At 46.1% G+C, this 71,346-nt stretch overlaps 4 protein-coding genes across 9 annotated transcripts in view; 1 reads left to right on the top strand and 3 right to left on the bottom strand.

The window, feature by feature from the left end:
* Positions 1-10,963, bottom strand: part of ppp6r2a (protein phosphatase 6, regulatory subunit 2a) — a 21,679-nt gene extending 10,716 nt beyond the window's left edge. For 5 of the 6 annotated variants that reach the window (XM_080518682.1, XM_080518684.1, XM_080518685.1 and 2 more), the window contains exons 1-12: positions 10,771-10,963; positions 8,349-8,541; positions 7,523-7,777; positions 6,314-6,500; positions 6,100-6,237; positions 5,937-6,002; positions 5,743-5,855; positions 5,330-5,443; positions 2,497-2,626; positions 1,734-1,886; positions 382-594; positions 239-303 (exon numbers count right to left, since the gene is read on the bottom strand). In XM_080518682.1, the coding sequence (XP_080374808.1) occupies positions 239-303; positions 382-594; positions 1,734-1,886; positions 2,497-2,626; positions 5,330-5,443; positions 5,743-5,855; positions 5,937-6,002; positions 6,100-6,237; positions 6,314-6,500; positions 7,523-7,749 (1,406 nt within the window). In that variant the 5' untranslated portion in view covers positions 7,750-7,777; positions 8,349-8,541; positions 10,771-10,963. Of the gene's footprint in view, positions 1-238; positions 304-381; positions 595-1,733; positions 1,887-2,496; positions 2,627-5,329; positions 5,444-5,742; positions 5,856-5,936; positions 6,003-6,099; positions 6,238-6,313; positions 6,501-7,522; positions 7,778-8,348; positions 8,542-10,695 lie in introns of all 6 variants that reach the window. The other variant, XM_080518683.1, reaches the window with a different exon arrangement.
* A 6,606-nt stretch (positions 10,964-17,569) lies between these two features.
* Positions 17,570-22,094, top strand: LOC308146245 (E3 ubiquitin-protein ligase Hakai-like). The gene is given in 7 exon segments (XM_080517972.1): positions 17,570-17,592; positions 19,167-19,331; positions 20,296-20,402; positions 20,485-20,568; positions 20,663-20,736; positions 20,947-21,523; positions 21,525-22,094. Coding segments are annotated over 7 exon segments (1,458 nt in total). The 5' UTR covers positions 17,570-17,579; the 3' UTR covers positions 21,963-22,094.
* A 5,755-nt stretch (positions 22,095-27,849) lies between these two features.
* On the bottom strand, positions 27,850-40,504 carry LOC308146632 (chloride anion exchanger-like; the record flags this gene model as incomplete). Its single annotated transcript, XM_080518535.1, has 19 exons — positions 27,850-27,948; positions 28,760-28,890; positions 29,342-29,396; positions 29,553-29,747; positions 29,830-29,925; positions 30,013-30,105; positions 30,194-30,263; positions 30,530-30,636; positions 30,716-30,811; positions 30,886-30,963; positions 31,078-31,191; positions 31,403-31,550; positions 31,644-31,726; positions 32,659-32,811; positions 32,956-33,120; positions 33,205-33,365; positions 33,559-33,669; positions 40,159-40,298; positions 40,377-40,504. The coding sequence occupies 19 exons, from the start codon at positions 40,502-40,504 to the stop codon at positions 27,850-27,852; spliced, it is 2,223 nt and encodes a 740-aa protein (XP_080374661.1).
* Positions 40,505-42,168: 1,664 nt separating this feature from the next.
* LOC308146345 (chloride anion exchanger-like) lies at positions 42,169-64,856 on the bottom strand (the record flags this gene model as incomplete). The annotated part of the gene is given in 22 exon segments (XM_080518116.1): positions 42,169-42,288; positions 42,452-42,511; positions 42,599-42,744; positions 43,177-43,231; positions 43,310-43,537; positions 45,882-45,977; positions 46,223-46,315; positions 47,553-47,622; positions 48,904-49,010; positions 49,096-49,191; positions 49,282-49,359; positions 52,248-52,361; positions 52,456-52,603; positions 53,577-53,659; positions 57,248-57,271; positions 57,273-57,401; positions 57,486-57,505; positions 57,508-57,649; positions 58,469-58,632; positions 58,719-58,829; positions 63,541-63,680; positions 64,729-64,856. Coding segments are annotated over 22 exon segments (2,253 nt in total). The 3' UTR covers positions 42,169-42,267.
* Between the last annotated feature and the right edge of the window lie 6,490 nt (positions 64,857-71,346).

Genomic DNA, 71,346 nt, shown 5'->3' with positions numbered 1-71,346 from the left:
GACGGAGCGAGTGGGGCGGGGCCGAGCAGAGGGAGAGGGGGGGGTCCCAAATCTAAGGGCTGAAACTTGTACCCCTTTGCCCTCGTTTTGGAGGCGGAGGGCTAAGGGGTAGGCTGAGGGCTAAAAATAGAATAAGTTTGACAAGTGACAACACAGGTCGACCGCCCAGATGACGATGCAAAGACCGTCGATAAAACGATGGCGAGTCAGTGAACTGACGCAAAGGAAGCAGACTTACTGGATTTTGTCGTTCTCCTCCCAGGCGTCGAGGATTCTCTGAACCAGTCGACACTTCTGGAAGAGCTGCGAGATTCCAACAAGACACGGAGTGACTGTGGGGAGATCACGCAGCGACAAGCCTCTCTGGCACGCTGCACTTACGTGTGCCACCAGGGCGTTGTGGATGGAGGTCTGGCCCGGCTCCTCCCCCCCGCCGCCCAGTGCCTCCGGGTTGGACTCTGCTGGGTTCTCCTCGTGGTTCTGGAGGCCCGTGGCGGGCCGCTCTTCCGTGGAGGGATGGTTCAAAATGGCCGCCACGCACAGCTCCACTTGGAAGTGCAAAAAGTTATTCCAGGTGTATTTGAAGAACAGATCCTGTGCAGACGGAGGACGGGGGGGAGAGTGTGAGCAGATTGGAGACATTCAGTGCTTCAATTATCAGCTTTTTGGGTTTTTTCTTCTTCCATTCCTCCTTCATCTGTGGCGGAAACAACCCTTCAAATGACACCACAGCAGCTTTGTGCAGACGAGGTTTACTGCACTTTGCTCAGTGGCTGTGATAAGCTAATCAGCGCTGCCCCCGTCTCATGACCGGGCCGATGTGACGCCACACCTTGAAGGTAAGAGTACGTACAGGGGCCGAGGCTGAAGCCTCTCCTCTCACACCGTTAACCCCTATGAGAGCCGAAGCTGGAATATTGTTCCAAACATCTTAACTCGTCGTCTTTTCCTCTGTAGGCTCACGGTCAGATTGGACTCCGATCCCGACGTCGCATGTGTGCGTTTTTCAATTCTTAACTTGCTCTCGGAGAGTGACGGTGTGAATCACAGCAACAGCACATGAAATAAAAATGTGTTTCTTCACATGCGACACGTGAAGCAGCACGAGTTGATTGAGTCGATCAGGTACTTTGAGAGAGACGACGATACTGGACAAGAGCTCAAAAACCCGTAAATCCACTGAGTCCCGATGTTTTTCGGATGGCGACTTCACAACAAACTAAATCAACAGACAAACTCCACCACTTCCCCTTTTTCTTCATCTTTCTGCTTTGCGCGTGCGGCTGATTTCAAGTCTGTCATGTTGTGTTCCAACCATCATTTAAACATGTAGGGAAGGGCATTTTCCTGGTTCTGTCTATACAAAGTTGTCACGCTGGACAGGAAGTGGCAGGAGCTGGAAGTCAGTGTGTTTGAAACTGCTGATAGCGCTTCTGTTATCCTGCCTCTTTCCAACGACATTGTCTGGAAGTAACTTCTACACCTCAGCCTCACTGTTGTCCGCACTAAAGTGTGCTCAAACGCTACAGGGACCGCCAGGCTACGCCAAGGAAGACTAATGATGATTCACTTGCTCCCTGCTGGAGTTCTATTTGCATGTTTCAAGCCTTTTGAAACATGCATTTTGACATTTGTGTTGCAGGTTTACTAAAAGGTGGCCAATAAATTCCACGGCCCTTGGGGAAAACAAAAACCAAAGCAGTGGGAGGGTGAGGAGTTGGGTGTGGACCTACCAGTAGTAGGTCCATGGTGGTTAGATTGCAGAGCTCCTGGCAGATACTGGGTGCGTTGGTCTGCAGCAGGGACGCCACCAGCCGGGCCACGTGAAGGCGGGCGTTCCCGAGTGGCTGCTCTAGAACGCCAACGGTCGTCAATATTGCACTTTTCTGCGGCGGGAATCAGAGAAGCGTGTAAAGTTGTGCAGAACACGGTGACGGTTACGTTTTCACTTGATGAAAAAACAAACTAAATATTCTACGGATTCTGCAGCGATACCATAACATTATTAAAACAAAAACTAACCCATAACCAGGTCACACTTAGTATTTCATATGTACACACACACACATTCTGTAAAGAGTATTTGACGTAGCACTTGTTTGTATTACTTTGTAGATAGAATGTATTGTTCATTTTCACACATCTTTGGAATTGTTTACTGTTTTGTATTGTTTATCTACACTACCTTAAATAATACAACAAAAACATTTTTAAAAAGAAAGATCAATCAAATCCAAAACAAAAAACAAAACAAAAAACTAACCCGTGCCAGTTTTTGTTTTCGTTTGTAAAAGTTGTTTTACAGAAACGATTTCAAAATGTGTAGTACATGTGGTGATGGCTCAGACAAAAACAAGCTCACGTTGCGCTGCTGTGGCTTTCAGACAACAATAAGGAGGACTAAAAAAAACAACCGCTGCGTCTCAAACAGGGAGTTTAAAAAAGGGAACCTGTGTGTGTGATAGAGACTTGGCTCTGTGACATTGTGGGCAATACCTTGGGGGGATCCAGAAGAAGCTGCTGGAAGTCCTTTAAATGGGGCTCAATGGCATTTAAAATACTGCTGTTGACAGTGTAAGACCTTTCATAACCCTGAGAATACAGATCCATCAGCCCAACCTCCAACCTGGAACACAGAAGCAGGAACCGCCGTTAGACTGTCGACACACAGTGTCCAGAACGACGACATGAATTTAGTGGTTTTCTGACAGCGAATGGTCATCAAGTGTCCTCTGATCTACATCCAAGTCACGAGTATAGACAAAGCCAAAGTGGTTGGCCATGTCGAGTTCTGGTGGAAAAAGCACAGAAACCTCTCAACCATTGACAAAGGGGGGGAAAAAAAACAACAACAACAACAAAAAACTAATGGCATCAGGCGTTGGCAAACCTGGAATTTAACCAATGAAACACGACTGAGCCACAGAAAACGCTTTATCACTTAAAATACCCCCATGCTCTTCACCTTTCACCAACACGGCCAAGCTTTATTCACCACCGTCTAAGAACTCGTTACTGCTACTTTAACATACAGAGAAAATGAGGCTTACTGGATCAAAATGGACGCGTTTTAGGATTTTCATGTTTGGATGAACTCAATTTTACAGTACTGATGGAATAAATGCAACCGTGGGAGCATTTCTGTAAAGCGTTTTGTCGGCCAGTTGGCCATGTGCAAGTGTAGAACCACTCTGACCCATAGAAACACGGAACTTTTGAACTGTACTATCAAGTTATTATTATTATTATTGCTACCATTATTAGTAGTGCTATACACGAGTATTATACACTATTACACATTGTTATTATCTGTATTATTGTTATTATTATTATTATATAATGCCTACTTCTAATGGCTCTGCCACTGCACCTTACTATTTATTTATCTTACTTTTATCTCCTGCTTATTTCTAAGTGCCCATGTTCCGTTCTGTGTTTTACTTTATGTCTTATACCCAGATATTTTTATATTTTTACTTTTATTTCTATTCTACAGTATTTTATAATATTCGTATGTACCAGATTGCTGCAACAAAACAATTTCCCTTCGGGGATGAATAAAGTCATTATCTATCTATCTATCTATCTATCTATCTATCTATCTATCTCAGTTGCCAGGAAGAATCTGCTGCAGACAACCAGGACTCACAAGAACCACGGCTCTGAAAGCCTCGTCAGGAACTGTTGAGCTGCATGGAACCGGAAGAAGTTACCAAGCAATCTCAACAACTATAGATCCTCCACAAGTGAACACCATCAATGTAAGTTTCCATCGGAGTTGATGCAGTTGATTCACAGAGCCCGACACAGGCAGCAGTCTCAGTTTTTGACTTTCCTTTGATTTAATAAAATAATGGTTTTGGGAACTTCTGCCTCTGTGGGAGAACCCGGTGGGGGCGTGCATCGCTGCCACGCCGCTTTACACAACTTCTGGGTGTAGTTTGACACGACAATAGCGCTGGGAGGGACTGAAAATATTACTTTTTGAAAACGGGCCCCGAGGTGGAACTTTTTAAAACGACTGGAGATGTCTCCATCACACTTTTTGGCCCCAGGATGTCCATCCGATTTCTCAGATCTGAGTTTGTCAGCCGATACTGATACTTTCTGGATCCGATACTTGCATTGCTTTTGCTATGTTTGCAAATAGACTTTGAGTGTATTGTGGCAGAAACTAAGTTGCCTAAAGTTAAACGCTTCATCGGAAGATATTTGCTTAACTGGAATTATTGTAAAACTCACTTAAAGGATACAAATCATTTGATTACGGCTTTAACCGTTTGTGTCGTCTATCTTAAAATACTTCTTGCCTGCTGACATGTTGATGCTGCTGACAGCCTGGCTGCTATTCGCCTTGCAAGGTTGCAAAGAGGCTCAATGGATGGCAGCTGACGTCAAAACAGATCGGTGAGGTGATCAGCCATCAATAAATCCATGAATATTTCCTAACAGCGGCCCAGCTCAAATGTCCATTGATCCGACCGGGTCCTCCCTCATGATAACCACGTTTGCCTCCGTCACGCCATGACTCCCAGGCCAGATTCTCTCCTGGGACTCGCTGGGTTTAGAGTTGAGGATCGCCAGAATAACAATCCAACTTGGTGACGCTTTTGTTAAACGAATACGGAAAAAACCCCAAAACGATGCCTCTTCAGTTTAAACGTCCTGTAAATGGGGCCGGAGACTGAATTGGCGCACGGTGTGACACTGGCAGCGCAAGCTAGCATGTGAACGTCATCTCAACGGGGAAGTACGGTGGAGGAAGCATCATGGTTTGGGCTGCTTCTCCTGTCCTGAAAGTTCGATGTTGCGGCACAACAACACTCACTATACACGGCCGTACTTGCTGGCTGCAAAGACAGAAATTCTTCCGTGTGGAACGGCCCAGCCAAGAGTCTGCATGTGACTGTAACGTAGACGCTGAGGATATTATAAGGATCTGAATGAGCTGAACCAAGTCAGTGAGTTTGGTGGAAATCTCATCAGCAACTACTGCAATCATCTGGTCAAAGTCACTGCTGATAATGGGGATTAAATAAGTGAACATGTCAAAGGATTTCTCATCAACACTGTAGGTTTTAATAGAACTGAGCAACAAAAGCCTAATATAGCATCACCATTTAGTTTATAACATGTGATTTAAACCTCGATCAGAGTTTATGAGCTATTATCCAAAGGTTTCACATCGTTTGTTTGCAAGCGACAGAAAATATCCCTCTCATACACAAAGGGCTAATACAAGACGCATTTACACACCTGACACGGCCCCAAAAGCAAACAACACACCCAGAGAGCCAGATTGAGGTGGAATCAGACAATAGAAACTCACCCAGACCTCCTGGTCTCCAGTAAGGTAAGTAGCACTTGAGTTCCGTTAACGATGGAGGCCTCGCTCTTCTCCCCGTCGAACATGTTCTTCAGAAGCCCCGCGACGCTCTCCTGCCTGAAAGACACCAACTTCAGATCAACAAACTATGGAAACGAGTCTTTTTTTTTTTTTTTTTTTATTACAGGCCATAAAAAGTCCAGCAAATTAAAAAAAAAAAAAAGAATGAAAGGCTTCGTCAAACAGGCTTTGCGACAGACGTCCGTGTACACGCTGCAACCTGCAGTGTATTTTGAAGAACCCACTTCAGCGCCGTGTGTTTCCAAGCTCTGCCTGTGCGGACACGACGGGGCAAACATCGGGGCACTCTTCCCCGGACGTGAACCAAAAAAACAAAAAACAAAAAGCAAACTTACGACTCCAGCACAGCCAACAGCGGGTCGGGCTCCATGTTCTCCTGCATCTGATTGGCCTGGTCTCGACTAAGGCGGATGATGTCGCAAAGCGTCTGGGACGCGTTTGATTGTCTCTGGAAGGCAAAGTGTTGGTGAGTCGACGGCAGTGGCGAGACGGCTGATGGAGCACGAACTGATGGCCGCTCGCCGCTCACCTCCTCATCTTTGCCAGTATGGATGAGTTCTGTGAGTCTTTGTACCAATCTCTCCTCATTCAGCCACTGGAAGTCAAAAGAAATTCAAACATTAGAGTCCAGGACGCCTTTTAGACGAGCAGCGCCCCCCCCCCCCATTCCAACGGGTGTCCAGCTTGCTTACATGGAGGACCTCCTGTCTCAAGGGGGCCGGCTCCACGCAGCTGATGAGGCGAAGCAGCAGGTCCATCATGGCAGAGGCGTCAATGTGTTTGAGCACCAGACCTATGAAACCTTCTTTTTTCTTTAGAAAGGTGATCACCTGTGAAAGCACCAGACCGGGTCAACGCTCTGGCCCGTGGAAAGCCGGCCGCCCGCTTGTTGGGAGGATCGCTGACCTGCTCGGTTTTCCTGGCAATCAGATTGCCGATGGTTTTGCTGAAGAAGCTGGCCAGCAGGGGGTTGAGAGGCGGGTCCTGCTCCAGGAAGTGGTACAGCTTCTCCAGGAGCGAGTCGTCCGCACCGAGCTTATCATTTATTATGGACACGTCTGAAGTCAGCAGCTCACAAGCAATATTGGGAAACCTAATTGAAAAACAATGGAAAAAGACAGAATAACGGTCAGAAGGCTTTAAATCGAAACATTTTCTTTGTCGTGGTGACGAGTACACTTGATGAAAATGTAGACATTTCCACTACTGCCATCTCAACATAAAGCCAACTTTAATTAAACTTTCTGGCGTTAAATAAAGTGAAACATCCAAAGAAGTTCTCCTATTAGGGGTGTTTTTTTAAAAACTCCCGCTGACAGCATGGCCTCCAGGCTGGTTTGATGGCAACGACGTCGCCAGCTTTCATGGCGGCGTGATATTTCAGCCCGGGTGTCAGTGTTGTGTGACGTCTGCCACTCTTAGGAAATGTGTTCCACGCGAGTCAATTGTCTTTTCTCCGCTGAGAACAGCTTCCACGAAAAGTGTCATCCCTCGCTCCACCACTCAGGTACATTCACCTTTTCTCCCATATTGACCTCATAACTGTTCTCTGCAACAGTCAGCCATTCACCATACTTTTATGTCCTGGAGTCAAAACACACCTCTGAACTGACACCCCCCCCCCCCCCCCCCCATCATTTTCTTGCACAATATAAATGTGAGTGAGGATTTAAGCCAATCAGATGCAGGAGTGAGTCTGCACACCGTGTGTCAATGTTGCGATCCCAAAACGTCATTTTCCCAACCTTGAATTTAAATAATTAAATTCAAGACGCGGTACGGATCCGAGGGAATCTTGTACAACTCAACACGGCTCGGTCCAAACGTCTCCACACTCCCGCGACCACGACCACGACCACGACCACGACCACGGCCACGGCCACGGCCGGGCTGAACTGGAGAGACGCGGCAACGAAGGGGAGCGTCTGCTGATGTGTGACTTGACCTTTGGCCGTCTCGTGGTGCGCTGTTCTACTACTAATGTTGTCACAGATGACGACATCACCACTTGTGCAGCAGAGTGAGGTTTGAAGGAGAACCGCTCTCCTCTTGTGGCGGCCTCCCGGATTGGACATCATGTGAAAAACAAACGCGCGTGTGTTTGTGAGGTCGTACTTGAAGCGGCTCCTCTCCTCCAGCTCAGCAGACGGCTCCGTGGTGATGAGGCAGACCAGCTCCTGCATGCAGTGGTCCTGGGAGAGGAAGAGGAGCAGGCGGCGGTTCTGGGCCTTGCACTCCTGCAGGACGTCGTCCTCCTCCATCAGCTCCCGCAGCGTCACGTCCTCCCGGTCCAGCAGCTGGTCGATGTGGGACGTGGTGTGCAGGTCGAACTTCCAAAACATGGCGGCCGCTGGGACGGTGGACACAGCCCTGCATGGCGGGACACGAGCAACAAGAGACAGAAGAAAGGGGGGGGGAGTAAGAGGAAGAGCGGCAGGGAGCACAGAGTGGTCACGAACAATAGAGGAGAGAGGGAGGGAAGGGGCACATAGGTGGGGAAGGAAGCAGGGGGAGAGAAAACTGATGTCAACAAACAAGACGCTTACGACAGCAGGATGATTTCAAATGACACACGTGAGGAAAAGCGTGCCGTCAATGACAAACTCAGGCTGGTCCCATGTTGCATCGATGTGGGACAGTTTTGTAAAATGGAGTAAAACCTTGCCACGCACATTTCACACAGGCAGCAGTTCATGGAATAAATGGCCAGTGTTGTGGAGAAATTTGCATGTTGACACACACAAAGGTAAACCTCCCGTTTAACTCTCACTTAACAGGAACTGTGTGTGTGTGTGTGTGTGTGTGTGTGTGTGTACACAACAAGACTTCAGTGACAATGACAACTATCGTTGGATCATTAAACCAAACTGATGTCGTCAAAGTCTATACACTTAAAAAAAATTAAAACATAAATAAATAAAGAGAGAATAGTGGGACATACCAGTGGATGAAATGTGGATATCTTCAATCAGACCTCCCCCACGGGCAGGCAGGCATTTGTGTTTGTGCAGACGACAGAGAGTGTGGCGAGGCCTGGCATTTATCAGCATGGGTCTCCTCTTAAAACGCAGGCCTGTTTAGGAGATGAGACGCAGAGAGGCTCACCATAACCTGCGCCACATGGAAAACAGCAGCTGGGGAGGGGGGGGGGGGGGGGGGGTATTAATCAGCAAGATTTTAGCAGAAACAACATTTCACATCTTTGCAAACACATCCAGCCTGACGATGAAGGCTTCCCCAGAGGCTTTTTGCAGCATGGTGCGGTCAGAGTGAGAGATCTGTATGAAGCATTAGGGATATTACTCAGACAACGTGATGGGTAACTGTTAAAACTGAACGCTACGTGCATATTTCATCAACTAGCGAATGATTCGGCCTTCGCTCCTCATGGCACCGCGACAATAAAGAACTTTAAATTAGAGTTGCACCAGAATAGGTAAACACACTGTTAAGTATGTCGATTTGCAATGCATACAAACAGTTTATTGGCCGCTGTTATAAAGTGATTGTGCCTAAAAATGTCTTCCTCGACAGGTCGGCGCTCTTTACGTCTGCAAATTTGTGTCAACTCGGGATTAATTGTAGTTTTCTCTATTATATGCACTTCGGCCATGGCAAAGGGCTTGAGAAAAGACAGTCATGCTGCAAACATTGATTAAGGTGCAGGTCGCCGTTAAGTCGTGCCCCAATGCCGTCGTGGCCGAGGAGTTGTGTTTGGTTCCTGGTGCGGTTACTGCAGCAGCTAATCCAGACAACCTAACACCAGCGAGCGGTGACACTAAACAACTACATGTGCCGACTTTGTCGAAGTGAAGACGTCTCTCTGAGCAACACATTCTCCCCCGTTGATCGTGGAAGTCAAACTGAACGGGGAAGTCAAAGCCCCCCCCCCCCCTGAGGAGGACCTTTCCTTGCACATACAGCTGTGGCAGGAGCAGTGAGGTCCATCTGGCATACATTTACACAGTACACAAGTGCAATAATAACCCCGCTGAACGCTCCCCGTGGACGCCGGGCAGGAAAGCAAATGCTTGACTTTACATCCAAAATAGAAGCCACCAGAGGCGGCCTCAACAAAAACAGTCTGCAGGCGCACATAACGGCCGATGAAAAGGGGAACAATGGCGCACAAAAGGGCGCACATGTGGATGCTGGGAGTCGACGACAGCCTGTAATTAGGCGAGTTGAGAAGGCAGGGGGGGGGACGAGGCCAACAGGCACATCTGCAATGAGCCCGGCTTCTTTGAGTGACAGCAAACTGATGTTGCACTACAAAACCCGGTGACATGCAGCCGCCAAATGATTAACTAATCTCGTGCAAACACAGGCTGCACTGTTTGCCCATCCTGGGGCTGCTTACTTGCACTTAGATGCACGGAAGTTGTAAAATTAGTTGGGCAGACACAAAGGGGGGCTCTTTTGGGGAGAAAACAGTGGAGTTTCACGTCAGTTCAATAACAACACTCCCTTCGTGGCTGAAACGTTTGATTTTCTGTTCTTCCAGCTCCCATGATGGATCAGTTTGAAGGCTTCCCAACTGTCTAACGGCTCATCAACTGAGACTTTGACCAGCTGCAATGGAAAACGCGTTTATTATGAACGTGACGGATGAAGTCGGAGACAAGGCGTGTGGTCATTTTGTAATAAAGTTGGGTATTTGTTTGGTAACAATGAGTGACGCGCTGGCGTGAAGCTAAAGAAACGTAAAGTGAGCCTCCGTAGCCTTGGCAAGAAATGCACATCAACTGACCGGTGCTACGAGCTCGGATTTCTGTTTACTTCAAACTCCGGCAGCGTCTCCACAAACCAAATAACGCCAGACGACATCCTTCTTTAACACGCCGAGAAACGAGCCCGCAAAACGCCGTAAAACGACACTCGACGGGAGGAAGTTTGGACTTAAATCAACACCCCCCCCCCCCCCCCCCAACAAGGCTCCGTTGTCGTTTGGCCTCAGTCTGACTCTCACGTTCAACACCGAACGATTTGAATTTTAAAAGCGCAAACCCACACGACGTGTGTTGAAACGTGAGGAAACGAGTCCGGTTAATTTTCAACAAATCCAACTCGGCAACTCGGCTGTGTTCACTGGAGCTGAGTAATTATCAGCTAAACGCGTTATTTCACTGCGGCTAGCTTGTTTACCGGCTGCTTTGTGCCGCTTTGTCGGCTCCAAACTTGAAAAGTGAGCGGACAGTTCTTGTGAGCGCTAGTTCCTCCTTCCACCCTCCCACCCCCAACACGATTAGCACGGAGGCTAATTAGCTCCCGGAGTGAGCTTAACTTACCTCGCGCTCCAACTTCAGCCTCAACTTTGCCGGAGTTCACCTTAAACTCAACGCGAGCCGTCATGTCCGACTCACCTTCGACTCGCGGGTCTTCTCTGTCCCCCGCACGACCGCTGGCTGGCGAGTTCTCAGCCCCGCCGCTAAAGCAGGAGCTAAAGCAGTTAGCCGTAGCCTGGATAGTGATTTGTTTTGAAGAAGGGGGTCAGGCTACTGTTAGCCTAGCTCCACTCGGCTAGTCCCACTGTGGCTCCGAACACTGACACATGAACATGTCCCCCCCCCCCCCCCCCCCCTCCTTCCCTCCCTCCCTCCCTCCCCCCCCCCCCCCCCTGCTCCCCCGCAGCCACGGCTCCCTCACGCTGACAGCGATGCGGGCTATTTCAGATCCGCCGCGCAGGATTTCAGTGGTTCGGGCGCGGGGCGAAGTTTAACACGCAAAGCAGGAAAAAAAACTCAGTCATATTTTTTCAATCAAAATGGCGACATGGTCGCGGGAGCGCGCGGCGGACCTGCGACGGGGACGAGCGCCGACTTGAGACGGCGCGCCGAAGTGTGCGTAACATCCAGGGAGAGCGAGATGGTGCCACGGAGCCAGCCGCTTCCAAGAAACTCAACTTTTAGATGTGAACAAGTGATGTTCACACCGGGAAAGTGCATTTTATACTGATTAATTTTGTGTGTGTGTGTGTGTGTGTGTGTGTGTGTGTGTGTGTGTGTGTGTGTGTGTGTGTGTGTGTGTGTGTGTGCAGGGCCGCCCCTGACCAAGTGGAGGCCCAAAGCAGGATTTTATTTTGGGGCCCCCCTTCCAATAACAAAATAATAATAATAATAATAATAATAATAAAAATTTACAATTACTAACGAATCAATGAACAGCCTATATCAACAGTAGAACAAGAACTTTACAGATCAACAGTGGAACAATAACTTTACAGATCAAAAGAGGAACAATAACTTTACAGATGCACACGCCTGAATAAACTTTGTGGCATAAACAGTTTATGCCACAAAGTTTTTTCTTTTTTATTTCAACAACATCACCACCTTCAAGTGAAGCACGAGCCTCTTCTTCTTTGGACTTTTTCTTTCTTTTGCTAGCTCCCGAATCGTATTGACGTTTGGAAGCCCTCTCTCTCTCTCTCTCTACTCAATTCACTTGTGCAAAATGGGGCCCCCCATGGATCGCGGGGCCCTACGCACAGCGCGTCTTCTGCATATAGGGAGGAGCGGGCCTGTGTGTGTGTGTGTGTGTGTGTGTGTGTAGGGGGGGTCGTCACCTGTGTCCTGTGGGGGGGGTCACCTTCATATTTATCCATATCCACTGATTTGATGGCAGAGCCATAGAACCCTAACCCTAACACTTAGAGTCATGAAAATAAATCCAGATTTTGCAATTTGATGATGCATTCACCTTGAATATTAAAAAGTATCAATATCGGAACTGTATCGGCGATACTGGCCTTGTATTTCCTTGCTATCGGATCGATTCAAAATCTTGAAGTATCGCACACCACTAGTAGATACTGGTACATCTCATTCTTAAAGTTTCTCTAAGCAGCTCCATGAGATGCTAATGACAGTACGAAGAGGTCACTGAAAGTTACTTCTGTCCACTTCCTCATGTCGTCCTCCCGTGTCAAAATTAAGGAAGGATAATGCAATATGATGCTGTCTGACCATATCAGTTCAGTCTTCATTTGTTCTTACTTTAATCTCCTAGAAGCAGCATTGTTTATGTTCCATGGCAGTTTTATAGACAAGATTAAACGAGGAATCTGCCGTTCACCAGAAGCTATTTTGTCCATTAGCAGAAGTCTTGAGCCAGGAACAGAAGTAAAAGAGAGTTAAAAGTGGCGAAACACGGTCAATAATTCAAGTCTTGGCTGGTATAAATATTATGTGGGTCTCCAAAAGAAAAAGAAAAACTTGAGGCTATAGAGTAGTTGCTAAGCAACCGTTGCCAGGATGCCGTGGTGAAGTGAAAGTGACAGAAGATGAAAGTGAAGATGACTTCAAAGGCTTGTGACATGCAAGATGACAACGGATGACATCATCACTTTGAGCTATGGAAAAGATGAAAGAGCTGAAAAACCATAAGTAGATCACCACATCACCATTAGACCAAATCGGCAAGCAAAGTTATCACTTCGTTCAAAACAGCACCGAGCAAACTTTATCAACCAAGAAACATTTGTGTTCTGTTATTCACCACTGAGCGAAAATGAAAAAAGCGAGAGACAATAGTTCTGCAATCAAACCAGTCGTTAAGGGTTCGAGAGACGCTCGCGGTCGCAAAGGGGTTCTAAAAAAAGATCCTTTAAAAGGAAACTTATGTCCTTCAGCCAATGAGTTTCAGCACATAAAGTTACATTCAATAGTTCAGCCGGAAGAAGACTCTGCTGCCATGAAGCAGGATCAGTTGAAAATGGAGGAAGAAAGAAGACCAGCAGCAGCAGAAAGAAACGGGCCATTTTTAGAACAACAAAAACAGTGCACGTTAGTTGCCCGTCCACAGGATTTGCTAAATCCCCTCCTCATTTCAAACATTGGACTTTCTGACAAGAACAAGGCAATTGATAACAAGATCGTGACCACAAAGTGCCAAAATGAGAGCGATGCTCAGGTACAAAGCAACATAAGGACTCAGGCTAAACTTCAAGAGGAGCAAAAGAGAATTGATGAAACGATGGAGTTTCAGCGCATTCAAGCCATAGATGCGGCCCAAAACATGGCCGACAAGAGGAGAAGGAAGGACGAAAAAGTGGCTCAGGACAATTTGGAGCTGGCCAAGCAACGTGCTGCTCGTGAGGCTAATATCCAGGATGAACAAAGACTTAGAGAAGCAGCCAAAAACCAAAATGACATACAAAAGTTCAAAGTGGAAGAATCTAGGGCCATGGAACAAAATCGAATGAAACATGAACGTCTGTGCCGTGAAAATGAACGTATATGTGCTAAAGCCAAACAGGATCAGCAGAAAGTTAAAGAAAATGAGAGGCAGGAAGCTCTGAAAAATGAGCAATTCTTGAACAAAAAAGAGAAGGAAAAGGCACAACAGGAAATAGAAAGAAGACGTGACATTGAATTTAGGCAGCATCAGACAGAAATAAATGCAAAATTAGCATTTGCTCAAGGCAAAATACCAGCACATCAGGAAGAGGCCCACTTCAGGGAAACACAACTAGTGCAAGAACATGAATGGAGACAGCAGGAAGCTAGGATAGCTCAAGAGAAACAGGACAATAAGGATAAACTGTGGATCGTGCAAATGGAGGACATCCGGGAACATAAACACCGCAGAATGATGGAGGAAGCTGAGGAGCAGGAAGAATTAAGAAAAATTCAGAATTTTGAAAAGGAAGCCTTGGAAAAAGAGCAGGAGCAAGAAGCAAGACGACATAAAGAAAAGCTCCTCCATGCTCAGGCATTGAAATTGCAAATGCAACAAAATGAGTTGAAAGGCGGTGCCAGACTCAAAGAGGACTATGACAATTTTGAAGAGCAGAAAACAGCACTTGTCAATGATATGAGAGAGAAAAAGCTCAAAGAGCTTCAGTTTGTACGTCAAGAGCGCATGGAAGGGTTAGGGTTCGGTGTTTTACCTCCTATTTCCCCCAACCAAAGTTAGGCGGCTGCAATTTCCCATGATTCTCCTCCCAAGACGACGCTGGGACCAAACAATGTCCTACCACCCATTTCCATCAGACGTGCCATGAGATAATATGACGTTTCACCATCACCAGCTGTAATTGGGGCCATAGCAAGGACCCCATGAAACCCTCGGGCAGGGGTCGCCGCCCCCATTTTCTTCTCGAACGTCTTCGTGATCCGCATTTTGGTCACTGACATGCTGCATCTTTCTTGGAAAATAGGAATTCTGATTGAATGCATAGTCGGGGAACCCCTCGTTGTCCGCCATTTTGAAATTTTCACTTCCGTCAACATTCAGATCGTCACAGGTACGTACTAAAAACTCACTTGACTTCAACACACAAAAACAACTTCAACAGATTAAGTGACACTTAAAAAAGAAACGTTAACGTTTTTTTTGATTATTTTGACTTTCTAATCCTAAAGTTTCATAACTTTCTATGGTCTAAGCGGGGATGCTCAGACGTCCCTCGCCCCAGACTCTTGATGATCAGATGACACGACCACAAAGTCCATCATTGACCTCCGGCCTAGGGTGTCCTGGTGCCATGTGCACTTATAGACACCCCAGTGCTCCAACATGGTGTTCGTTATGGACAAACTGTGACGAGCACAGAAGTCCAATAACAGAACACCGCTCGGGTTCAGATCGGGGAGGCCATTCCTCCCAATCACCCCCTTCCAGGTCTCACTGTCGTTGCCCACGTGGGCGTTGAAGTCCCCCAGGAGAACAATGGAGTCCCCAGTTGGGGCACTATCCAGCACCCCTCGCGGGGAGTCCCAAGAGGGTGGGGTGCTCTGAACTGCTGTTCGGTCCATAGGCCGAGACAACAGTTAGACCTGCCCCCTACCCGAAGGCGTAGGGATGCGACCCTCTTGTTCACCAGGGTGGACTCCATCCAACACATGGCGGCTGAGCTGCGGGGCTATAAGCAGGCCCACACCAGCCCGCCGCCTCTCACTGCGGGCAACTCCAGAGAAGTGGAGTGTCCAGTCCCTGTCGAGGAGCTGGGATCCAGAGTCCAAGCTGTGTGTGGAGGTGAACACGGGTACATCTGGACCAGCGTTGTTTTGGCGGCCATCTTAGTTTTAGTCTGTGTGTTCTGGATGAAAATACTTATTAGTTTTAGCCATATTTTACTAATTTCAAAATGTGATGTGTGACTTTGAGTCAAGTTTTAGTCAACAATAAAAAAAAAAAACGGGTTTGGTCAAATTTTAGTCTGTGTTTTTTTCCTAAAGAGTATTAGTCTTGGAGATTATTAAAGTATTTATCGATCTATCTATCTATCTATCTATCGATCTATCTATCTATCTAGTCTTTTAGCATTAATTTAGTTCAATAAATGTTCCAAATTGGTGTCAAGGTTTGCAGGTTGTATCAGGTGTTGCAATTCACAAAATCAACAGTTAACTATAAAGCTTTCATATAACCAGATTTCTTGTTTTTGGCAATTGTGGTTTTTATTATTGAGAATTTTCAAAAGTGCAATGAACATATACACATGCCCAAAATATTAACAATGGATGAGTAACTTGACCTGCCAATGCAATCAGAGGCATATTGTTTGTAAAAACAAACATAAAATAAAACCCCACTGTTTTTAGCTTGTGCAAACGTTCGAAAACAAAATGTAATTGTAAATGAAAAATTCCTGAGGTAGGCTGTAAGCCACGTATATTTAAAGCCTGAATAACATTTGCAATTTCGGAACATTAAATTAAAAAGACAACCTACGAACACTTTAAACACTGTGCCGGAAATATAAAGCAAATTTAATATAAGCAATGTTTAAGAATCAAAGGGGACCCCTACTATGTGGGAAAGTTACTGTCAAAAGTTCTGTGCGTGCACACATTGAATTTGTGAACTCTGACAGGAAGTGGTCTGGCAGGCCCTAAGTTTCTGCGAGTTAACAGCTTCAAGTGCAGCTTAATAGTGGTCGTCGTAAGAAAGTCTCAGTTTCAACTCTGAAGAGAAGACTTCGAGCTGCAGGTTTGACAGGACGAGTTGCAGCAAGAAAGCCATTGCTCAGACATCAGAATAAGACAAAGAGGCTCTCCTGGGTCCATTGGACTACTGATGCCTGGAAGAAGGTATTATCCACTGAGGAATCAAAACTTCAAGTCTTCGCTTCACTACGCAGGATCTCGGTACGCCGTTGAGTAGGCAAGAGGATGGTTCCACAGTGTGTGACATCAACTGTTAAACATAGAGGAGAAGTGTGACATTAGGGCATCAAGACTCTCAACAGCTCACAGTCTTGATTTGATTGGATCTTAGCACTGCTTTTGATGCCGTTGATCATGACATTTTATGAGATCGACACAAGAATCTGGTCGGCGTCTCTGGTAATGTTTTTAAGTGGTTCAGTTCTTATCTCGCAGATCGACGCTTCTTTGTAAGTTTGGATACACGTTCTTCAGGAACCCATGAAATCAGCTATGGGGTTCCCCAGGGGTCAATTTTAGGCCCAATCCTTTTTAGCCTATACATGCTGCCACTCGGGGGTGTCATCAGGAGACATGGCGTCAGCTTCCATAGCTATGCTGACGACACACAGCTGTGTTTGGCGGTGTCTCCTGATGGCACAAGGTCGATTGATGCCCTTCTATTTAATCTTTGCACTGTTTATAAATCATGTTGAGCACTTTGTATTACATTGTTGTATAAAAAGTGGGATATAAATAAGCTTGATTGATTGATTGATTGATTTCTGTGATTCCATAAACTTTGGATAGAACGTTTTTGAACCAGCAATTTTTGAAAAGCTGCATCACAAGAGATCTTTAATATTGCCAGTATTAATGCATTAGAAGTGTCAGTGAACTATATTGCTATCTGCATTGGTGATATTTTGTTTTTAAAATATCAGGATATTGACATATATCCAATATCCTGGATTCCTAAAAAAAAACCTTCCTGTTTCTCAGTTTTAATTGATTGTTTTATTGCAATTTTAGGTGTTTGTATGTTGTTGTTTTACTGTTTTTTCTTTCTTCTTTTTCTGTCGCACTTTGAGATTACCAATTTTAAAGTGCACTACAAATAAGACATTATTATTATTATTATTATTGTTATTATTACATTATTATTATCATTATTATTGTTATTATTATTGTTGTTGTTGTTATGTGGCTTGTCTTTGCCGGGTTAATTCTCGCGAGATTTCCAGGACTCCTCCTCTGTCGCGCTTCGTATCCCACAATGCATTGCGTTCACTCGTCGGATCATGGACCCAAGCGGTAAGCCAAAGGCTAATTCGGGCCGACCTCAACAAACTCGTTTAAAAGTGTGATATTTTCCTCCACTCTGCTTCAGGCGTGGCTCTCCAGAGCGTGATAAACGTCTATAGCCGCACCGTCCCGGGTTCTCTTCTGCCGCCGCTCCTCTGGAGCTTTATTAAAGCAGCGGCGCTCCAACTAGCATGCTATTCCGAGACGGGCTAGTTTCGGAGTAACGCTGCTAGCGCCGCTTTTCGTCTAGAGTTGATTTTCGGATTATTAAAATAACAACAGAGCCGTATTGCATCCACGTTCTCCGTTCTCCGCCGAACTCAGAATAACCGGCTCCGTCCGTGTTTGTTTGTGTTGCGCTCACTGCGGCTGCTTCGGGGCGCGAAAGCTAACTGGCTAATGCTAGCAGATAGCCAGTTACCACATAGTTTGTTAGTCCTGTTGTTGTTTCCAATAGTTTATTTTTTTTTTAATCCACTTATGTTCAGCTCTCTTGCAATAATGTGGTTGACATAGTTGGTCATCCGAACTTCAAAACTGTCACTGTCAGATCTCCAGATTCTATTGGTGTCACTGATTCTTTGAACGTTTATTTCAGTTAGTGATATTTTGAGTCAAACACGGAGGGTGAATTTTTGCCTTGAACAGTTATACAGTTACCGTTTTACTCTAACATGACAACTCGTGTTTTATCGCCAACATATATTAAAAAATGTATATACATATCTATATATAAAAACGTCGATCTGTATTGTTTGTAAATGTGTTGTTTCCCACTCACTTACAGATCTGCAGCCTTCAGTCAACTTCAACAAAATTCTAATTAATTTAAGTAGGACGAGGCTAAAGTACCTCAAGAGGACTATATTTCACAGCACATTATACTATGTACAGTTCGAGACTAATGAAGGACTTGACAGGGAGCATGCAAACTACACACAAGCAGCTTTGAACGTTCTTGCTCTGATATATCAGAATAAGAGCCCACAAGACCTTCCAAGGTAGAGCTTTGTGAAAGTGCTTCAGTTCCATTGTCACGTAAGCGGGCAAGGGAAAACCAAACCTTTCTGACACGCTTGGGCTCTGCGTCTGTATAGACACCAGAGGCCCTGCTCCTGCCTGCACACCACGGCCGTAGAGAGGACTTCTTCTGCACAACTGATCAATATATGGTGATATTGACTTGAGGTCATATCGCCCAGTCCCAGTATCGCTTGTGTGTGTGAGCCCCGAAACTCTTTAGCGTGAAGCATGACTTAGAATTCCATGCTGAGCAGGTAATCTAGCCTCTGGTGCTTTGGATGAACTGGTCATCAAACTTCTACACCCGCTAGTTACAGTTGCAGATGTTAAAATTAGACTCATGAACGTTACAACACTTCAAAACTTCATTACAGATGTTGCTAAATGGTGTTCGCCAAGACAGCTACATTAAATTTTTTTTTTGATCATCTGCTATTTTTAGCAGCGACGACGGACATTAAAGGAAGTCCTTCGCCAATCAATGTGAATCACTGGCGAACTCTGTGGGTCCAAATGTCACTGGTGATTAAGTTGCTGGTGTTTTTGTTTGTGCTCGGCAGACAATGATCTTCAAGGAAGCGATGGCTCTGGGAGTCTGGGAGGCCCGGACGTTCGCAGACGGATCCCCATCAAGCTCATATCCAAGCAGCCGATAAGGAGCAAGCCTCAGCCGCGAGTGCAGAGGCCCCCCGGCAGACTGTGTAAAGGTGATCCTGGACATGATGGTAGGCGCACTGCGCAAAGTGCAGCATGCCTGTTAAGCGCTGTGGTTCCACAGTGTCGCCTCAAACCAAGGGTCCTGCGGCGGATTTGGAGGTTTCGCGATTCCAAAACGTACATGGCCAGCTGGAGTTTCTCGGTTGTGTGCGCGCACACACACACACACACACGGCATTCACTTAGTGTTGATAACTCGTATCAAGATACAACCTCAATTTCCAAAAGGTCGGGACAATTTTGAATTAAATCCGAAATGCAATGATTTGTGACTCGTTTTACGAGGAACATGAGCTCATTTTGAGTTTCATGACAGCGACACACCTCAGACAGTGAGGCTGCGTCATTTCTGTCTGAACATCCGACAAGTGAAGAGTTGTAGGAGTTTTAGGGTTGCCGCCAGACGTCATGGTTTTAAAACTCCGGCTCTCCAGGAGAAGCTCTGACATCAAAACAACAACCAGCAGCTCCTCCAGGCCGCCAGCAGAGTTTGTACTGCTTCCTGTTCTCACCTTCTACTGACCTCAAGTTGTCTGTAGAGAGAAAACATGCAAACATTCCTACATTTATTACTTTACTGCAGAGAGGAGTTTATTACAGCCTCATATAAAAGTGTGCAACCTGAGTAAGGAAATGAAACTGCACTTTGAATGAACTATTAATTTAATTTGAGAGTCAGATAATGCAGCAAATATCCTTCAAATGAAACAGCATTTTTGCTAATGCGTTTTGTTTACATTAATTCAGACCACACCATTTTCAATTGCCCATATATATTCTAATTGATCCGTTGAGGTTTAAAAGCAATTTAAAGAGTTTAACATCACTTTGCAAGGGAAGAAGCATTTGTAGTCCCAGTGTCAGAATTAAAGACAAATAAGTGTCGACAAGGCAAACCAACTTGGCGAAGGCGGCGCCGTTGTGCTCTCGCCGCCACCCGCGTCGCTAACGTTCGCCTGTTGTGTGTCACAGACAACTTCGGCTTCAAGCAGGAGGACCGCTTCGACTGCGGCGCCAAAGCCGGCGACGTGTTTGCCGGCCAGAGGAGGTTCCCCCAGGCGATGTTCTGGGACTACAAAGTAAGTCGCGGCGCCGGAGGACCGAGCGGTGTCTCGCGTCGACGGACCACAACATGTGACCTGCCGCTCTTGTTTCCTGCAGCTGAATCTGATCGGCGAGAGAGACGAGGTTCCCATTCACTTCTGTGACAAGTGCGGCCTCCCCATCCACCTGTACGGGCGGATGGTACGTCCCCCGTCCTCCCCCCCCCCCGGCCGGCGTGACGCGAGCTGAGGCGCGCCACCCTTGTGTAACTCTCCTGTCCTTCCGCCTTCCTCAGATTCCCTGCAAGCACGTTTTCTGCTACGACTGCGCTCTGCTCCACGAGAAGAAAGGCGAGAAAATGTGCCCCGGGTGAGTCCGCAGTTTATCTTCTCAAGACGGTGGAACCTTGGTCTTTATTTTCTGAAGCCACCGGATGGCGCCGTCCGTACAACAAACGTCTCGGCCTTCCTCTTGAGGCCGATGGCGCCATCTGGTGGAGTCTGAAAATGAGTCGGCCGCCACTTGGGGGCGTTGTTGAGGTGTGACTTAAGGAGTGGCCGTCTTGTCCCCTGTGTTCAGCCTGACGCTGTACAACTGCACCGACCCTGTGCAGCGCATCGAGCAGTGCCAGCGCGGCTCCCTCTACATGTGCAGCGTGGTTCCCGGGTGCAAGCGCACCTACCTGTCGCAGCGCGACCTCCAGGCCCACGTCAACCACCGGCACATGCGCGCCGCCAAGTCGTCGGCGGGCCGCCAGGAGCCGGTGCACATGCCCCCGGCCTCCGACCTGTCGGAGCGGTACCGCGTGCCTCCGCCCCACCTGCCCAAGAACCACGTCCACCTCCCCAACCCGCTGCAGCACGGCCACGACCCCTACAGCCAGCCGCCGCCGCCCACCCCCCACGACGGCCCGCCGCCGAGCTCCGCCCACGGCCCCGAGACGTTCCGCATCGCCACGGTGACCACCCGCACTCACAGCAACCTCATCACCGTCCCCATCCAGGACGACTCCTCGTCCTCTCGGGACCCCCACCCCGGCGGGCCCGGCCCCGGCCAGCCGCCCCACCACCACCCGGGGGACTACCCCGGCCAGCCCCCCGTAGTGTCGCACTCTCACCACATGATGGCGCCGCCGCAGCAGCACTTCGGCCCGCCGCCCCCCGCCTCCCCCGCCGCTCGCCCACCCCATGCAGCACCCCCCCCAGGGCTCGGGGACGCCACACATGGTGTACAACCAGGCCCCTCCGCCCCCCATGTCCACGGCCCCCCCGCCCATCACTCCGCCGCCGGGCCACATCCTGGGCCAGCTGCCCCCCTACATCAACCACCCACACCCCGGACCTCCGCCGCAGCACAGCGGCCCCCCCATCAACGCCCCCCCACCCCACCACTACAACCCCAACTCCATGCAGCAGTTCCCCGAGGACCAGGGCACCCTGAGCCCCCCGTTCAGCCAGCCGGGGGGGCTCAGTCCCGGCATGTGGCCCGCGCCGAGAGGGCCCCCCCCTCCGCGGATGCAGGGCCCCCCCCCGCAGGGCCAGATGCCCGGGCCGCACCACCCAGACCAGGGCCGCTATCGGCCGTATTATCAGTGAACTGCCGGGCGGACGACGGGAACGGGTCCGGCGGCGTTCTGTTCCGCGCCGCTCGTCTGCAAAATGTGACGGTAGATCTCAGGACGACTACGATTTGGACACAACTGCCCCGGCCAGACGTGTATGTGGCGCACACTTTAGTTCACTGTGCCCAACGTCCCGTTCCAATTGTTCAGTGGCCCGAAATGAAGCAGGAATGTCCGACGTTTTTCTAATAGCTATCAATAAACATCTTTGTATATATGTCAGCCGGTGTGTCACACGTTCACTGTACCTCCGAGACTCCTCTCCTCTCCTCTCCTCTCCTCTCCTCTCCTCTCTCTGTCTCAATAAATTTTTAACTGCAGGTTTTCTCTCGTCCTTGTTCGAGGTTGCAGCTGAAGCGTCGTCCAGTTTGGTTCTGATCCAACGTCTGCAGCCACGTTTTGTCCCGATGAGATCAACGTGCACTTTGACCGAAAACCAATCCGTATTTAACAAGACGCCATCATCTCTTCACTTATCATGCAGCTTATTGCTTTCCAGCACACTCCTCGGAAGTGTTTTTGAAATCAGCTCTTAACGTGCCTGCATCGGTCTTTTTGTGAATATCCGTACATTTTATTTGGAACAGTTAAAAGGTTGGAAAACTTTCTTTTTAAATCAGCCGGTTTCCATGAAGAAAAACATGAGTTTTGTCGTTTAAGACTGTTTTCTGACTTGTAATGTTTTCCTAAAGTGGTCCCAGGAAGTCAGCAGGAGCACAACCAGCTTCCAGGTCGTTGGTTTGAGGAAAACGTGACACAAGTTGAATGTTGGGAAAGTCATGAACATTTTAATTGAATTGATAGGGAACACTCAAAATTTCACAGTATGAGAAGTTTCTGTGGACAAATCCGACACCTGGCGGCCGACTGTTTAGGGTTCTAATGCAACAGAAACAATTTGAAACGTGAGGTCACAGTGAAGCGTAACAGGGAACGAATGTGACAAACGGTTGATCAGGAACAGGAACAGGAAGTGACGGTGGTCAGAAATCCTTTGAATAACTTCCCCAGAGAACTGCGGCGAGGAGGTAGCGGGCCCGTGAGCGTCACTGCTGTCAGCCACGATCCTCCTCCTGCACGGACGGCGGCGCAGACTGTCGCTCTTCTAAAATTTGCTCTCTGAAAGCTGCAAAATAGACACAAATTCAAGCGTTACCACTGCTTCACCTTCAGCAGGTTTACCATTCACATCTCTAGAAATGAAACACCGGTTGGCAGTTCCGACCCAAGGCTGAATTGAATTGAAATGAATGAAATATTAATTTTGCTTTTGTTTTAATTATAATCTATTTTTTCAATTTCCAGTAGCTTACAGTACCTATAGGTTTGAAAGTGTCTCTTGGTATGGCAGAGAGGCTGTCTTACTGTGAAGGCCACACCCTCTCCTGGAGGCCACACCCTCTCCTGAAGGCCACACCCCCTCCTGAAGGCCCCCTGCTGCTCTGTGTGTGTTTGCTCATCGGCAGTCAGTTCCTCAATATAAAAACCATTTAGGTAAAAAGGCAGATCGCTACGCTGCCTTAGGGTGTAGCTGTGCTATGCTAAATGCTATACGTACGTTCACAGTGCATTAGTGAATTGATAGACGCTGCTACGCGCTCTAGCTAGTTGGTGGGTTAACAGGCAGGATGACGACGAAGACGATAGAGACAATAAAGACATTTTCACAACTTTCTTTTGAGGAAAAGCAGCAACTTTTAAAAGATAAGAGACCAAAACCTGAGCTACAGACCTCCTGCAGAGGAAAGATCAGAACATTGTTCTGCTTTCATGTCAATCTGGGGACCGGATGTTCTACAGGAGAGGTTTCAGCACCACAGACACTCTACAGGAGAGGTTTCAGCACCACAGACACTCTACGGGAGAGGTTTCAGCACCACAGACACTCTACAGGAGAGGTTTCAGCACCACAGACACTCTACGGGAGAGGTTTCAGCACCACAGACAGCTCTACAGGAGAGGTTTCAGCACCACAGACACTCTACAGGAGAGGTTTCAGCACCACAGACACTCTACAGGAGAGGTTTCAGCACCACAGACACTCTACGGGAGAGGTTTCAGCACCACAGACAGCTCTACAGGAGAGGTTTCAGCACCACAGACACTCTACAGGAGAGGTTTCAGCACCACAGACGCTCTACAGGAGAGGTTTCAGCACCACAGACGCTCTACAGGAGAGGTTTCAGCACCACAGACACTCTACGGGAGAGGTTTCAGCACCACAGACACTCTACGGGAGAGGTTTCAGCACCACAGACAGCTCTACGGGAGAGGTTTCAGCACCACAGACACTCTACAGGAGAGGTTTCAGCACCACAGACACTCTACGGGAGAGGTTTCAGCACCACAGACGCTCTACAGGAGAGGTTTCAGCACCACAGAGGCTCTACAGGAGAGGTTTCAGCACCACAGACGCTCTACAGGAGAGGTTTCAGCACCACAGACGCTCTACAGGAGAGGTTTCAGCACCACAGACACTCTACAGGAGAGGTTTCAGCACCACAGACAGCTCTACAGGAGAGGTTTCAGCACCACAGACAGCTCTACGGGAGAGGTTTCAGCACCACAGACGCTCTACGGGAGAGGTTTCAGCACCACAGACAGCTCTACGGGAGAGGTTTCAGCACCACAGACAGCTCTACGGGAGAGGTTTCAGCACCACAGACAGCTCTACGGGAGAGGTTTCAGCACCACAGACACTCTACAGGAGAGGTTTCAGCACCACAGACACTCTACGGGAGAGGTTTCAGCACCACAGACAGCTCTACGGGAGAGGTTTCAGCACCACAGACAGCTCTACGGGAGAGGTTTCAGCACCACAGACGCTCTACGGGAGAGGTTTCAGCACCACAGACGCTCTACGGGAGAGGCTTCAGCACCACAGACGCTCTACGGGAGAGGCTTCAGCACCACAGACAGCTCTACAGGAGAGGCTTCAGCACCACAGACAGCTCTACAGGAGAGGCTTCAGCACCACAGACAGCTCTACAGGAGAGGCTTCAGCACCACAGACAGCTCTACAGGAGAGGCTTCAGCACCACAGACAGCTCTACAGGAGAGGTTTCAGCACCACAGACAGCTCTACAGGAGAGGTTTCAGCACCACAGACAGCTCTACAGGAGTGGTTTCAGCACCACAGACAGCTCTACAGGAGAGGTTTCAGCACCACAGACAGTTCTACGGGAGAGGTTTCAGCACCACAGACAGCTCTACGGGAGAGGTTTCAGCACCACAGACGCTCTACGGGAGAGGTTTCAGCACCACAGACGCTCTACGGGAGAGGCTTCAGCACCACAGACAGCTCTACAGGAGAGGTTTCAGCACCACAGACAGCTCTACGGGAGAGGTTTCAGCACCACAGACAGCTCTATAGGAGAGGTTTCAGCACCACAGACAGCTCTACGGGAGAGGTTTCAGCACCACAGACGCTCTACGGGAGAGGTTTCAGCACCACAGACGCTCTACGGGAGAGGTTTCAGCACCACAGACGCTCTACAGGAGAGGCTTCAGCACCACAGACAGCTCTACAGGAGAGGTTTCAGCACCACAGACAGCTCTACGGGAGAGGTTTCAGCACTACAGACAGCTCTATAGGAGAGGTTTCAGCACCACAGACAGCTCTACGGGAGAGGTTTCAGCACCACAGACAGCTCTATAGGAGAGGTTTCAGCACCACAGACAGCTCTACGGGAGAGGTTTCAGCACCACAGACAGCTCTATAGGAGAGGTTTCAGCACCACAGACAGCTCTACGGGAGAGGTTTCAGCACCACAGACACTCTACAGGAGAGGTTTCAGCACCACAGACAGTTCTATAGGAGAGGTTTCAGCACATTTCCATTAGATCAACCCCCCCAGTGTTTCACCTAATCACCCCTCCTTCCCAACCCATGTGGTCGCTCCACTTCACTGTCTGTGAAAACCGCCACTGAAATCACTACGTACTTCAAACGGGATGTTGAACATTCTCAATTCAAATTCTGGCTCAGGTGATGGAGTGGTGTCACGTTAGATTTCCAATGTGTGTGTGTGTGTGTGTGTGTGTGTGTTGGGATCCCTTACCGCATAAGGATCAGTAGCTACCATCTATGTTGCGTTTGGCAGTTTGGCTATCGATAATCATGAATAATTATCAAAGATATTATTAAGTTATTAATAATGTTATTGAAAATCTGATGTGTATCAGAACCTCGGAGCTCCACCTGTCTTAACAGGAAATGATAGCCACTTCAGTTCTATCAGTCTCATAAGATATACTAAACTGTTAATCAGGAATTTGAATTAATAATTAAATTACAGTTACCAGAATTAACAGTCAAGGTTGAAGGATTTTGGAGTTCTTGACACAGAAGAGTCGACATTTCATTCACCTTTGTGCTCATTAATAAAACAGCAAGTATGATTCCAAACATTATATTTATTTACAATGAAAACTAATAAACACAGATTCTAACACCTATATACAGCTTGGTGTGTGTAGGTGTGTGTGTGGAGAGAGAGAGAGAGAGCGCGAGAGGTGGAGGGAGTGTGTGTGTGAGACGTGGGATGGAACTACAAAACAAGATGGCGGATCACAAGAAACTACATTGAAATGGAGGTTATCAGAGAGCAGGAAGTCTGTCCTGGGTCTCCACCATGTGCTGGAGAACAATGGAACAATAGAAGCTAGTCTTTAGCATCTGCTTCTGGTGTGTCTCTGCTAAAGGACCATTTCTAGAATGAGTTGATGTGAATGAGACTTGTTTTGTAAAACGTCAGGAGTCGTCAGATGGTGTTCAGTTACTGTGTGATGTTGTCTTTGATGTGATATGTGTAGGATTGTGAGTTAACTAGTTAGTAAAGCAAAGATTAGCATGCAGACCCTGTGTCTGTGGCAGAGCTAACGTTGGTTTACAGGTTGATAACTGCTCCTAATATCATTATCTATAGAACTCAATCACTGTAACAGAATCTAATATCATTATCTATAGAACTCAATCACTGTAACAGAATCTAATATCATTATCTATAGAACTCAATCACTGTAATATAATCTAATATCATTATCTATAGAACTCAATCACTGTAATATAATCTAATATCATTATCTATAGAACTCAATCACTGTAATATAATCTAATATCATTATCTATAGAACTCAATCACTGTAATATAATCTAATATCATTATCTATAAAACTCAATCACTGTAATATAATCTAATATCATTATCTATAAAACTCAATCACTGTAATATAATCTAATATCATTATCTATAAAACTCAATCACTGTAATATAATCTAATATCATTATCTATAGAACTCAATCACTGTAATATAATCTAATATCATTATCTATAGAACCCAATCACTGTAATATAATCTAATATCATTATCTATAGAACCCAATCACTGTAATATAATCTAACATCATTATCTATAGAACTCAATCACTGTAATAGAATCTAATATCATTATCTATAGAACTCAATCACTGTAACAGAACCAACACATGTTCATAAAGTTAAACAGTTCTATCATAGCATCAGGTTGAACTAATGCCCACTTCCTTGACTGGTTCTGCAGGCCGAGGAGAAGAAGATGAAGTTGATGATTCAAGAGTCTTCTTAGCAGCTCCTGGTTGTTCCTTCTGTCCAGACTGAGGAGCTGGTCCTCAGGTCTGTGATGGTTCTCCTGCTTGATCAGACTCTGGGTGCTGGTCTCTGGACCAGGGAAGGTCTGAGCCTCGCGGTCGGTCAGCGGAGGAGTGGAGACTTTTGTTTGCAGGCCTCTGGTGCTAGCTGTATGCTAGCTGGGGTGCAGCTCCTCCCCGGTGTTCACAGGGCCAGAAGACTGGAAGAGGAGTGCAGGAGGGAATCTCTTCTCAAGGTTTTGGACGAAGGAGGGGGAATTCAAAGGTGTCAAACTCTGGGGCCTCGCCCAATCGGTGACTGGCTGACAGCATGGGGGCGGAGTCAGTCTCCTATGAGCAGAAAGCGGGAGAGGATGCAAGCATGGGTCTGCATTGGCAAAAGGACCCCCTGCTGTGAGACGCTCAGTCTCAATTCACGTCATGACGTGAAGATTGTCTTTCCTTAGAACCAACTCTCTGTGGTCTTGTGAGATCCCTACGTGTGTGTGTGTGTGTGTGTGTGTGTGTGTGTGTGTGGGTGTGTGTGTGTGTGTGTGTGTGTGTGTGTGTGTGTGTGAGATAGAGAGAGAGAGAGAGAGAGAGAGAGAGAGAGAGATTGTGATTGCCAATGTAAAGCGCATAGCAGTGGTGGAACAGTAAAGTAAGTGAAATCCATTGTAACAGTACAACGTCCGGTCCGTAGATAATCTGCTATTTAGTCTGTGCAAAGTTTTCAAACATGCCGCACAGAATTCATGGAATCGTTTAACAGACGGAAACTTCCGGGTTCAGATTTTCTGTTCTTCAATCAAACCTGTAAACTGTGGAATCCAGATTATAAGTGCGAGGCTCTCCCATGATCACATTCAATACTGTTCTTATGCAAGCAGCTTGTGCAATCAAGTTTAATGTTTTATTCCCTTTTTGACTGAGTTATTCAGGCGGCAGTAACTCCGCTGCTGAAGCTTTCATATCCGATTTCGCTGTTCAAATTCAGGCAGAAAAATTTAGCTCAAGCGTTTTGAAATTGTGAACAATGCCGATGCCGGAGTATGTGCAGTTCATTTGTAAAGGAAACACAAATAGCGGAGCGTTCCCAACAGGCTGTACTCGCTCTGTTGCGTCCTCATGCAGAATATGGAATCCATCAAGCTTTTCTTACCACCTGGTCGTTCCTCTCGCCGTCCTTCTCCAGCGCGTGCAGCACGGCGTCGTGCAGCGTTGGGAAAAAGATGGAGGTTTGAATCTCGTCGTCAAAGAACATGCAGCTGTGTAGTTTCTCCAGGATGTAGACTGTCAGCAAAAAAAAGTGCAAAAATCACATAAAGTTACTGCAAATCTGTAAAAAAAAAAAAAAAGCGACAGGTGCCAAACAGACAAAAGGGCCACAGAACGTTCACCAGGAGATCCAAACCCAGAAACGCTTAAATTGACGACATGATTACAGAAGAACCATAATCTTTTGTGAATATTTTAGAATCATGAAGAACAGAGGCAACGGGATCACAAGACGACACAACATGACCACTAAGGACAGGAAGTATCATTGAAAAAAAAAGATGCAATACGATGTTTAAAAAAAAGGACTTGTAGGAGAAGTCAGCCGGAAAACCAGCTGCCTCATATTTCACACAAGAGTCGAGTTGAGTGTCTGTGGATCTGAGCTCCACAGTCAGTAAGTGACCAGTTTACAACCTCTGCAGTCGTGATTGAGCTCCAGATAATGTTTGCTCAGGAAACTCACCATCACAAGAAACGATGTAAACGTCCACGTTGATCTGGATGAACTCTTTGAGCACCTGAGGAGGAGGAGGAGGAGGAGGAGGAGGAGGAGGAGGAGGAGGAGGGAAGGCGTGAGTCGCGTCACCGCTGGGGGGAAGAAGACGTTTGCTGCTTTGCACGGAGGAAATGTGCCGCCGGAGAGACCGTGGTAAACGACGCGAACACTTTGTTACCATCTTGAGTCCCTTCAGGGCAGAGATGTCCAGGAAGGAGACTGCGGAGAAGTCGAGGATCAGGGTGTGGATGTCCACGTTGGGAACGCTGCCGCCATCGGGACACTGGCGCTCCTTGACGTCCTTCGGCCGGTCCAAATTCTCCACGTTGGTGTCAGGGTCGCGAGATGTTGACATTTGATTCCCCAAACTATTCTGTAGGTCAAAAAAAACAACAAAAAACGGTTAAACTCCACAAACACAACGTTCATGCTCTCTACGTCATATGACTCCTCACCGTCGCAGCTTCAGGATCCAGCTGCTGCCGGGGATTCTGGACTTTCCGAAGGGCCTTGTTCCTCTTCCTCAGAACCCTCAGCGGCTTAAAGCCAACCTGGAACAAAGTGTCGGCGTCACGTTTATCCCAGATTATTTATCCTGGATGGAAAATGAGGCAGGTGGACTGACTGCAGTAACATACGGCTTCCACTAGCTTGTCCCTGAAGAACTCAATGTTGGCAAAATAGATAGGCGAAGGCATCCGGAAGATTTTGACTCCCTTTGGTTCAGACATCTGGGGAAAGGCATTGTCGTGGAACGAAATCATTAAACCGCACTGATTGTTGCTTTCTGTCACTGAACTTGCGCTTTATTTAACTCACACGACGGTAATCTTTGCGATCTCTGTAGAGGTCGGTCCCAGGGACGTTCGCCAAGACAGAACAACGGGGGCTGACGAACACGAACAGAGTCAAAATACTGCATACGTTTGTCTGTAAAAGCCAGTTCAAGTACAACCGCAACAGCGACAATCGTGACATTCTGATCACTTGACACCTGAAATAAAAAAGGTTCCTTCAACTCTTTTGCAGTGGTACTGGGTTTATGTGGGGACAAATCTGAGTCCCTCAAGAAAACGGTTCGGAATAGAACCAGACGATCGTCCAAACCAAACTTTTCCAGAAGCTGATGTCAAACCACAGAAAATGTATAATTACAACTGAGTCCTGAGGATGACAGTGAGAAGCTCCACCCCCAGTCCCACCGCCAGACCCAGATCCAGTCCGAGCAGAATGGCTGCCAGGCACGTTCCGACCCACACCGCCTACAGGGAGACACCGGAGGTCAGCCGCCGAGACCAAACAGGAAATTCAGCCTGGTGAAAACAGCTAATGACAACTTACACATTCAAGTTTGTCCCGTCGCCACAAGTATGGGATTTCCCGGAACTGCATGAGCATGCCCTTCAGGTTGACGATCACCAAAGCGCCCAAAACCGACTGCACACAAAATCAACATACGAGTCATGCAGCGTCGGACCAAACGTGTGACACGGTGAAGCGACGAGTCTCACCGTTGGAAGCGGTTCCAACAAGAAGCCGAGTGCGACTGTGACGATCATGGCCATCATGGCGGAGACCAGGCCTGCAATCTGCAGGTAGCAAAAGGATTCTACAACATGACTTATATCTGCAAACGAATCCAACACAAAAGTTGGTCATTCATTTGGTTAGGTGCCGTGGGAGTTGTGGAGGAGCTGTGTGACCTGTGTTTTCCCCCCCGAGCTTTCCTGCACCGCCGTCCTGGAGAGCGCCGTGCTGGCCGCGAACGAGCTGAAGCTCGCGCCAAATATGTTGCTGATCCCAAAAGCGATGAGCTCCTGGAATGAAGTAAGGCCAAGATTATGACAGGGATTCTTTGTTTTGTTTTGTTTTCATCTGCTTTTCTCGGTGCAGCAATCCACATCCATCTGAGTCACTTCATGAGGAATGTCGCTCTTTTGTTCTCATATCAAATCAGTGACCGATGAACGTTCCTCCTCCATCCTGTGAGCCAGACAAATAAAGCAGTGCCTATCTTAGGCCAGTCACCTGGTTCCCGTCAATGCTGTAGTCATGCTTGATAGAATAGACTTTTGCCACAGAGAAGGCAACAGCAAAGCCGACGATGGCGATGGGGAAAGACTCCACAGCACTTTCCTGGAAGACTTCGACGCTCGGCGCCGTTGGAGGCGCAAACCTGGAAGATGAATGTTTCAACGGAACCTATGGAGCGTCTGAAAAAACGTGTGACCAAACTCAAGACAGTTGATGGAGATGGTGTCAAACGTACCCGCTAATCATTTTGCCAACAACTGTTACTTGGTATCTGTTCCGGAAGTCGAAGGCGTAGGACACTCCACACGCTATGATGGTCTGTGGCCAAGAAAAGACGTCAATTCAAATAGAGCTTATCCCACACTAACACATTCATAGAAATCTTTAAAAAATTAAATCTGTAAAAACACATTAAAACATTGGATTTCAGCCAAATTTCAGCATTAAGAAAAATGCCAAACGGCTCATGAGAAATGTATTCCTAAACTTTGGTTCACTCTGTTTTGCTAATAGACTCTATGAACCTGCGGATCAAGGTCGAACACTGAAACTAAGAAACTGCAAATATATTTTGAAATGTCAGCAAGGATCTATCATGAATCCGTTCCTCAGCAACCACAGTCCAGGAAAACACGAGGAGTGAAACAGAAGGTAGCAGGATCCACTGAGGCCACCTTCACACGTCCCCGGGTCTTTACAGAAAACAGATATTTCCCCTCGACGTTTACAAAACAATCTTCGATATATTGACCACCACCAACCACTCACTCTCTCTGCGCCTGGCCCTCTCTTGACCCCGCCCCCTTCATTCACACACAAGTATTCTGTCTTGCCTTCTGCCTGACCACAAGTGTCAACCCGTGGACCTTCGGGTCGCACTGTTTGTCCCAGCAGGACGTAAAGCTGCTGTTCAGTCTCGCCGTCATCTTTGTGAGATAAAGTCATCAAATCAGGGATTGATATGTATAAATGGATTGGGCTTACATACTATGCTTTCACAGCTTCGGCAGCCCCAAAGCACTTTGCAGTGTGACAGGAAGTCACACTCAGGGTTGTATATTGTACATTTAGTGTTTTGCTTGCTCAAGAACACTTCCACACATGGGCAGGGGAAAGACGGAACCTGCAACTTTGCACAGTCCCGGCCGCTCCATTCAGGGCTGAGGCAGCAGGACGACTTGACTTTCATGTTTGAGTAGAATATTTACATTAGATCTGATATTCAGTATATCCATAAAGGCTTTCCTCACCATGATGGCCTCTATGGGGATGGGGACGGGCAGCTTGGCTCTGTAGCGGTCATTCAGCTCCTTCACGATGAAGACCACCACCATGATGACGATGGACATTACCAGGTCACAGATGTTGGTTTGTGAAATGATACTGAAGATTTTCTCCAACGTCTGTTGAAGAGCAAGCAATCAGGTGAGCTTGGTCCTTCCCCCGCCTGTTGTCTCAATGATGTAAACATCGGCAGAGGTCTCGTCGTATGACTTTCAAACACCCGTACAGCTTTAGAAATCGCCTCGGACACATGCTGGACTTACATAAATGAGAGAAAGTATACCACTCAGGCCGCCAACGTCCAGCCCCAGCACGAACTTCAGCTGGGACACCAGGATGTGGACGGCAGCGGCCGTGGTGAAGCCCGACACCAGCGTGTCTGACAGGTACACCACGACGAAGCCCACCTGCAGAACGCCCATGGCGAGCTGCATGCGACACATAAAGCCTGGCGTTACAACTCTCCTGGGAACTTTGTCTGGACGGAGGGACAAGCAGAGAGTCTGAGCTACCTGGTAAATCCCCATGAGGAACGTGACGGAGGAAGCCACCAGGACTTTCTGCTCCGTCTTGTTCAGACCCTGGAAAGCCACGAAGTCGGCCGACGGTCCATCTTCCGGGACCAGACGGAGTACCACAGCTCCGATCATGAGGCTCAGGACTGGGAAGGAGCCTGCGGTGGAAGGCCGGCGTGGAGGGGCACGCCCAAACAACGTCACATCTTATCTCATCTTATCGCTTCGACTCAAGATGATAAAACACAGAACCTTCAACTAAAAACACCTTTGGGTGGGACATTTATGACAGAGAACCGTCTCTTGCACAGTCTTTGTGTGGGGACAGTGGAAACAGTTGAGTTGACATACCTACAGACAGGTGCCTTGAAGTACCGAAGAAGAAGTACGTCAGCATGGGGAAGAAGGCAGTGTAGAGGCCGTAAATGGGCGGCAGCTCAGCCAGCAGAGAGAAGGCCAGTCCTGAGTGAGTCCACAGCAAGAGAAAACACTCTCAAGGTTCAAGTCAAGGCAGAGCTGACTGTTTCAATAGGAAACAATATAGTAGGAATCAAGAAGATTAGTCCTTCACTCATAAGCCGTGAGTTACTTCACCATTTCCCTCCATATTTCTTTCTGCTCTTGCCGTGTCCTTTTTTTTACAAAAAAAAAAAATGCAGCATGAACAGAATCTTCTTGTAATTCTGGTTGGTTGTTGGACCTCATAAGTGCTCGCAAGAACAAAGAATCTACAGATTTCAAAGAACATGAAGCACCTTTCTAATCCCAAACTATCAAATGCCAGACCTCTTCCTTTAAAATGAGATTATATTGTTAAATGGTGTAGCGACAGTCTGGTAAGTTGCTGTGATTGTCTCTGTGTTCAAAGCATCCAGGACGTCCTGCCTTTGCTCAGAGCTGCTGCGGCTCCCAGCGACCCCAAACAAGAGGGATGAATGAATGAATGAGTGGATAATAGAGTTTACAGCCTGCTGTAACTGTTACACCTATATGATGTTCCACGACGGCCCATTTTGTCATTTTCATTTGACTGTATTGAATTTGCTGTGTGTTGTGGAATGTTTTAATTATATCTACGATTCTTCGCAAGAAGAAAATCACACTGTATATTTCTGCAGGTTCTAGTTGTAGTCTTTGTGTATGAGGTTTGAATTATACCCTGAAATGTACCTTAATATTCCAAAATACATTCCAATGAGTACTAGATGACCTTAAAGAAGAGAACAAACCAAAGGCTGGCAGTAGATCCATTTTTCTCTTCTTTTCTTTTTTCTTTTTAATAAAGTAAAATACGGTCGTCAACATGCTAACCACTATTAGCACGATGCTGCAGTATGGATCCCTCCATCCATCCATTTATTCATCCATCCATCCAGAGGTGCAACTAGGTGAGGCGTGCATCCATCAGCTGGTTAACCTCCCAGAAGAATGTGAATCCAGTGAGAGCGGGTCGGGAGAATCACACTTCACACTGCAGCTGGAGAGGAGACGACCCCAACCTGCCACCGATGGTCATTTTCACACTGAAAACCACGAGACTGAATAACTTGCCTTTCCGGATTAAAAGTCTGTTCTTGGTCGAGGACTTTGGGAAATAAATTGACAAATATGCGACTTACATATGATTTTTTTTCCTCGTCATCGTGCATTTATTTGACTGGTGCGACGTAAACTCTGGAGGGACTTATGCAACATTAGATGTACAATATTTATGCTAAAAAGCAATGAGTGTGGAGGGACTGAGGACTTTTCAGGACCCCACAAAGATAATGTCAAAACACATCATCATGTCATACTGTAAAGGAACAAGGTCATTTTATTGAAGTCTGTCCCCCCATGATAGCATGCTATATTTAATGGTTGCATGCTATATTTAATGATAGCATGTTATATTTACTGATAGCATGCTATATTTAATGGTTGCATGCTATATTTAATGATAGCATGTTATATTTACTGATAGCATGCTATATTTAATGGTTGCATGCTATATTTAATGATAGCATGTTATATTTACTGATAGCATGCTATATTTAATGGTTGCATGCTATATTTAATGGTTGCATGCTATATTTAATGATAGCATGTTATATTTAATGGTTGCATGCTATATTTAATGATAGCATGCTATATTTAATCGTTGCATGCTATATTTACTGATAGCATGTTATATTTAATCGTTGCATGCTATATTTAATGATAGCATGTTATATTTAATGGTTGCATGCTATATTTAATGATAGCATGCTATATTTAATGGTTGCATGCTATATTTAATGATAGCATGCTATATTTAATGGTTGCATGCTATATTTAATGATAGCATGCTATATTTATTGGTACCATGCAATATTTAATGGTAGCATGCTATATTTAATGGTTGCATGCTATATTTAATGATAGCATGCTATATTTAATGGCAGCATGCTATATTGAATGGTTGCATGCTATATTTAATGGTTGCATGCTATATTTAATGGTAGCATGCTATATTTAATGGTTGCATGCTATATTTAATGGTAGCATGCTATATTTAATGGTTGCATGCTATATTTAATGATAGCATGCTATATTTACTGATAACTTGCTATATTGAATTATAGCATGCTATGTTTAATGGTTGCATGCTATATTTAATCATAGCATACTATATTTATATACTTCAGTCCACCATTAAATGTGGAAAAGTGCATTATGATCATATTTACGGACACAGCCGGTGAAACAAAGACGTCCATAAAGGGAAATGAGTGCGTCTGGTTTCCCCACACGGAGGATCTGCAGGTCGTTGCCACACCTGTTTGCGTCTCACGCTAAGTGATGATCTTGACACCTTCCAACAGACCTTGAGAGATTTGAAGGAAAGGAAACTCTGTGAGCAGTGTTTGGGATCCATGTACGACTAAAACGCTTTTGGCGTGTGCAGTAGTTCTCATAAGATACACATCAGTCGTTCCTCCACAGACTCTGTTCCCGAGGGAAATCTGAAAATAAGTCAAAGCCTTGAAACTCGCCCTGTACTGACCCACACCTACATGAACATTCAACAGTCCTAATTTGCATCTGGTGCTTCCTGTGTATCTTTATGTGGTTGTGTGATTTCGTTTCCTTGTGTGCGGCCTGTTATCTTATCTTGAACTACATTTCTTTGTGATAAAACTAAAAGTTTAACGATAAGAGACACAAGATATTGCACATCTCCACACGAGACTGTAAAATCAAATGAACATTTCTGGTGCAGTTTTTCAACAGCATATTGTGAAGTAAGGTGTTTTTGCCACTTTACAACAATGTAATTGAGTTCAGAGCTTTGAATGTTGACGTTTAAGTATAAAAACAAGGAGCACAGCTCATAAAATGATATATATACTGTAGTTTTGCTGAATATGCTAAAACTGTATTTGATTGCATTCACAATATTACTACATAGCTTAAATTTAGAACGGCGGATATTTTTTTTAAATTCATTTTTAGCTGGTTTAGCTTTTGGAACCATTTTTAGCAGTTTTATCATTTTATTATCTTAAATTTTGGTAGATTTACCCATTAGTTACCCATTTTATTATTCTTCTTCTTGTTATTATTATAATACAATGGGATACTATGGGATTTTTTTCTTTTTTTTCATAGTGGTTTTAACTCTTTCAGCCACTTCCTTCATTTGGTCTGTTTTCGGTATTTAACTTTTTTTTTCAAACCCTATTTAACCAAGGGATGAAGCTTTCTCCTTAAATGAGCACTGGATGCAAATCAATATCTAAAAAGAAAACTAAAATCTATTTATTCAGGAATATCGCTCTGAAAGCTTGCAGAGCCACTCTGTCGGAGTATAAAAGTGCAGCCGGAGAGGGGTGAGCATCACCAGCCGCCGTGTTCCCTCAAAGCTGTGTGAAGGAACGTGTTCCCTCAAAGCTGTGTGAAGGAACGTGTTCCCCTCAAAGCTGTGTGAAGGAACGTGTTCCCTCAAAGCTGTGTGAAGGAACGTGTTCCCCTCAAAGCCGTGTGAAGGAACGTGTTCCCCTCAAAGCTGTGTGAAGGAACGTGTTCCCTCAAAGCTGTGTGAAGGAACGTGTTCCCTGTGAAGGAACGTGTTCCCTCAAATCTGTGTGATGGAACGTGTTCCCTCAAAGCTGTGTGAAGGAACGTGTTCCCCTCAAAGCTGTGTGAAGGAACGTGTTCCCCTCAAAGCTGTGTGAAGGAACGTGTTCCCCTCAAAGCTGTGTGAAGGAACGTGTTCCCTGTGAAGGAACGTGTTCCCTCAAAGCTGTGTGAAGGAACGTGTTCCCTGTGAAGGAACGTGTTCCCTCAAATCTGTGTGATGGAACGTGTTCCCTCAAAGCTGTGTGAAGGAACGTGTTCCCCTCAAAGCTGTGTGAAGGAACGTGTTCCCTCAAAGCTGTGTGAAGGAACGTGTTCCCCTCAAAGCTGTGTGATGGAACGTGTTCCCCTCAAAGCTGTGTGATGGAACGTGTTCCCCTCAAAGCTGTGTGAAGGAACGTGTTCCCCTCAAAGCTGTGTGAAGGAACGTGTTCCCCTCAAAGCTGTGTGAAGGAACGTGTTCCCCTCAAAGCTGTGTGAAGGAACGTGTTCCCCTCAAAGCTGTGTGAAGGAACGTGTTCCCCTCAAAGCTGTGTGAAGGAACATGTTCCCTCAAAGCTGTGTGAAGGAACGTGTTCCCTCAAAGCTGTGTGAAGGAACGTGTTCCCCTCAAAGCTGTGTGAAGGAACGTGTTCCCTCAAAGCTGTGTGATGGAACGTGTTCCCTCAAAGCTGTGTGATGGAACATGTTCTCCTCAAAGCTGTATGATGGAACGTGTTCCCTCAAAGCTGTGTGAAGGAACGTGTTCCCCTCAAAGCTGTGTGAAGGAACGTGTTCTCCTCAAAGCTGTGTGATGGAACGTGTTCCCTGTGAAGGAACGTGTTCCCTCAAAGCTGTGTGAAGGAACGTGTTCCCTGTGAAGGAACGTGTTCCCTCAAAGCTGTGTGAAGGAACGTGTTCCCCTCAAAGCTGTGTGAAGGAACGTGTCCCCTCAAAGCTGTGTGAAGGAACGTGTTCCCCTCAAAGCTGTGTGAAGGAACGTGTTCCCCTCAAAGCTGTGTGAAGGAACGTGTTCCCCTCAAAGCTGTGTGAAGGAACGTGTTCCCCTCAAAGCTGTGTGATGGAACATGTTCCCTCAAAGCTGTGTGAAGGAACGTGTTCCCTCAAAGCTGTGTGAAGGAACGTGTTCCCTCAAAGCTGTGTGAAGGAACGTGTTCCCTCAAAGCTGTGTGAAGGAACGTGTTCCCTCAAAGCTGTGTGATGGAACATGTTCTCCTCAAAGCTGTATGATGGAACGTGTTCCCCTCAAAGCTGTGTGAAGGAACGTGTTCCCCTCAAAGCTGTGTGAAGGAACGTGTTCTCCTCAAAGCTGTGTGATGGAACGTGTTCCCTGTGAAGGAACGTGTTCCCTCAAAGCTGTGTGAAGGAACGTGTTCCCTGTGAAGGAACGTGTTCCCTCAAAGCTGTGTGAAGGAACGTGTTCCCCTCAAAGCTGTGTGAAGGAACGTGTCCCCTCAAAGCTGTGTGAAGGAACGTGTTCCCCTCAAAGCTGTGTGAAGGAACGTGTTCCCCTCAAAGCTGTGTGAAGGAACGTGTTCCCCTCAAAGCTGTGTGAAGGAACGTGTTCCCCTCAAAGCTGTGTGATGGAACATGTTCCCTCAAAGCTGTGTGAAGGAACGTGTTCCCTCAAAGCTGTGTGAAGGAACGTGTTCCCTCAAAGCTGTGTGAAGGAACGTGTTCCCTCAAAGCTGTGTGAAGGAACGTGTTCCCCTCAAAGCTGTGTGAAGGAACGTGTTCCCCTCAAAGCTGTGTGAAGGAACGTGTTCCCTCAAAGCTGTGTGAAGGAACGTGTTCCCTGTGAAGGAACGTGTTCCCTCAAAGCTGTGTGAAGGAACGTGTTCCCTGTGAAGGAACGTGTTCCCTCAAATCTGTGTGATGGAACGTGTTCCCTCAAAGCTGTGTGAAGGAACGTGTTCCCCTCAAAGCTGTGTGAAGGAACGTGTTCCCTCAAAGCTGTGTGAAGGAACGTGTTCCCCTCAAAGCTGTGTGATGGAACGTGTTCCCCTCAAAGCTGTGTGAAGGAACGTGTTCCCTCAAAGCTGTGTGAAGGAACGTGTTCCCCTCAAAGCTGTGTGAAGGAACGTGTTCCCCTCAAAGCTGTGTGAAGGAACGTGTTCCCCTCAAAGCTGTGTGATGGAACGTGTTCCCCTCAAAGCTGTGTGAAGGCACGTGTTCCCTCAAAGCTGTGTGAAGGAACGTGTTCCCTTAAAGCTGTGTGAAGGAACGTGTTCCCCTCAAAGCTGTGTGATGGAACGTGTTCCCCTCAAAGCTGTGTGAAGGAACGTGTTCCCCTCAAAGCTGTGTGATGGAACGTGTTCCCCTCAAAGCTGTGTGAAGGAACGTGTTCCCCTCAAAGCTGTGTGAAGGAACGTGTTCCCTCAAAGCTGTGTGAAGGAACGTGTTCCCTCAAAGCTGTGTGAAGGAACGTGTTCCCCTCAAAGCTGTGTGAAGGAACGTGTTCCCCTCAAAGCTGTGTGAAGGAACGTGTTCCCCTCAAAGCTGTGTGAAGGAACGTGTTCCCCTCAAAGCTGTGTGAAGGAACGTGTTCCCTCAAAGCTGTGTGAAGGAACGTGTTCCCCTCAAAGCTGTGTGATGGAACGTGTTCCCCTCAAAGCTGTGTGAAGGAACGTGTTCCCCTCAAAGCTGTGTGAAGGAACGTGTTCCCTCAAAGCTGTGTGAAGGAACGTATTCCCCTCAAAGCTGTGTGAAGGAACGTGTTCCCTCAAAACTGTGTGAAGGAACGTGTTCTCCTCAAAGCTGTGTGAAGGAACGTGTTCCCTGTGAAGGAATGTGTTCCCTGTGAAGGAACGTGTTCTCCCCGGAGCTGCCGTGAAGGGTGAGGGCGCCGCTCACCCTGCATGATGGCCACCAGCCCGGTGCTGACCCCCGACACCAGGTCCCCCAGCAGCCACTCTCTGATTCTGTAGCTCCTCATCCAGCCGACGACGGGCAGGAGGGTCAGCGCGGCGCTCTTGGCTCGCTTCGAATCGCAACTGTTCGGAACACGAACAAGTTTTTCTCTCCCCCAGATTGACTTCACTGAAAGATCGCTCGGCGGCACGCTTCCTCACCTGAAGTACTCCTTGACGTGGCCCACGAGGGTTTTGCGTTCCCTGGAGATGGTCTCGTGCTCCTTGGTGAAGCTGTCCTCCGAGTACACGGGCCGATTCACCGCGTAAGGGTTCCTCTGAGTCGCCATCCCGGCGTCTCCGGTGTGGGAGAGTCTCGCTGCCGCGCAGAGGGAACGTCTCAGGAGACGGATCCTACCAGGAACCTTTGCACTCTGGATTAGAAGCGGAGATCTGACATCGATCTGATCTCCGTGCCGGTTTTGTCATTGCTCTGTTCAATCATTAACACAAATGGATTTACGATCTTTTTTTTTTTTTTTTTGACGCGTCCCATCTTCAGTCATTTTCCCACCTTGCTTGTATCAAAATAACATCTCGTCTTCAACAAGATGTTATAATGTGGCTCGATTATCAAGGAAAGCAGCTTGAAATTCATTTGACTTTTCCATGCAGCCATTGGTTGTTTTTGCTGGGTCTGTTGTTGCTTTCTTTTATTGTGTAGTTTGGATCTGCTTCCTCTGAATCCGCGTGAAGGCCCCCACGAACCGCGGCACCGCGGAACGAGACGGATTTAAATAATTGAGCTGAATCTGCGCCGACTCGGCGCCATTACACGTTCGTGACGCAAGAATAAGCGTGCGTCTTCCATTCCGGAAACATAAAGGCGCCAAACATGGACTGAAGTCTCGTGCTTGGCGGTTTTCTTATGTTTAGAGAAAAATCCAGCAAGAAGGAAGCGAACATGTCCCGGGAATGCTAACGATATGACAACTACATCCATGTCATCCTACATTTCTATTGGTTTGTTTAAACTGCTGTTTAAGCCAGTTATTGATTTATATTCTTACCTCCAGGAAGTGTGTCTCTACACGGGCCTGCGTTTGTTTATGTGGGTACAAACCTCAACACCTGAACCTGAATATTGTAAGAAGAACAAGAACGCCCCCGCAGAGACGTTCCGCCATCTTGTCATTTTTCTGAGTGAAAAGCGTTATTGGCAGGAAGCCCCGCCCCTTTTTGCGCCAAACGACGGTTATGCTGCTGAAAGTAACCGAAAAGTAACGTCTAATCTAACAGCTACTTTAAAAAAAAATTATAATCAGTAAAGTAGCTCAGTTACTTTTAAAGGAGTAACGAGAATTTAGTATTTGGATTACTTTTTCAAGGTAACTGTGGCAACACTGGTTGCGACCATGAAACAAATGCTCAAATCTTCTGTGGAACTTGTACGTTGATATTTGAGGGCTGTTTTCTGGGTTTTTTTGTTTCGGTAAAGTTTCTCATTCACACGGCGATGTTTTGAAAACAATGTCCGTTGACATTTAAATGGCAGAAACACCGCTAAAGATGTCGTTAGCATGTTGTGCCGTTGGTTGTTTTTGGGATGAAACCCCCCACACATGGAGGGAGAACAAGTTGGATTTTTCTTTTTTTTTTTTTTTTATTACCGTGCTTTTATTTGGACAGTCTCCATAATAACGTTCCAACTTGCTCGTCTGCCTGCGTCCCGTTGAGAGGGCGCACATCTTCGGCTTCATTCGAAAAACAAGGGCGACTCATGCCTCATGTTGCCCGACAGCTACTTCCTGCAGTCGCCACCCCGACAACACTGTGGTCAAAAGTTTATTTACTCTCATCGTCTTGAAAATACGGCTTTAAAACATGTAAAATACAGTGCACCAGAAATGTTCTACAAATTCACTATATACAGTATAAAAACAACAACTCAAAGCAAACATGACATTAAGTATTCCACACGTAAACTTAGATTTAGATTTTTTTTTTTTTTCATCTCAGGTTTCATTATGTAATTCACGACGCAGCATCAGCTGTACAACGCAGTACATGTGTCTTGGTGGTGTTTCCACACGGGACTCTTGTCTGTGTCTGGTCAGAACCTGGTTTCTGGAGACTGAGTGGGAAGGAAAGAAAGAAAGAAAACGTTTACATTCATTCCACTTCATTAATTAAAGCACGATGTGCATCTTTCACAGTTCAGTCCAGAACAAAGCCATGAAATACAATTATTTTTTTAGCTCATTAACATTTTCGCCCAAAACAAGAACAACACTTACATTTTTCTCTCTGATCCTCAAGCTGCCGGTTGGCCGGTGAACGGTGACCGTGGTTATTATCTGCAGGGCAACATGCAGAGTTGGCGTCTGGTCCAGACTTCCCGCGCTAGCGCGTGAAATGTGTGTTTTTCACCGAGCGACACAAACCTTCTCCAGGTCTGCCGTCCCGTGCGCGGACTCCGGATGCTTCTCCGCGACGTGCAGCATGGCGTCGTGCAGCGTGAGGAAGAACATGGACGACTGGACCTCGTCGTCGAAGAAGCAGCAGGCGTGGAGTTTCTCCAGGATGTACGCTGCACGCCAGCAACAGCAGAGTTGGAATCCTTTACATGCTTCATGCAACGCGGCAGGTCTGTTCTGCTCAACCTTTGCTTTTCTAACTGGATGTACTGCAGAACGTTTGCGTTTGCAAGACGAGGGCGTCGGAACTCGCAGACGTGACTTCAAGTCAAAGGCCGGGCCTGAACGTCTCCTCTCTTCTGATCTTGGAGACGATTTTATTCGGCATCCGACAATAACAAGGCTTCCTGAGTTCTGCATTAGCGTTCAGAGTTACATTCCACTGAGCTCATAATGACCTGAAGAAAAGGTGAGCTGTGGTTTAGTCCCCTTGGAACCTATGTGATGAGTGTTTCACTTGTTTACTTCAATGTTTCTGTGGTAATCAATGTTCCATCCATCCATCCATCCATCCATCCATCCATACATCCATACTGCGTACTTACTATCGCAGGCAACAATGTACACCTCCACTTCAACGCGGATCAGCTCCTTCAGCAACTAAAAGGAAAAGCACCAATGAAGGTCAAAGGTCACGTAAGAGAAAGTTCATGGTCAGGGTCTTGACGTCACGCTCACTGTTTTCAGTCCCTTCAGGGCCGAGATGTCCAGGAAGGAGACGGCGGCGAAGTCCAGGATCAGGCTGTGGATTTCCACCGGAGGAACGACGACGTTGGCAGGAAGCGGGCCGTTCCAGTCGATCCGGCCTGGAAGGTCCTGGAAGTCAGTTGGCAGGTCCAGCGCCTCCATGTCGCCCTCATCCTTGGAGTCCTGGATGGCTGCGTATGTGGTGTGGAGAAGGCCTTTCTGTAACGACGGAATAACGGTTTCTTACCGGGTTGTTCTCCACTGACGATGAGACCTATTTTGAGACGACCATTGAGGTGTGCGATATTCTGCCTGCGACAACGACATCAACCTTGCTGAGCTCAGATTTTTGAGCAAAGCTGTTCAATTTTGTGTTAGATTGTATAAGTGCATTGATTATTGTAGCTGATGAAGATGTGTCAGTAGAATGTTGACAACTTCAAATGTGACAAAGACGTAAGCAGAGTTCAAGAGCAAATCGTTTTTTACATTTAGCAAACTGTGAAGTTCATCGACTGCAAAGAACACTGACTTGAACTTGATCTGAGATGTTAAAGACCATGCAAACAATCAACCAGCCAACCAACTACCAACCAACCAACCAGCCAACCAACCAACCAACCAGCCAACCAACCAACCAGCCAACCAACCAACCAGCCAACCAACCAGCCAACCCTTCAACCAACCAGCCAACCAACCCTTCAACCAACCAGCCAACCAACCAGCCAACCAACCAGCCAACCAACCCTTCAACCAACCCTTCAACCAACCAGCCAACCAACCAACCAGCCAACCAACCAACCAGCCAACCAACCAACCAGCCAACCCTTCAACCAACCAGCCAACCAACCAGCCAACCAACCCTTCAACCAACCAGCCAACCAACCAGCCAACCAACCAGCCAACCAACCCTTCAACCAACCCTTCAACCAACCAGCCAACCAACCAGCCAACCAACCCTTCAACCAACCAGCCAACCAACCAGCCAACCAACCAACCAGCCAACCAACCAGCCAACCAACCAACCAACCAGCCAACCAACCCTTCAACCAACCAGCCAACCAACCAGCCAACCAACCAACCAACCAACCAACCAGCCAACCAACCCTTCAACCAACCAGCCAACCAACCAGCCAACCAACCAACCAACCAACCCTTCAACCAACCAGCCAACCAACCAGCCAACCAACCCTTCAACCAACCAGCCAACCAACCAGCCAACCAACCAACCAGCCAACCAACCAGCCAACCAACCAACCAACCAACCAACCAGCCAACCAACCCTTCAACCAACCAGCCAACCAACCAGCCAACCAACCAACCAACCAACCAACCAACCAACCAACCAGCCAACCAACCAGCCAACAAACCCTTCAACCAACCAGCCAACCAACCAGCCAACAAACCCTTCAACCAACCAGCCAACCAACCAGCCAACCAACCAACCAACCAACCAACCAACCAGCCAACAAACCAGCCAACCAACCAACCAACCAACCAACCAACCAACCAACCAGCCAACAAACCCTTCAACCAACCAGCCAACCAACCAGCCAACAAACCCTTCAACCAACCAGCCAACCAACCAGCCAACCAACCCTTCAACCAACCAGCCAACCAACCAGCCAACCAACCAACCAACCAACCAACCAACCAGCCAACCAACCAGCCAACAAACCCTTCAACCAACCAGCCAACCAACCAGCCAACCAACCAACCAGCCAACCAACCCTTCAACCAACCAGCCAACCAACCAGCCAACAAACCCTTCAACCAACCAGCCAACCAACCAGCCAGCCAACCAACCAGCCAACCAACCAGCCAGCCAACCAACCAGCCAGCCAACCAGCCAACCAACCCTTCAACCAACCAACCAGCCAACCAACCAACCAACCCTTCAACCAGCCAACCAACCAACCAGCCAGCCAGGAGGGCCAGCAAAGGAACAACCAAAGGAACATTGGGAGAACGAGAAGGAGCAAGTCGAAGAACAACTGATTTCAGGACTGAAAGTGGAAAGGAACAAGGAAACATCCAGTCTCGTCAAAGAAATGTAAAAAAAAGAAAAGAAAAGGAAAAAGAAAGTGACCTTGAGCTTATTGGGGAGATATAACATTACATGTGTATTATGTTTCCATCTTGTTTTCCCTACGTCTTGTGTATTGGTTCCTGGAGTCTCTGGAAACATGAGAGCCACTACATTTAAAACTAAACTTACTAGTTATAAAAAACCAAGGTGGATTCGTGTTTTTCACCCCTGGAAGTGCTGCGGGCAGGAAATCACTGGTCATGAAAACACCACTATACAACTAAAGTAGTACCTTGATTGTACTTTTACAGGCTACTGGTGGAGCTTTTATAATGTTGTGTGAATTGTCGCGGTGATGTCGTAAAGCCAACATAAACACACAGGGCTGCTTTCACACACTTACTGACACTGGAGATAAGTGGAGGTGGACCTTGCACCACCCATCGTCACCTGACCACCAGCCTCCATCACAATGCTCAGGAGTGAAAGTACACCTGGAGGTCATCGGGGCTCAAGGTCACGGCCGTCACTCACCGACGTCCACTGCAGCTCGCCCTTCTGTAGAAGTTTCCGGATCAGCCTCAGAGCCTTGTTCCTCTTCCTCAGCACTCTCAGCGGGCTGAAGCCGAGCTGAGGGACACAGGTGGGGGGGTAAAACACCGTGGAAGCAGAACGGGCGGAGATAAGATGTGTTAAGATCCTCACAGGAGATACCGCTGCTCATTTTTTACAATATTCTTTATGATGTTTTTCACAGAATCGTGCACTCTGCACTGCAGTGGTAAAAGTACAGGTTTTGAACATGAATCACTATTTTAATGCCTTTACTGTTAAAGCTTGCGGGGGGGTGGAGGGGGTGGGGGGCGGGGACTTACGGCTTCAATCAGCTTATTCCGGAAGAAGTCGGCGTTGGCAAAGAAGATCGGCGAGGGGATCCTGAAGATCATCACGCCATCCGGCTCGTAAATCTGCAGCGATATGGACACGATACAAGAATCACCACTCTGATCTCACCCAGATAAGATAAGATGGAGAGAGCTGGAATGAACGAGAGGAAAAGGCTGTCGCTTTATGACAATTCTATCACGAGTTTGAAAACAAAATAAAAATACTGAGAAATTCTGTTCTTTAGGAGAGTTGGAGCTCTTTGGAAAACACTTCAAAGTTCCTTCAACTGTCATAGAATAGAATAGAGTTTATTCATCCCTCAGGGAACTTGCTGACGGTCCTGCTCCTCACAGATACAACAGATTTCAGTGTCAAAACAATTTTTGTGGCCAATTTGAACAACTGCGGTGTTGAAAAATAACACGTTGCAGGAAGTAAAACCCTTCACCTGCAGAAAAAGATCGATAGAATCACTTCCCTACTCTTTCCTTCACCAAACAGAGGTTTTGTTTTTGGTTGTCAAAGCTGGGATGAACAGAAAAGTGACATTCATTTGATGTATTTTGAGCAAAAGTGTTTGTCTGGAGACTAAAACAAGGTAACAGACTGGCAGCGGTTATTTAGGAGTATTTTGGTGATCAAGTGAAAGTGTTCCTCCAGACAATACACGGGTGTGTGAAGGAACAGTCAATCCTTCACAATACAAGCACATTTCTCCCAAACTCAATGTCCTTTATAATATCCAGGCTTGTAATAGAAGGGAAGACTCACAATAAACAAAGGAAATTAAACAGACAAGAAAAAGAAAAAGATAAATAATACAAAAATACAAGAAACAGTTGTAGCTCAGAACCAGGGGTAAAAATTAAGAAATACGTTATATATATATATATATATACTGGAAAAGCAAACATACATTATAGTAGGTCCTACAAAGTCAGGTCTCTGTTGCTGAATATATATTAGCCATCCTTTCCAGTTGTCCTTGAATTTGTCGACTTCCAGTCTAAGAGACGCAGTCAGTTTTTCCATATTATAAATGTTTAACATGACATCCATCCATTCATCAACAGTAGGCACCAGATCCTGGTTGTTGCCTTTTTACCAGCCGACACCATAATCCACAGTAATTTACCATCTTGTTTATTTTTCAAATTCAAAGTCTTTAATAGTCCAAAATACAAAATCTTAAAACGAGTTGGAATCTTAGTTCCAGAGACCTCCTCTATTATTTTTGCCATCTCTAGCCAATATTGATGAATCTGCGTTTGTTTTTTTTCTTAAAAACAGCTGATGAAGCAGAGCGACGCCACTCACACTGGTGTAGTCCTTCCTGTCTTTGTAGATGTCGGTTCCTTTGATGTTGGCCAGCACGCTGCAGCGAGGGCTGGAGCACAGACACATTACAGTCAGTACCTCAAATCTTGCTTTTGAATATGAAAATTCATTATGAGTTAGTGCAGTGATTCCCAACCGGGGGTACACGGACCCCTAGGGGTACGCGAGGGTATTGCAGGGGGTACGCAGAAAGATTATAAATTAGCCTACAGTATCCACACACACAAAAAAAAAAATTATACTATATTATATTGTATTATATCATGAATTTTAGTAAGGCCATACGTTTATTTTCCATGAGTAGCAGTTCGTCCCCAGTGATTGTAACACTACAATGCACATAATATGAAAAGACTATAAAGTGGCGCGCTTTAAAAAAAAAAAACAAAAAAAAAAAAGGTTCACGTTCTTGCTGCGGGTGCGCACGATTCGCGAAGCTAGCTAACTCTAGCTGCATACCGACTGTAAACATGGATGCATGGCTAGGCAGGAGTAAACGTCCAGCTACCGCTACTGCTACCGCTACTGCTACTGCTACTGCTACTGCTACTGCTACCGCTACTGCTACCGCTACTGCTACCGCTACTGCTACCGTCGCCTCGGACGCAGGCACAGGGGAGCCCAGTGAAAAAAGGAATTATGAAAGACTTATGAAAGACAAGCAAGCGCAAGTGTCTCATTAAAAGGTATGTTTTTACACTCACAATCATTGTTTTATTTAAATGAGCAGTTGGATAGATAGAAAGACAAAGGGTTAAATATAAGTACACATTAAGGCGAATAATCACACACGAGAGAGGGGGTACTTTTCACATGGAAACCAGCTCAAGGGGTACACTGGTCAAAAAAGGTTGGGAACCACTGAGTTAGTTGACTGGTTTAATACTTTCAGTTTAAAACATGATATATATAGATATAGTTAAATATTATGGTAAAAAGCCTCAACCGACTCTTTTTAAATGCCACTTTCATGTTTTATTTCTGTTTTATAGGACAATGACTGGGTCGGAACCCGGAACGAGCATTAGCTTCAAAGCCACGCTGTCAGGGTGAGGTTGTAAAAACACCCACAATGCAACAGCGAGGCCAGAAGTTTTCTGGATGTTTCTCTGTATTTTGCACTGGAATTTTTCCAAAAAAAAAAAAAAAAAAAGGCTTTATGATCTGATCGTTTTCATTTTAGGAAGTAATTGTTTGGTTTTGTGAAAATATTGACATTTTCATCACAAATACTCGCCACTGCAACAAAGAAAGACGTCAAAGATTAAACTTAAAGGTCATTATTGCACTACTTTCTGGGTGGGGTCCCCTCCTGCCGGGTCCTACTCACAACTGAACCCTGAGGACGACACTGATGAGCTCCACGCCCAGACCGACCGCCAGTCCAAGGTCCAGTCCCAGAAAGATGGCCGCCAAGCAGGTGACCAGCCACACCGCCTGGACCGGGTCAGAAAGCAGGTTTAAGCTACCAGAGATGAGCTGGACCACTGGAGTCCTGTGCCTGAAGGGAGTGAGGTCTCACACAGTCCGGCTTGTCCCTCCGGAACAGGTACGGCACCTCCCTGACCTGCATCAGCATCCCCTTCAGGTTGACGATGACCACGGCGCCCAGCACCGACTGCGGCAAGACAGCGACGGGTCAGAGGGGAAACTGAAGGGGGGGGGGGGGGGGGGGGGGGGGGGGGGGGGCGTTGGTGGTTTAACGTACTTTTGGCAGCGGGTCCAGGAGGAACCCGATCGCCAAGGTGACGATCATGACGATGACGGCTGAGAGCAAACCGGCAACCTGAAGGCAAAGAGGAAACTTGTGGAAGTGAAGAAAGCAGCTCTTCGTCTACTGGAGGTCAGTTTACTGGACCCTACAGGGCCGGGCGCTCTGGCATAGGGCCAACGGGCCAGAACCAACCAGCGGGTCGGAACTGAGCCAGAACCAACCAGCGGGTCAGAACCAACCAGCGGGTCAGAACTGAGCCAGAACCAACCAGCGGGTCAGAACCAACCAGCGGGTCAGAACCAACCAGCGGGTCAGAACCGACCAGCGGGTCAGAACCAACCTGTGGGTCAGAACTGAGCCAGAACCAACCTGCGGGTCAGAACCAACCAGCGGGTCAGAACTGAGCCAGAACCAACCAGCGGGTCAGAACCAACCAGCGGGACAGAACCAACCTGTGGGTCAGAACTGAGCCAGAACCAACCTGCGGGTCAGAACCAACCAGCGGGTCAGAACTGAGCCAGAACCAACCAGCGGGACAGAACCAACCTGTGGGTCAGAACTGAGCCAGAACCAACCTGCGGGTCAGAACCAACCAGCGGGTCAGAACTGAACCAGAACCAACTAGTGGGTCAGAACTGAGCAAGAACCAACCTGTGGGTCAGAACCAACCAGCAGGTAAAGAACTGAACCAGAACCAACTAGTGGGTCAGCAGGTCAGAACCAACCAGCGGGTCAGAATCAACCAGTGGGCCAGAACCAACCTGCGGGTCAGAACTGAGCCAGAACCAACCAGCGGGTCAGAACCAACCTGTGGGCCAGAACCAACCTGCGGGTCAGAACTGAGCCAGAACCAACCAGCGGGTCAGAACCAACAAGTGGGTCAGAACCAACCAGCAGGTAAAGAACTGAACCAGAACCAACTAGTGGGTCAGCAGGTCAGAACCAACCAGCGGGTCAGAAACAACCTATGGGTCAGACCTGAGCCAGAACAAACCAGCGGGTCAGAACCAACCAGCGGGTCAGAACCAACCAGCCCACCCCACCCCCCTCCCTACTTTATTTTGGTGTTATTTTATTTATTTTATTATTTGTCTTTTTTTTTTTTAAGCATGTAATTCTTTTTATGCATGAATATACATATGTTTGTGTTTGTAATATATACATTTACTATATCTATTATTAGAGACACTGTTCTTTGCTATTGTTCGACCTTTGTTCCAGGGTCTTGGGTTTGTTTTTGTTTGTGTTTTTATTGTTTGGGGGGGAAAAAGAAGGCTGGGAAATGATTTCTATTGTATATTGTTTGTATTTACCATTGTCTTCCCAAATGAATAAACATTAATAATAACAAAAAAGAACTGACCAGCGGTAGCGAGTCCAATCGAGCCTATGAAATGAAATTTGCCAGCTCTATGTATTTGACCACCAGGGTCTAGTATCTACATGCTGGATTATTTATTATTGTTTGTTTGATACACAGACAAAACTGCAGCTCCCTGTGTCTCATAGCCAAAGTTATTGATTAAATACTCTCATTCAAATACTTAAACGTGGTGTATTTCAACACTCCACTTTCATTCATTCATAATATAAAATGTGATTATTGAATATTGGAGGAGGGACGGGATTAAACAATTACACTTTTTAGTCAATGGTGTAAAAACACAAATGTCACTTATAGGAAATAAAAACCAGTTGGAAAGTTTCAAACTGTTTCAAATCACCTCTTATTTCACCGTCTAGATGTTGAAATCGACTGAAATGTCACCACATGGTGAAAGCAACCCGCAAACTATTTCTTATAGTTTGCTTTATCTTCTAGGAACTTTATCTTCATTTATATACATTTTCTACAAAGATCAACAAGGTTGCTGCCTTCGATTTATTTTTCAGCGTGTGTTTGTGAGTTTTTGCGAGGGAGGGGTGAAGCCAACAACAACAAATCATATTTAAGAATATTCTTCACCTCATATTATAGATAAAAGTGGAAGAATGATCACTTCCTCTTCTAAACAGCAGGGGGCAGTGTTTTGACTTGTTCTGTTGCTCCCTCTCTATTTCTAACTGTGGAAAAAACTTTTAAATATTTTAAGTATAACAAATCATTTTAACATGTAAGTTTATTCATATTATATAATGAAAACTCACTTTATTGTTTTATCTGCTTCACATTGAAATTCTGATTTATGAATGATCTTATTAGATATGAAGATATAAAAATACAAACATTATCAACATAATATAATGTTTGTATTTTCTTCATATTTAACATTTTAAAATTTTTCTTTATGAAATAGTTTTCTCTCATTTCAAAATGTGTTGAAATGACTGAAAGCAAAGTGTCACCGAATTGTGTTTGATTTGACTCGTGGACATTTTTGGGACATTTTTCTGCATTTTGCACCAGAAGCTTTAACAACATTGCCTCTATGTGGAGCCTGTAGTCAACCTCAGCAGTGATTGTTTGGTTTTCATCACATTTTCTCTGCAGCACAACACAGAAAAACGCTCCATCTTTAAAGTTAAAGCTTATTAAAGGTTATTATGGTAGTATTTTTTTTCCCCCCCGGTCCAGGAGTGACTGTGAACTAAAATGTTTGACACGCCGACCTATACAAAACAATGCAGTCCTACGCAGCGCTCTACACTGTGGTTAAAGCAATTTAACCAAAGTATAGTGAAAAGTTGGACTGTTGGATCGTCATGTTCAGCTGGAGGACATAGAAGACGGACGGACGGAGGATTGTGTTGAGGAACTACCTCGATTTCACAATAAAACGCCCACTGAGCACAAGCCAAGTTTGACTGGCGACTGACTGAACTCTGCAGGGAGCTGAAGTGACCAAACCTCTTCACAGTGAAAGTGTGTTTCATTGTAGTAATCATTAGCTGGTGATTTATTAATCTGTCACTCAGTAACTGTTCACTATCTACAGAGGGGGTGAATAAACCACGCTTACCTGACTCTTCCCTCCCGTGCTCTCCTGCACCGCCGACCTGGACAGCGCCGTGCTCGCCGCGAAGGCCTTGAAGGAGGCGCCGAACATGTTGCTGACCCCGAAGGCGATCAGCTCCTGCAGAGAGAGAGAGAGAGAGAGAGAGAGAGAGCACGGCGCTGAAACCAGCAGGGGGTCCGGGGGCTCCACCGCCGCCGGCGCCGACCAATACCTGGTTTCCATCGATGGTGTAGTCGTGTTTGACGGAGTAGACCTTCGCCACGGAGAAGGCGACGGCGAAGCCCACGATGGCCATGGGAAACGCCTCCATGGCCGTCTCCTGGAAGAGGTGCATGCTGGGAGCCACCGGAGCCTCGTACCTGCAGAGGGAGCGAGAGTTTCTTTAAAACGGAAGAAAACCGTTGGACGATGTCAAACTGGTCTCAGCTCAGACGCCACACTCATTTCCTCCGCAGTCGACCGGACCGGTAAAATAGTCCCATGATAACCTGGACACTTTAAATTGTTAAGTTTTTCTTTGTTGTGGATGAAAATATACTCATATTTACATAAAACCAAACAATGACTCCAATTTCAATGAACATTTCTGCTGCAAAATCCAGTGAAACGTCCCAAAAAAAACCAAAACAAACCTTGTATAGCTGTGGGATTATGAGTTTTTATTATTATTATTTATTATTTACACGTTCCTGGTGTTGGGACTGAACTGGAAGTGTTTCGTTTGTCTGCTTCGTCCTCCAAACACAAACCAAAACTGTCCTCATCGGCTTCATTCAGTCATTTCTCTTCTCTATTACGCTTCAATCAATAACTGAACAATTGAATGATTAATATCGACACGTTGCTCTTCATTCCAGTCTGTTTACATAATCTACATGTCATCATTTGAACTGTTCTGTATTGTCACATGTTTTGCTTTTTGACACTCCGGCTCTACGGGAATTCGTCCAGTTTGCAGTGGCGGGAATTAATTCATTAATTAATTAGTATTTCATCTCCAAGAAATCCACGGTGCTTTGCTCGTACAGATCATTAATCACTTGTTTCTTTACGTCAACGCGCACAAACTTTTCTTTTTTTTTAGGCCATTAGCTCAAATAATACACTTGATGTTTCTCTCTAAAACAACCTGTTGTCTGATCTTACAAAGTAAAATAGCATAGAAATTTAAAATAATCTTAAAATAATGAGAGTTGATCAGAATGAAGCTGAAAAGTTGGATAAACTCAGTGAAGATGTGAAATATGAGATGAAATATATATGTTTAAAAAAAAAACCCAAACATATTTCTTACTTGAAATGCAGCAAACTTGGATTGTTTTATTTCCTTACCCACTTGGAATGTGTCCAACAACGTCAATGCCGTATCTCTTCTTGAAGTCGAATGCATATGAAACTCCACACGCGATCACAGTCTGGAGGAAAAACACCGTCAAGGTCAAACAGGTCGTCATCCTTCAAGAGCTACATTACTGGTAAAAACACGACATGTCTGAATTATTTCCAAATCCCTGCACATTGACTGAAATGGTGAACTAAACCAGTGACTTTCACTGAATATCGAGAGATTAAAATGTTATTCTGAGATACTTTTGTAAAGTAGAGTTTGGTCATGAAGCAACACGTAGTGATTGAAGTGTTCACGTCGTATCTGTCCTCCGGCTCTTCAACGGTGAAACAGTGAATGGAACAACTCAGTCGAGTCCCAGAGAATCTAAAATATGATATAGTCTTGTCTTCTTCATGTATAGATTACGTTTATTTCTAAAAACTCCTCAGGTTTTGACATCCTCCCCCCTGATCCAGGGTCTGTATCCCTCTTTCTATCTCTCTGTCTGTCCTTTCCTCTCCTCTATCCCTCTTTCTATCTCTCTGTCTGTCCTTTCCTCTCCTCTATCCCTCTTTCTATCTCTCTGTCTGTCCTTTCCTCTCCTCTATCCCTCTTTCTATCTCTCTGTCTGTCCTTTCCTCTCCTCTATCCCTCTTTCTATCTCTCTGTCTGTCCTTTCCTCTCCTCTATCCCTCCATCTATCTCTCTGTCTGTCCTTTCCTCTCCTCTATCCCTCTTTCTATCTCTCTGTCTGTCCTTTCCTCTCCTCTATCCCTCTTTCTATCTCTCTGTCTGTCCTTTCCTCTCCTCTATCCCTCCATCTATCTCTCTGTCTGTCCTTTCCTCTCCTCTATCCCTCCTTCTATCTCTCTGTCTGTCCTTTCCTCTCCTCTATCCCTCCTTCTATCTCTCTGTCTGTCCTTTCCTCTCCTCTATCCCTCCATCTATCTCTCTGTCTGTCCTTTCCTCTCCTCTATCCCTCCATCTATCTCTCTGTCTGTCCTTTCCTCTCCTCTATCCCTCCATCTATCTCTCTGTCTGTCCTTTCCTCTCCTCTATCCCTCCATCTATCTCTCTGTCTGTCCTTTCCTCTCCTCTATCCCTCTTTCTATCTCTCTGTCTGTCCTTTCCTCTCCTCTATCCCTCCATCTATCTCTCTGTCTGTCCTTTCCTCTCCTCTATCCCTCTTTCTATCTCTCTGTCTGTCCTTTCCTCTCCTCTATCCCTCTTTCTATTTCTCTGTCTGTCCTTTCCTCTCCTCTATCCCTCCATCTATCTCTCTGTCTGTCCTTTCCTCTCCTCAATCCCTCCATCTATCTCTCTGTCTGTCCTTTCCTCTCCTCTATCCCTCTTTCTATCTCTCTGTCTGTCCTTTCCTCTCCTCTATCCCTCCATCTATCTCTCTGTCTGTCCTTTCCTCTCCTCTATCCCTCCATCTATCTCTCTGTCTGTCCTTTCCTCTCCTCTATCCCTCTTTCTATCTCTCTGTCTGTCCTTTCCTCTCCTCTATCCCTCTTTCTATCTCTCTGTCTGTCCTTTCCTCTCCTCTATCCCTCCATCTATCTCTCTGTCTGTCCTTTCCTCTCCTCTATCCCTCCATCTATCTCTCTGTCTGTCCTTTCCTCTCCTCTATCCCTCTTTCTATCTCTCTGTCTGTCCTTTCCTCTCCTCTATCCCTCCATCTATCTCTCTGTCTGTCCTTTCCTCTCCTCTATCCCTCCATCTATCTCTCTGTCTGTCCTTTCCTCTCCTCTATCCCTCTTTCTATCTCTCTGTCTGTCCTTTCCTCTCCTCTATCCCTCCATCTATCTCTCTGTCTGTCCTTTCCTCTCCTCTATCCCTCCATCTATCTCTCTGTCTGTCCTTTCCTCTCCTCTATCCCTCTTTCTATCTCTCTGTCTGTCCTTTCCTCTCCTCTATCCCTCTTTCTATTTCTCTGTCTGTCCTTTCCTCTCCTCTATCCCTCTTTCTATCTCTCTGTCTGTCCTTTCCTCTCCTCTATCCCTCTTTCTATCTCTCTGTCTGTCCTTTCCTCTCCTCTATCCCTCCATCTATCTCTCTGTCTGTCCTTTCCTCTCCTCTATCCCTCCATCTATCTCTCTGTCTGTCCTTTCCTCTCCTCTATCCCTCTTTCTATTTCTCTGTCTGTCCTTTCCTCTCCTCTATCCCTCTTTCTATCTCTCTGTCTGTCCTTTCCTCTCCTCTATCCCTCCATCTATCTCTCTGTCTGTCCTTTCCTCTCCTCTATCCCTCCTTCTATCTCTCTGTCTGTCCTTTCCTCTCCTCTATCCCTCCATCTATCTCTCTGTCTGTCCTTTCCTCTCCTCTATCCCTCTTTCTATCTCTCTGTCTGTCCTTTCCTCTCCTCTATCCCTCCATCTATCTCTCTGTCTGTCCTTTCCTCTCCTCTATCCCTCTTTCTATCTCTCTGTCTGTCCTTTCCTCTCCTCTATCCCTCTTTCTATCTCTCTGTCTGTCCTTTCCTCTCCTCTATCCCCCAATCTAACTGTGTTGTATTTGGTGCTTTATAAATAAAGTTGAATTGACTTGAACAAGCTCACTTTAACTGAAAAACAATGGGTGTGACTTGAACTCTGGATCAATAATCAAAGTTGAACTGAATCACAGGCGATTGTTTGCAGGTTTAGGGTTAGACATTGTAAAACACCAGGATGCGGTTGATCAATGATGGATGCGGTTGATCAATGATGGATGCGGTTGATCAATGATGGATGCGGTTGATCAATGATGGATGCGGTTGATCAATGATGGATGCGGTTGATCAGTGATGGATGCGGTTGATCAGTGATGGATGCGGTTGATCAGTGATGGATGCGGTTGATCAATGATGGATGCGGTTGATCAATGATGGATGCGGTTGATCAATGATGGATGCGGTTGATCAGTGATGGATGCGGTTGATCAATGATGGATGCGGTTGATCAGTGATGGATGCGGTTGATCAATGATGGATGCGGTTGATCAATGATGGATGCGGTTGATCAATGATGGATGCGGTTGGTCAATGATGGATGCGGTTGTCAGTGATGGATGCGGTTGATCAATGATGGATGCGGTTGATCAATGATGGATGCGGTTGATCAATGATGGATGCGGTTGGTCAATGATGGATGCGGTTGATCAATGATGGATGCGGTTGATCAGTGATGGATGCGGTTGATCAATGATGGATGCGGTTGATCAGTGATGGATGCGGTTGATCAGTGATGGATGCGGTTGATCAACGATGGATGCGGTTGATCAATGATGGATGCGGTTGATCAATGATGGATGCGGTTGATCAGTGATGGATGCGGTTGATCAATGATGGATGCGGTTGATCAGTGATGGATGCGGTTGATCAATGATGGATGCGGTTGATCAATGATGGATGCGGTTGATCAATGATGGATGCGGTTGGTCAATGATGGATGCGGTTGATCAGTGATGGATGCGGTTGATCAATGATGGATGCGGTTGATCAATGATGGATGCGGTTGATCAATGATGGATGCGGTTGGTCAATGATGGATGCGGTTGATCAATGATGGATGCGGTTGATCAGTGATGGATGCGGTTGATCAGTGATGGATGCGGTTGATCAGTGATGGATGCGGTTGATCAACGACTGTGGCCATGAAGCTGCGACGTGGACGGCGGCCGTGCTGCTCACCATGATGACCTCGATGGGAATGGGGCACCGGGAGCTTGGCTTTGTATCGGTCGTTCAGCTCCTTCACCAGGAACACCGCCGCCATGATGACCAGGGAGATGACCACGTCACACACGTTGCTGGAGGTGATCTTGTTGAAGACGATCTCCAGAGTCTGGGGGGGGTAGATGGACAGACTGTGACCGGTGTCCGTCCCCTCTGGCGCCGCCGCAGACACCACCAGCTGCTCCATACTTACATATACGAGGGACAGCGGCCGCTGAGTCCGGGGACCTCCAGCCCCAGAACAAACTTGAGCTGAGACACCAGGATGTGGACGGCGGCCGCGGTGGTGAATCCAGACACCAGGGTGTCCGACAGGTACATGACCACAAAGCCCACCTGGCACAAACCCATCGCCAGCTGGAAGACACAGAAACGTGGCGGAATCAGGAGTCAAACGCTGAAGACATGCAATTACTGGCTGTTAGTAGTTGCTTAAATGTTGACATTCAGCGTGAAGAAGCCTCAACATAGTGTGTCGGTTCTCCTTTTGTGGCCAAAACCGGCAGGTGGACCGCGGATTCTCCTGAAGGGCCTCGTGAACAATGACTTCTACTACCGAGGGCTGCAGAGACATTTTAATTCCCCTCCAGGGATTAATAAATGAAATCTTATCTGATCCCGTCAATAACAATCACCTCTTGATAAAAGCTGATTGCTTTTATGAGCCACTGACTCACTTATCAGACTGAGTCTTTGTCTGGAATTAATCATTACATTTTTCTAAATTTCAAGTTCAGTGACTGTATTTTTTTTCCTTTCCAGTGTGACACACCAGTTGTCTGAGGTAACATTCGTAGTTCTGCTCGTCGAGGTTCAGGAGCTCCACCCAACCAACCAATCATGACCGGAGGCCGGAACACGTCTAGAACATGAAGCCTCTAGACCTCCGTGGTCCTCAGGGTTCGGGTTACGAAATATTCACGAAATGTTCCCAGAGTAGCTTTGAGTTCCTACACTCCTCCGCTCCGGAACGGACTAACCTTATTCACTCTTTCTATTTCAAGCCTCTAGGGTCTTGTTGGGGGACCCACAGTGGTGACCTGTCCACCAAGTCCCTCAAGAGCTGCTTCTAAACCTTGCCTGGTCCTCAGCTATCGTCTGTTTGTGTCTTCCGGCCGCTCAGATGAAGGGCTGTCCTCGATGCTGTGGGCAGTGAACCGCGGTGAGGAGTTTAACCTGCATGATCCCGACGAGGAAGGTCAAGGACGACGCCACCAGCACCCTCTTCTCATCGACCGTCAGGCCGTCGAACATTGTGAGGTTGAGGGAGGGTTGTCCTTGGTCTGGGACGATCCTGGTGACCACCGAGCCGATCATCAGACACAGAACTGGGAACGGACCTGCCCGGAGTCAAAGAATCAAAGTGGGCTTGCTGCCGTCGCTCGTTTGGTGGCGCCGTTGTGTGGACGCGGCGGGATGGCCTTACCGACTGAGATATGTCTGGATGTGCCGAGGAAAAAGTAGATGATCACAGGAAAGAAGGCGGAGAAGAGTCCGTACCATGGCGGCAGAGACGCCAGCAGGCAGTAGGCCAGACCTGCACATGTGACATTTCCATTAGTGTCTGATGGAACAAGGCCCAGTTCACACCACAGTGTGTCATGTGACAATATGTAATTCGCAAAAAAACAAAAAGAAAAAAGAATTGCATTGGGGAGGCGCTGTTGCTTGTTTCTGTACCCAACCTTCGTCCGGAGAGTCAGTTACAAGCAAAACAAAATGGACGACGAAACTAGAATACGAGTCAAACCTCTACGGGTCGGCCATGTTTGTTTACCGGCGCATGAGCAGGAGGGACTGTTGACAACGGAGGGAGGGGGAGAAAGACACTTCATCTGTTCCCCCCTCTGGACCGGCGTCACCCAACCGGAGTTGAAGGTGGCAGGACAGGAAGTGAGCAGGGGGGGCAGGGTTCAACACGCACATTCACACCTTCAGGCAGTGTGGAGTTATCCATTAACCTGCTGCTTCCGTTCTCTTCAACATGACGCAGGAACAGGAACGTGAAAATCATGCATTTTCACGTTTTGCTTGCTGTTGATGAACCTGGCTCTCTCTCTCTCTCTCTCTCTCTCTCTCTCTCTCTCTCTTTCTCTCTCTCTTTCTCTCTCTCCCTCCCTCCCTCCCTATTGGTGTAGTTTTTTTCAGAAAAGAAAAATGAGTATGAGGAACAAAAAGAAGAAAAAAGAAAAATTAAAGAAAAAAAAAATCATGTATACATACATAAAATGGCTAAAGTTGAAAATAAAAATCTACCAAGGTTTTTCTCTTAAGAAAATGTTTTTCCTAAAAGGAAAATGGCGAAAAAATATAATAATCAGGAATAAATACAGGAAAAAAACGGTTAAACTAAAATGATTAAACTTGTTGGCATAGTTTTATTTTCAGAAAAAGAAAAATGAGTAAAGAAATGAAAAAAATAATTTTTAAAGAAGGAAAAAAAATTCTCTGATACATAAAATGGCTAAAGGAGGAAAAACCCTCAATATATTTGTATAAAAAAAAGAAAATGGCAAAAAAAGCTAAAAATATAATAATAATGAATAAATACAGGAAAAAAAACTGTTAAACTAAAGCGATTAAACTTGTTACCAAAAGTTTTAGAAGGCAAAAAAACTCTCTCTCTCTCTCTCTCTCTCTCTCTCTCTCTCTCTCTCTCTCTCTCTCTCTCTCTCTCTCTCTCTCTCTCTCTCTCTCTCTCTCTCTCTCTCTCTCTCTCTCTCTCTCTCTCTCTCTCTCTCTCTCTCTCTCTCTCTCTCTCTCTCTCTCTCTCTCTCTCCCTCTCTCCCTCTCTCCCTCCCTCCCTCCCTTTTCCGCTGCCCCACCATGGAAGCAGTATTTAAAACTATTTATTTCGGGGGGAAAAAAAACCTCAAACAAACTTTCTCTGTGTCTCTCTCTCTACCTCTCTCTCTTTCTCTCTCTCTCTCTCTCTCTCTCTCTCTCTCTCTCTCTCTCTGAAGTTCATGGTCTAAAGCCTCCATCCGTCTGCAGCGAGGTGATTTACACCTGAGAGTCTCTCCCTTCTCCCCAAACCAGGGTTTGCTTTCCTCCCTACAATGTGTCTGTCCCCTCCTCTTCTCTCCTTCCCTCCTTCCCTCCTTCCCTCCTTCCCTCCTTCCCCCCAGCCAGAACACCAGAAACTCTCTGGTTCTGCAGGTTTCTTCTTATCAAACAGAAACTTTTTTTTTTTCCCTTTCCACCTTGGAATTGTTGGCCTTTCTTTCCAAAGCCAACACAATGAACTGACTCAACTGGTGAGGTGAACTGAAGAACCTCACCTGCTGCCTCAGACCAACACATTATCAACCCTCAGATAACGGGGAGCGGCCGACTGCTATGCTATCGTTTATTATCAGATTAGACATTATTTGAACAAGCAATAACGATAACACACGACTATTTACACGCAAAAAAACACGTGAAACCAAATGACATCCGCTGGCCAATCAGCACCGTGGAGACTTTTATGGTGTCTGTTGACGAGGGCTCGTTTTTTTATCTGAAAACTTTCTTTCAAAAACTTTTACCGCTTTTACCGCGCCATTGTCAACATCCCTGGACGTCATTAGAGAGAAAAGATAAGATATATCACACACGGATGTTTGTTTTTTTTTTACAAATGACCTGTCAGAGCCTGATAAGCAACAACAACCCAAATAATTACAAAATAATAATAATAAAAACAGAAAACTATGAAACCTAAATATAACCTCAATAATGTAACAAGGCACTAAACAAAATTTAAAAACATTGTAGTGGAATAATTTTATTACATCATAAAGTGAGTCCATGATTAATGGACTTCAATTTGCTTCAATTTGAATAACAGTTCTAAATGTTTGGACTATTTGCTAGTTGATATATATATAATAACTTAGCCAAAGTCATTTATAGGCTTCTGTTCTCTACTTAAACACATTAATATCACATTTAAATTCATTTTTGATTATTGGCCGCTTATTACATTTCAGGTTTTATTACTTTTTCTTTTCATAACAATTCAGGTGGTTTTTATATTTAGTTAATTGTTACACAGAATGTGAAACTTGTCTGGGAACCGCAGGGACGACGCTGAACCGACTTCCTCTCCTGGAAGAACTTCTCTGTCGTTTTGGGCCGAATTCCACTGATTTGATGAGTGTGTGGATGAATCAAACGCGAGACTGTCGTCATGACTCACACATTTCCCATGAACTCTCAGGTTCTCTTCGGAGAACCAGAGAACAGCCAGGATGCAGCGACATCAGACTCCTCCTGTCAAATATGTGACGTTAGCGATCCCAGGAGCATTTTCACCACAGGAGTGTCCTTCAAACTTTTCACTCTGGTACCCCGAGTAGATTTCAGCCTCTGGACTGTTTTGATTTTATTATTTATTATTTTCGCTTGAGCACAACTGGTTTGTTTTTTTCATATTTTGTACTTCAATGAAAACATTTGTCATCTTTTGTCATGTGATGTGTGTGTGTGTGTGTGTGTGTGTGTGTGTGTGTGTGTGTGTGTGTGTGTGTGTGTGTGTGTGTGTGTGTGTGTGTGTGTGTGTGTGTGTGTGTGTGTGGTGCTCTTGGTTTTCAGATGCCAATTTTGGCAAGAACTTGCCTCAGATAAAGTTACTTTCCCAAATGAGGCAAATTGCAGGTGTGACTCTTCCTGCAAAGACTTCCTTTGGGCCTTTGGGCAAACCGCAGGGGGAGGGGTGGGGCGGGGGGGGGGGGGGGGGGGGGAGGCCTTTGATAGGTGGCCAGGAGCTGGACCAGCTCACAAAGCTGTCTCTGGGAAGGAAACGTGAGACTCAGAGAAAACTCCGGTCCACACAACAAGAACGAGCAAACTGCAGAGAGAGGGCTCTGATCCTGAACCAACCAGGAGGGCCAACCAGACCCTCCAGACCCTCCAGACCCTCTAGACCCTCCAGACCCTCCAGACCCTCTAGACCCTCCAGACCAGGGGTGCTTCAATACGTCGATCGCGATCTACCAGTCGATCGCAAAGCTAGTAATAGTAGATCGCATGACATTAGAAAAAAAAAAATAGACGCTGGTGTAATGAAGCTAATTTACCTTTCCGAATCACGAGTACGATCGAACGCAGCGTCAGATGACGGCGGAATTCTTCTGACCTTCAGGTCACCGCACACGCGCAAACAACGACGCTAAGTGTGGCGAAGGCTAACAAGCTAGTCAGCGAGTTACCGTGACATTTGAAGCCCCCAAAAATTAGTGGAGGGGCTGGACCAGGTGAGAAGACGAAGACGTGTCACTTTCACGAGGAATGGGAGGTGGACTTTGTTTCCACGATGTCATTTCCAAAGTGCGTTTGTCTCGTCTGCCAGTCCAGTGATTCCCAACCGGGGGTACGCGGACCCCTAGGGGTACGCGAGGGTATTGCAGGGGGTACGCAGAAAGATTATAAATTAGCCTACAGTATCCACACACACAAAAAATTTTTTTATACCATATTATACTGTATTATATCATGAATTTTAGTAAGGCCATACGTTTATTTTCCATGAGTAGCAGTTGGTCCACAGTGATTGTAACACTACAATCACATAATATGAAAAGACTATAAAGTGGCGCGCTTTAAAAAAAAAAAAAAAAAGGTTCACGTTCTTGCTGCGGGCGCGCACGATTCGCGAAGCTAGCTAACTCTAGCTGCATACCGACTGTAAACATGGATGCATGGCTAGGCAGGAGTAAACGTCCAGCTACCGCTACTGCTACCGCTACTGCTACTGCTACTGCTACCGCTACCGCTACCGCTACTGCTACCGTCGCCTCGGACGCAGGCACAGGGGAGCCCAGTGAAAAAAGGAATTATGAAAGACTTATGAAAGACAAGCAAGCGCAAGTGTCTCATTAAAAGGTATGTTTTTACACTCACAATCATTGTTTTATTTAAATGAGCAGTTGGATAGATAGAAAGACAAAGGGTTAAATATAAGTACACATTAAGGCGAATAATCACACACGAGAGAGGGGGTACTTTTCACATGGAAACCAGCTCAAGGGGTACACTGGTCAAAAAAGGTTGGGAACCACTGTGCCAGTCGACCGTCGCAATACCAAAGAAGGTAATCAGAGTAAACTCTGGTAATTACAACAAATGTTCATAGTTAATTATGTCGTGTTGCGCAATATTGGCTCATACGGTTTTGCAAGGTCCATCATTATACATTGTACATATAAAGAATCCTGAGGTCTTCATCGACTGTGGATGTAGGGAGTGGTGTGTCCGGGACTCACCCTGCAGCACAGCCACCAGTCCTGTACTGACTCCAGACACGACGTCACTGAACAGCCACTCCTTCACGTTGTAGATCTTCAGCCAGCCGACGATCGGCAGCAGGGACAGCGCGGCGCTCTTGGCTCGTTTGGCGTCGCATCTGGAAATATACGTTTTGAAAAGATGGAGAGAAGGTACGGGAACTGTTGCAGGTCTTTATGGGGAGGAACAGGGTTGTTTCACTTCCTGCGCAGGCAAAATGTGAAATATGACGAGAGCAGACGTGGAGTCTGCTCTCGTCGTATTCACATTTTCGTCATATTTCACATTTTGCCTCAAACGTCATCATGGCTCTCTATTACCATTCAATCTGAAACTGGGCTGCATGTGGCCCCTGAACTAAGTGGTGCTTGCCAGCCCCTGGTCCAATACATTGTTAGCAAAGGGGAAAAAAACATGTTGAACAATTTCTGTATTCACTGTATGACTTTTGCATTTCTTATCTTAATATTAAGGAATCATTATTCCGGTACTGTTTGCTTGCAAGTTTAAAGGTTTAAAGTTCAGACTCTTTTCTATAAAAGGCATTAAAATCCAATCTGGGTAACTGTATCAGTGCTGCTTTCTCATAGTAGGAAAAATAAACATTCAGTTGGCGGTGGGTCTTTTGGTTTTTTTGTGGAATAAAGTTTGATTTTTCAAGAATAAGAAACTGCAAGGCGTTGTCATACTTCTAGACTCAAAACTGCACAGCCTCTCCTTTCATTGACGCCACGGATAAAGAGTGAACGAATGAGTAAGAATGAATAATCGCCTGGTACAGATCAACCTCATCGATCACAACAACTGAGAAATATCAAAAAGTCAAGTGAATACGATGAAAACTGCAGATATCCCTGAAACAACCTCACCTGTCAGCTCATATTCACTCTTTAAACATCGATATTCTTTCAGGCTGGGAAGTTTTGAAGTGTTATCTTTAAGATAAGGTGGGAAAATTCCACTTCGAGGTGTTTTCTCCCAAAGTTCACGTCACTGCTTGAAAACTCTGTCATGATGAGTCAATGTGTTTTACAGTGGGAACGTCATTTCCGTAGAAAGGTCTGACGCGTTCAGATATTCATACAAAAGGATGAAACAACCGCGCAGATTTCCTGGAACATTTTGCATGAAAAGCTTCGTGAAAATAAACCCAGCAAGTTCCTTACGTGAAGTATTGCCTGATGTGGTCCAGCATGGTCTTGCGCTGCCGGTACACCTTCTCGTGCTCCTCGGCGAAGGATTCCTCGGAGTAGAGCGGCCGGGCCACCACGTACTGATTCTCCGCCGGTCGCATCGTGTCGCTTCGCCTTGTGCCTGAAGGTCCGCGCTTCCTCCCTACGAGTCCCTGAGATCTGATGGGCACATTAGGGTGAGGACGGGGACCCTGTCTTCCCTTTGAACACGTTTCAAACCACATTAACGGCAAACTACAAAGGTCCAGACCCCCCGAGGCAGGAGGAGCACAGCGGCCAGGCCAGGACCTGCACTGTCCTCCAGGGGAGGAAGATTCGTCAGCTTCTGTTTGAGGTACGGACGGAGCCACTGCCTTGTGTCAGCTGCCTCACCTTCGTATCAACGTCTGTGATTTCCGTGACCTAAATCACCTCTGCAAACGTCAACAATCATGAGCAGCCGCAGCCCGAACACGTCGGCAGCTGTGGGAACTCCATTGTCTCGGGGTTTTTGTCTGGCGCAGTGTCGCCACGGAGGTCAGAGTAGCATTCGTCACGTACCTGACCAAGTCCCCAAGTGTCTCCAAGCCAAAGTTCCCAGTGTCTCTTCCACCCGCTCCCCTGCATCCACTGAGACCTCCGACGGTTCTGCCATCAATATATGTCACGTCGGGCTCTTATCGCCGCTGTAATTATTAACAGCAATTATGATGAACGGCCCGTTTCTAACAACTGCTGGACGCCTGCCTTATCCTTGACCATTGTTCCAACTGATATCAGGCAACTCGCAACTTTCAGTGGTGGGAGGATGTGGACAGGACACGACAGGCCATTGTTGCGAGCTGGAAAGCAAGTCGCCTTTCAGGAGGGGAAGTGGCTCTGAAGCTTGGCCACGGCGCCCAAAGAGTCGGCGGCTGCTGCAGGAACAAAGACTGCATGTAAGCGATATAGCAGTCGGCCACATTCGTCCAGTAAAAGGCTGAAAACGTTGAGAATCGTGAAGTAAGAGTCCTCAGAAAACACGACTGTGTGTGTGTGTGTGTGTGTGTGTGTGTGTGTGTGTGTGTGTGTGTGTGTGTGTGTGTGTGTGTGTACCTGTTGAGCTGACATTGTGAGGTTATTAAGGTTGGAATTTATGGGCCCAATCTACTTCCTGGGACCGAAATGTTTCACCCCACAACATTTTGCTTGTATTTAATATTGTACGATTTAATACTGGATGTAGATCAATGTTTGGCGGTCATACGATGACCATACGAAAGAGTTAATAAATCCAACTAAGGCTCAAAGGCATTCTGTATAAACGCGTACACTGGATTAATTAAGCTACATTTTGCTTTGGTAATATAATGGGCATGTAAAGTATGGAGGTGTGTGTGTGTGTGTGTGTGTGTGTGTGTGTGTGTGTGTGTGTGTGTGTGTGTGTGTGTGTGTGTGTGCAGTGGGTTTCAGTGCGCTCAAGCTGGAATGCAAACATTACAGGGGAAGTGTGTGAACGTCCTTATCAAAACGTCTGCTCAGAATTAAGTGCTGCTGCTGTTTGTCCAGCACCATGGGTTCATGGAACTGACTGGCGTTGTGCCCCCCCCCCCCCCCCGGGACAGTGACACCCCCCACATGGCCAGTCCACCTCTGGACAAGAATATACAAGTTTTAAGATAGCGTACCTGACTGGTATGGCTGTAGGTGATCTGGGCCTCTCCTAGAAGGGACTGGACGCACATCACAGCATGGACACACACAATCAAAGAGGACCGAGCACAGAGTCTTGTGGTACACCACAAATATATACAAATGCTGGAATCCCAGAAGATGTTTGATTTAATGGGGGGGGGGGGGGGTAACACGGCAGTCCCTTGATTCCTGCTCTTATCGCATCTATTTCTCATTTTATGCTGCTGATATTTTGATGTCTAAAGTTCAAAGATTAACTTCAGATCCGACCGGATTAAGAAATGTTGAATGTCTGCGTCTGAATCAACTCTGAAGCTAATTTCTCCTTGTTGGAATGTGACGCCGTGATCACATTTGGTTCCGCCACAGATCGTGGTCGTTTCAGAGCATTTTTCCCAACGTGGCGTGAGACATGTCCCACGCTTGTGAAACAGGTCGACTGCATTCATGTTGTTGTTGTTGTTGTTCCTCGAGCCAAGAACAAAGGATCAAACCTGCAGACCATGCATGACATTCAGTATTTCTGCCCAGTCATCAGTGGATCAGGGTTATTATTGCAGCACCCTTCAATATCCCCACTCCCTGATTACGCAACGCCTTTGACCTTCTTCAACAATGATCAAATGTTTGTGTATCTGTGTTTTTCCGCTGTGGTTTATGTTGTACTGTGTGTAGAAAATAACAGCTAAACTGTTCTCAACACTGGCGATCCAGATGTTTGACCTTTGGAATATTTACAGTTCAGGTTTGCAGTCGTGTCGGTGACAGTCTTTCTTCATGTGTTCCAGGAAGATCTTACTGGAAATGGAAAGTTCTGGCCGCTCTGCCTGAAACGTGAGCCCCAAAACGACTTGTCCTGGTGTTGACAGGGTGAACGTACCTGCTGAGGCTGGACGACCTGACAGGACTCATGGACTTGTGAGTGACAGTTTCACTCATATATAATAATAATACTAATACTAATAATAATAATAATAATAATAATAGTTTTTTTAGATATAGATTTGCGTCCAGTGCTCATTTAAGGAGAAAGCTTCATCTCTTGGTTAAATAGGGTTTGAAAAAAAAAAGTGAAATACGTAAAACAGATCAAATGAAGGAAGTGGCTGAAAGAGTTAAAACCACTATGAAAAAATATAAATAAGTCATCTCGTCAATATGACTAAAGCCAAAGTAGACACAGTAGTATCTGATTGTATAATAATAATAATAATAATAATAATAATAATAATAATGATAATAATTAATAATAATAATAATGACAATAATAATAATAATAGTAATAATAATGATGAAATAATAATAATGATAATGATAATAAATAAAAATAATAATTACAATAACAATAATTAGAATAATAATAGTAACAATAATGATAATAATAATAATAATGATGATGATGATAATAAATAACAATAATAATAATAATAGTAATAATAATAATGATGATGATGATGATAATAAATAATAATAATAATAATAGTAATAATAATAATAATAATAATAATAATAATGATAATAAATAAAAATAATAATTACAATAACAATAATTAGAATAATAATAGTAACAATAATGATAATAATAATAATAATAATAATGATGATAATAAATAATAATAATAATAATAATAGTAATAATAATAATGATGATGATGATGATGATGATAATAAATAATAATAATAATAATAGTAATAATAATAATAATAATAATAATAATGATAATGATAATAATATTGTTTGCTATTTATAATGCACTTGACATTTAAACAGATCTCATGTCAAAGCTGCGTCGGGGCTTACTGGGTTCAACAGAAACACCACAAAGGACAGAAGGCCTCTGCTGTGACATGGGGACTAATGCAGGCTGAGCGCAGCCCAATGAAGCAAGGCTGCCAGCCACACGGTCAACGTTCCACTTCACTGTACACCAAGAGGCCCTCCGCTGACGGGCGACACTGGGGTTGTGTCAGAGGCTTATCACAGATAAGCTGAGCTTCTCTTCTCACAGATAAGAAGTTGTCCTTCAGCTCTATTGTTGCAAATTAGCAGACAGAAAAGTGCAACTTTTTACGAAGTTCCGCCGCCCTGGAGAGGCGTTCTTATCACCTCAGATTACACGTTTCCCATAGAAACCTAAACGCCGGGGCGCGGAGGTCATCGTGGTGTTCAGAAGGAAACGAGGAAACCTTTGGGCTGCGTCTCAATTCTCCCCCTTAGCCCTTCATCTTACCCCTACCCCTTTGAAATGCGCGTTCACGAGAGTCTGAGGGGCGTCCCATTCCACTACTGTGCAGAGAGGAAGGGCTGTTCACCCTCTAAATGAAGCGTTTACAGATGCACACTTTAAACAGAGGGGTAGGAGGACACGGCGCCGTAGGACTCGCATTTCACATATATATATATATTCTAAATATATTCTAAAGTTCTATAAACCCGTTGTGTTTTATACGAGTAAGAGCGGCAGTAGCGCTGCCGTATGGAGCTTCCGTGTGTCTTTGTTTGGTAGAGACGGTGTTTATAACATTTTATTATTACACTGTAGAGTTCCAAAGTCTTCTAATATGGTGTTTTGATAACAGGGACAAACAAGGAAGCTCCTCCGCTTTCGCATTAAAAATTTCAAATTAAAGATCAAACATTAAAAACAAAAAATTTTCATAAATTTAGAGGCATGACTAAATTACACACATTCTATTTTCCTTCGATTTATTTTGTCCCTTCCATGTGTGCAACAAATAACAAATAACAGGTCTCCGTCGATACAATTGGGTTACTTTAATTGGTAAATTAGCATTTGACTTCAATACGTTGAGTTTTCATCCCTCTGCAGGCTGGATTTGACCGACACACACTCACTGAGTCCTGTCAGGATACGACACACACTCACTGAGTCCTGTCAGGATACGACACACACTCACTGAGTCCTGTCAGGACACGACACACACTCACTGAGTCCTGTCAGGACACGACACACACTCACTGAGTCCTGTCAGGACACGACACACACTCACTGAGTCCTGTCAGGATACGACACACACTCACTGAGTCCTGTCAGGACACGACACACACTCACTGAGTCCTGTCAGGACACGACACACACTCACTGAGTCCTGTCAGGACACGACACACACTCACTGAGTCCTGTCAGGACACGACACACACTCACTGAGTCCTGTCAGGACACGACACACACTCACTGAGTCCTGTCAGGATACGACACACAGTCACTGAGTCCTGTCAGGACACGACACACACTCACTGAGTCCTGTCAGGACACGACACACACTCACTGAGTCCTGTCAGGATACGACACACACTCACTGAGTCCTGTCAGGACACGACACACACTCACTGAGTCCTGTCAGGATACGACACACACTCACTGAGTCCTGTCAGGACACGACACACACTCACTGAGTCCTGTCAGGACACGACACACACTCACTGAGTCCTGTCAGGACACGACACACACTCACTGAGTCCTGTCAGGACACGACACACACTCACTGAGTCCTGTCAGGACACGACACACACTCACTGAGTCCTGTCAGGACACGACACACACTCACTGAGTCCTGTCAGGACACGACACACAGTCACTGAGTCCTGTCAGGACACGACACACACTCACTGAGTCCTGTCAGGACACGACACACACTCACTGAGTCCTGTCAGGACACGACACACACTCACTGAGTCCTGTCAGGATACGACACACAGTCACTGAGTCCTGTCAGGACACGACACACACTCACTGAGTCCTGTCAGGACACGACACACACTCACTGAGTCCTGTCAGGATACGACACACACTCACTGAGTCCTGTCAGGACACGACACACACTCACTGAGTCCTGTCAGGATACGACACACACTCACTGAGTCCTGTCAGGACACGACACACACTCACTGAGTCCTGTCAGGACACGACACACACTCACTGAGTCCTGTCAGGACACGACACACACTCACTGAGTCCTGTCAGGACACGACACACACTCACTGAGTCCTGTCAGGACACGACACACACTCACTGAGTCCTGTCAGGACACGACACACACTCACTGAGTCCTGTCAGGACACGACACACAGTCACTGAGTCCTGTCAGGACACGACACACACTCACTGAGTCCTGTCAGGATACGACACACACACTCACTGAGTCCTGTCAGGATACGACACACACTCACTGAGTCCTGTCAGGACACGACACACACTCACTGAGTCCTGTCAGGATACGACACACACTCACTGAGTCCTGTCAGGACACGACACACACTCACTGAGTCCTGTCAGGATACGACGTGGTTATAACGAGCAGCTCGTCACAAAACTGCCTCCAGAGCGTCATGGAAACGTTCACCGACGTCAAGATAAGATAAGATAATTACTTTATTCATCCCCGAAGGGAAATTGTTTTGTTGCAGCAATCTGGTACATACGAATATTATAAAATACACTAGAATAGAAATAAAAGTAAAAAATAAAAATATAAAAATACCTGGGTATAGGACATAAAGTAAAACGCAGAACGGAACGTAGGCACTTAGAAATAAGCAGGAGTGATTATCTTGAGGCTCTGCCGGAGGTCGAAGAGTTAAACGTGTCTGAACCTGCCGCTGCTACTGGCAGCCACAAATCAGCCATAAACTCACTCACATGTTCTCCCAGGATGATTTTAATCTTTCTAGTGGAGTCGCAGCCACGTGACATAAAAATTGTATGAACGTGTTGATCTTACAATCTGATTTTTGTTTTTCATTTTTCTTTTGGTTTCGTCCGCACTTTTGCAGGGAACAAACAAGAAGACGGCTGCTCGTTGATACAACTTCTAATAGAGCTTACGAACAACAACAAAAAAGACTCAAACTGGCTTAATACTTGATTTGTTTTGCGAGTTATCAACACGAACGACGGGACTGAATTGACAGCTTGT

The sequence above is a fragment of the Blennius ocellaris genome (assembly GCF_963422515.1).
Source record: "Blennius ocellaris genome assembly, chromosome: 22".
Lineage (NCBI taxonomy): Eukaryota > Metazoa > Chordata > Actinopteri > Blenniiformes > Blenniidae > Blennius > Blennius ocellaris.
The sequence above is the reverse complement of the archived record's forward strand: the minus strand, read 5'-3'. Positions and strand labels throughout refer to the sequence as shown.